General features: G+C 37.6%; 1 long non-coding RNA gene across 1 annotated transcript; it reads left to right on the top strand.

The window, feature by feature from the left end:
* Positions 1-24,471: 24,471 nt before the first annotated feature.
* Positions 24,472-28,631, top strand: LOC130458343 (uncharacterized). Its single transcript, XR_008917528.1, has 2 exons — positions 24,472-24,523; positions 25,270-28,631. It is a non-coding gene; the product is annotated as an uncharacterized LOC130458343 (long non-coding RNA).
* Positions 28,632-72,089: the final 43,458 nt, after the last annotated feature.

Raw genomic sequence — 72,089 nt, 5'->3', positions numbered from 1 at the left:
GAATCTCACCCATTCCCTATAACTTTTTCATTTAAATTCAGATTATTACCAAATTTCAAACTATGTCCTTAGATTGTCCTAAAAGCTACTGTTTCTTATTTTAAATTGTCTGATAGATACAGTCATAGTATGGCCTATTAGGACCCCAACATAATGTGTTAAAAACTGCATTCATCATCTGCTTTAAACATGTACCTTACCCAAATTTCTCTACTTCTCTTGATTATACTATCAATTCCTCTTTCCTTTCCCTTTTGCTAAACATCAACTATTCTAAGTAATTGTGAAATTCTGTTTACTGTATCTACATATAATTCCATGTGTGGAAATTTAACACTATTCTATCAATTTTGGCACCCCAAAACAAGAACCTTTGATGTTTAAAGCAAGGAATCTTACTTCTGAACCTTTGAACTGTATCTCTCTGAGGCAATGGGTGAAGCCTCCCTTAAGAAGTTGGGAGACTAGATGCTGTACCACATGGTGATTCTCAAGTCTGGAAGACATGCCTCTTAATCAGATCCAGGTCAGTCTTCCAAATCATAAGGGCTAAGGAAAGAAAAGTCATAAGAAGGATAATTTTAGGTAAGGAAAGGGAGTAGTTATTTTCTGGCCTCAGAGCCATGGAGAGAGGAGGTCGTTACCACTGGGGTGGCTGTACAGGGAGAGATAACTAAGAGAATGCCAATGTGAGCCAGCAGGCTCAGAGCTAGCTAAGAGAGCCCCAATGTGGACATGCAATTGGGCTCAGGGCTGGATAAGGGGGCACTAGTGCACCTAGGGTCTGACTATGGAGCTGGAGCAACCAGCTTGGGGACAAGGCTGCTAAGGGAATGACTGGCCACCTGTGTCTGGGATCTTTTATTTCTTTGATCAGCTTTTTAGTGTTTAATAATTATAAACGTAGAGGTTCCTGAGAATTCTACTCATAACATATGTTTGTATGTATACACAGAAATATGTGTTTATATTAGTACATATATGTATATATACACACATGTGCGCATCTCATCTGTCCCCAATATAATTTTTCTAATTGTCGCCTAATTTCTTCTTACCTAGAATATTGTCAGGGGATATTTGAAATTAGGAAGATCTAAGTTCATACTATGCTTCAGACACTTAATAGATATTAGGTAGACAAATAATTAACATCTCTCAATTTCAGTTTCTTCATCCATGAAACTAGGGTATTGATTTTAATGGACCATGATGTCCCAAGCAACTCTCAATCTAAGATTCTATAATTATTATTAGTCATTGTAACATATTTTCTTGTGGTTATTGAATCTTTGCATTTCTTCTTCTACAAACTGCCTATTCATGTATTTTGATGATTTGTCTATTAAGAAGTTGGACATAATTATAGAGATCTATTTGTGTTGTTCTCTCCACATATTATATATCAAATATTTTATCAAAGAAATTTACTGAAGAATTATCCCCTTCCAATTAAATGCTTCTCTTCTAAACCTTCCTGCCTGTGCCCTCTACATCTTTTTTTTCCCCTGAATGGTGGAAGCTGATTTCCTATCTCCATTCTCATAGGGGTAATTTACCAGTTATACTCTCACCTTCAGAGCCACTTACCTCAAGCAAATGTTCATTAAATGGGCCCATATAGCAATAAAAGGAAGCACAGATTTGACTTCTCAGATTGCTTTAGATGAGAAGGGACTCTGTTAGGACATTATGTTTGATAACATAGATGGCCAGATGACCTTACTATCTGGGACCTGCTATTATTCCATATAATCTTGCCATCTGCTCTATGTCATTTCTATCTTCATAGTTACTTTGAACATTAACTTTCTTTTTGTCATTTTCATTGTCATTACTAACACAGGGGTCATTTTTTGCCAGATAAAACAGAAGAGAAATAAAATTAAGCAGCTTTAGATGACAGAGTCCCAACAATAGATAGAGTATACATAATAGGAGCTTGTAAGAATGTATTTTCTTCATTTCAAAGGTAATAAAAAGGACTTTAAACTAAAAGGGATATAGAAAGAAGACAGGAGAGTTCTTGGTATATAGTGGGTACTTAATAAATGTTGATTGATTGATTCCCCAACTTAAATATCATAAATAGTAGTTACAAAAAATAGCAGTTAAGATCCCTAGAAGTTCACTGGACACAAAGTCTAAGAATAGAACCAAGTAGTAAACCCAAGGCCTCAAGTGTTCATACACAAATGTATAAAGTTTAGTCCACAAACAAGAGAAACTAGAGATTCTAATACAAGGAGGTAAATTTTATATCTTTTGTATTGTTAAAGTTAGGTAGGATGAAACCAGGATTCAGCTATGGCTTATCTTATTCCAAAAAAAAAAAAACAGGATATGTAAAGCATGTTTTTTTTTTAAATTCATAACTTCTCTCTTAGAGTCAATAATAAGTATTGGTTTCAAGTCAGAAGAACAGTAAGGGTTAGGCAATGGAGGTTAAGTTTCTTACCCAGGGTCACACAGTTAGGAAGTTTCTGAGGGCAGATTGGATACCAGGATCTCACATGTTTAAAAGAAAGACATTTCAGTAAGTAGTTCTTCATTTGTATTAGTTTAAAAATCCCTTAAGTTTTGTAATAGTTAAAGGGATTGTAGGGATTGAAGAGGGACAGGGAAGGTTTTGTAACAGGGAATGGAGGGGTTTAAGGGAGATAGGGAATATAAATGCTGGTGAGGCAAAAGGAGATACCCCCTGCTTATTCATGTCCCTTGCTGATTTTTAAATTGGAGAATGGCTTGATTTTTTGTACTCTTTTGATTGATGTTGAAGATACCCCAGAGCAGGTAAGCATGGACCCCTCTGAGGGACAAGCCTCTACCCATTCAAGGTCACCTGACAGGGGTCCAATAAGGACCTTCTATGGTTGAGTGACTGTCCTTAGTTTCAGCTCCCTCTATGCCCCCTGAAATGATAGTACTCTTAGGGGTCCAATAAGGACCTTCTATGGTTGAGTGACTGTCCTTAGTTTCAGCTCCCTCTATGCCCCCTGAAATGATAGTCCTCTTAGGGGTCCAATAAGGACCTTCTATGGTTGAATGACTGTCCTTAGTTTCAGCTCCCTCTATGCCCCCTGAAATGATAGTCCTCTTATCTGACTGTGGTTACTTAAATAATGATGAATTTAATAACAAGTTGGAATTGGGTGGTATCAGGGAAGAGGGAATCAGTATTTCCCTAGATTGGGTTTGAGTCTCTCTTAGCTTTTGAGCAGAGTCTAGGCCTCATAGGCTGGTGAAGGGTTTCTTTTATTCCTGTCTATGCTATATCTATGCTAGTTTTCTTAAGTTCAAAGTCTTTAGCCACAGACAGCAAGAGGAAGAAAAGGTTCTGAATTTCAGAGCTGGTTGGGCCTGTCTCTTCAGGCTGACACCCCTAAAGACCCTCCTTACTGTTCAAACCACTCACCTTAAATCCTTTTGTTCGATGACAGGATCACATTAAGCTAGGTAGAGCACACAATTGGGAAAATCAGGAATAGAAATACTTCTATCCTGAGACAGGGAGAGAGACTCCTTCCAGTCTGAGGACCAGGCAAGAGAGTCAGGAGACCAACTCTCATTCTCCAAGTTCCCCTTCCCCCACCAACTGTCATTCTTGTCAATATCTTCTCTCAAACATTTCAACTGCTGTTTGTTCCACCTGAATGGCAGAAATTCCAAAACTTGCTTCAGTTTTCCTTTCCACAGTTTGATACCTTATAATTATGTGATTTGTATAAAGAATGTAATCCCAGGTAAAAGTCTGTAATTGTAATCAGATTACAAATGCAATCCCAGGATAATTCCTGAGTTATAATTTCAAGTGTGTATTGTTACGGTAATTTCAAGTATGTATGTGTGTTATCATATTAATCATAATTAAGTTACTATGTTAATATTAAGTATGTTATTCCATTCTATAATGTGCTTTAAGCAAGCTAGCTCATCAAGGCAAGGATCATTGAGACCATGAGACTCAGCACACCCAAAAATGGTCTCGGATATCAAGAAGTCCAGCAGGTCTGAAATGGTCTCTGAGACCTCTTGTTGACCTTTTAAGGGGTGAGGAGGTACTTGAGGACAAATACAAAGCTAGAAGAATATGTGCGCTTTGCCATTTGGGGTCTCATATTTTGAACTGTGGGGCAGGGAAACCTGCAAAGACCTGGGCTTGTGATTTCACTGCCATAATAAAGTCAGATATTTACTGAAAAGATTCTCCCAGAATCTTAATTTTATAGTGGCACCCCCTTGGGACTTGGACCTGGGTTCTGGAGATGGGACCCTCAGGTGAGCCTCTGGTGATTCCTAGATCCCTTCCTGATGAACTCCAGCTCTGGATTGCTCTTCAGCTTTGATCCTTCCTCTTCTGGGTTCAGGTAAGCTTCTGCCCCTTAGGAGGATTTTGTTGTTCTTTCCTTGCCATTGCAAGGAGCAAGATTAGGGGTTTTGATTAAATAAGAGAGTTATTAAAAAGATATATTGTGGATGCTGATTTTAAAATATTATAGCTAATGTCAAAATTACTTTTAGAAGCTTTTATTTACAATGAGGTGGAAAGAGTGAAAGTGGAAAATATAGATAAAGAGAAAGATTCTTAACAAGTCTACCAGCCCTAAGCACTTCTCCAATGAGGGGAAGTCCAGTTCAACACCATAGCAGAAGGCTTCCTTAGGTCTAGATTTCCACTTGGAGTCTTCTGTCAGGAGTCCACCAGTGTAATCTCCTCCAAAGTCAAGGAAGGAAAGGGTGCTACTCCAGCCTTGCTCACCAATGTAAAGTGAATTATTGAATCCTTGGGCTGACCTTTTTAAAGTAATTTTCTCGATGTTACTTCCTATTAATCCCCCCCACTTTATGGGAACCAATTTGAGCTTCCCAATTTGCCTAGCACTGGGGGGGGTAGCCCTTGGAGGTGTCAGTTACTGCAATAAGTAACTTGGAGATGCCAGTTACTCCAATAAGTAAACACTGGTACTTAATGGTTAAATAGAGGTGTTTGAATTCTTGATTTGATTAGTTAAAAATAGATAAGAAGAGACTTCCGGGTAAACATGGCTGCAATCTAGACACGACTCGCTTCCCCTCCCCGGCACCAAATGAAATAGACTACCTCAAAAGAGCATAAAAATCACCTTTGGAAGAACGGAGGGACTCTCCAGTATCCCACAGAAACGAAGGTACATTGGGTTTGAACATTTCCATACTATAAGGAGGAGGAAAAGCTCGCAAAAAAACATGAACTGAGCTGCCCCCCAATCCTCCACAAACCAGAGTAAGCTATCAGAGTGCTCACTGGGACAGCAAGTGAGTGAGGAGCATCTCTGTAAGGGGGGGGGGGCACACCTAGATCTAATGACTGCAAGGAAACAACCTTTCAGGGAGGTTTCATGGGAGAATCCTATGCTGAGCACCTGGGCTGAGCTGAACACCTGGGCGGGCCTCACTGAAAGCCTGGGTGGTTGGGCTAAACACAGGGGCCCACATTCTAAAAAACCTCGGGGGCTGGGAAGAATTAGTCTGAGGCAACCTAAATTCACAGAAAACACACCCATATTACCCAGACCCCAGACCAAAAAAGAAAGTGGAATAAAACCACCAAAGGAATGGCTCACACGGCCCAAAATCAAGCCTCCAAGAAGAAAGGAGGGAAAAAAGTGACTATTGAAAACTTTTATGGAGGGAGTACCCAAGGAAAAGAAGAGAATAAGTATGAAATCCAAACAAAATCAGAACATGCCTCCCAAAATGGAAATTATCCACAAGCTCTGGAAGATCTCAAGCTGGAGCTTACCGAAAAAAAATGGAAAACTTTTGGAAAGAAAAATGGGGGAAAAAATCAGCAGTCTGATAGACAAGACTTCACAATTGGAGAAGAAGCTGGAAGCATCTAATAGAAGGGCAGACAAAGCTGAAAAGCAAAACCAGACCCTAACAACCAGAATTAAGCAAATGGAAGACAGCAAGATTACAAAACAGCAAGAAGCAATAAAGCAAAGCCAAAAAATTAATGAATTAAAAGAAAAAATGAAATATCTTACTGAAAAGGTCACAGACTTTGAAAACAGAGGAAGAAGAGACAACCTCAGAATTATTGGTTTCCCCAAAAAAGCAGAAATAAACAAAAACCACTGCGTTTTCTACAGGAGATTATAGAAGAAAATTGCCCACATTTTCTGGAGCAAGGGGGCAAAATAGAAATAGAAAGGATTCATAGAACACCCTCTATACTAAATCCCCAAAAGACAACCCCTGGGAATGTAATCACAAAATTCAAGAGTTTCCAAGAAAAGGAGAAAATCCTACAAGAAGCCCAGAAGAGGAGCTTCAGAAATAGGGAGGATCCCATAAGGATCACACATGACTTAGTGGCTAACACACTAAGAGACCTCAAAGCATGGAACACGATAGATATTTAGAAAGGCAAGAGAGCTGGGTCTCCAATCAAGAGTCAACTACCCAGCAAAACTGACTATATACTTCCTGGGGAAAGAATGGGCATTCAACAAAATAGAAGATTTCCAAGCATTTGCTAAGAAAAGACCAGAACTTAGTGGAAATTTTGATATCCAATCACAGAAAGAAAGAGAAACATAAAAGGTAAATATGAAAGAAAGGGAAGAGGAGATAAATCTTATCTTTTCTTTAAGTAAAACTCTCTTCTATAAGGACTAGATTTATATCAAGTTATATATATTAATATATGGGGAAATTGTATTGTGTAACTCAAAAAATGTAAGCATCATAAGAGTAGTTATAAGAATCATGCATAGGGAAAGATTGGAGCATCAAGAAGATTTGGTGAAAGGGAGGGCAAAGAAAGAAAAAGGGAGGGGGAATGGTTAATAACACTAACATTTACTTCAAGAAATAGGGGGGAGGGCTAAATAGAATAATCTCTCCCATAAAAATATACACATGGGAAGGGGAGGGGAAGAACTCTCATATGAGAAGGAGAAGAAGAGAGCGTGAAGTGGAATTATTTAAAACTTACTCTCAGTGAAATCAAATCGGAGAGGGAAAAACATCTAGATCCAGTTGGATCCTGAATTCTATCTTATCAAACAGGGTAAGAAAGAAAGGAAAATTAAGGAAGGGGGGAGGGAGTATAAAAAGGAAGGGAAGGAGAGGGGCGAGGGGAAGGGAACATAAAAAGAGAGGGGGTAGAAAGGGAAGCATATCAAGGGAGGGGATTAGGGGGATGGACCTAAAGTAAATCACTGGTTCAAAAGGAGATAGCTAAAGAAGAAGGGTCAGAACTAGGGGAAGATATCAAAATGCCAGGGAATCTACAAGTGACATTCATAACTTTGAATGTGAATGGGATGAACTCACCCATAAAACGTAGACAAATAGCAGATTGGATTAGAACCCAAAATCCTACCATTTGTTGTCTTCAAGAAACACATATGAGGTGAGTTGATACTCACAAGGTTAGAATTAAAGGATGGAGTAAGACCTTTTGGGCCTCAACTGATAGAAAGAAGGCAGGAGTTGCAATCATGATATCTGACAAAGCCAAAGCACAAATAGGCCTAATCAAAAGGGATAGGGAAGGTAAAATATATTCTGTTAAAAAGGAGTATAGACAATGAGGAAATATCACTAATCAACATGTATGCACCAAATGGTATAGAATCCAAATTTTTAATAGAGAAACTAGGAGAATTGAAGGAGGAAATAGACAGTAAAACCATATTAGTGGGAGACTTGAACCAACCACTATCAAATTTAGATAAATTAAACCAAAAAAAATAAGAAAGAGGTAAAAGAGGTGAATGAAATATTATAAAAATTAGAGTTAATAGACATATGGAGAAAAATAAATAGGGACAAAAAGGAATACATTTTCTTCTCAGCAACACATGGAACATTCACAAAAATAGATCATACAGTAGTTCACAGAAACATGGCACTCAAATGCAGAAAAGCAGAAATAATAAATACAACCTTTTCAGATCATAAAGCAATAAAAATATTGATCAGAAAGGGTACATGGAGAGCCAAATCAAAAATTAGTTGGAAATTAAATAATAAGATACTCCAAAATTGGTTAGTTAGAGAAGAAATGATAGAAATAATTAATAATTTCATTGAGGAAAATGACAATGGCGAAACATCCTTTCAAACCTTATGGGATGCAGCCAAAGCAGTACTTAGAGGAAAATTCATATCCATAAGTGCATATATTAACAAATTAGGGAGGGCAGGGATCAATGAATTGGAAATGCAAATCAAAAAACTTGAGAACAAACAAATTAAAACCCCCAGAAGAAAACCAAACTAGATATCCTAAAAATTAAGGGAGAAATTAATAAAATCAAAAGTGATAGAACTATGGAGCTATTAAAAAGACTAGAAGCTAGTACTTTGAAAAAATAGACAAAATAGACAAAGTATTGGTCAATCTAATTTAAAAAAGGAAAGAAGAAAGACAAATTAACAGCATCAAGGATAAAAAGAGGGACCTCACCTCCAAAGAAGAGGAAATTAAGGCAATCATTAAAAACTACTTTGCCCAACTATATAGCAATAAATATACCAACCTAGGGGATATGAATGAATATTTACAAAAATATAAATTGTCTAGACTAACAGAAGAAGAAATCGATTTCTTAAATAATCCCATATCAGAAAAAGAAATCCAACAGGCCATCAAAGAACTTCCTAAGAAAAATCCGCCAGGGTCTGATGGATTCACAATTGAATTCTATCAAACCTTCAAAGAACAACTAACACCAATACTATACAAATTATTTGACATAATAAGCAAAAAGGGAATTCTACCAAATTCCTTTTATGACACAAACATGTTACTAATTCCAAAGACAGGCAGGCCAAAAACAGAGAAATAAAATTATAGACAAATCCCCCTAATGAATATAGATGCAAAAATCTTAAATAGGATACTAGCAAAAACACTCCAGCAAGTGATCAGAAGAGTCAGTCACCATGATCAAGTAGGATTTATACCAGGGATGCAGGGTTGGTTCAATACTAAAAAAAAACATCCACATAATTGACCACATCAACAAGCAAACCAACAAAAATTACCTGATTATTTTATTAGACGCAGAAAAAGCCTTTGATAAAATACAACACCAATTCCTATTAAAAACACTAGAAAACATAGGAATAGAAGGGCTGTTGCTAAAAATAATAAACAGTATATATCAAAACCATCAACTAATATCATCTGCAATGGGGATAAACTAGATACATTCCCATTAAGATCTGGAGTGAAACAAGGATGCCCATTATCACCTCTATTATTTGACATTCTACTAGAAACACTAGCAGTAGCAATTAGAGAAGAAAAAGAAATTGAAGGCATTAAAAGTGTCTATGAGGAGACAAATTTATCACTCTTTGTGGATGACATGATGGTCTACTTAAGGAATCCTAGAGATTCAACCAAAAAGCTAATCGAAATAATCAACAACTTTAGCAAAGTTGCAGGATACAAGTAAACCCATATAAGTCATCAACATTTCTATAAATTTCCAACACAGCTCAGCAGCAAGAACAAGGAAGCAAAATCCCATTCAAAATTACCTTAGACAAAATAAAATACTTAGGAATCTATCTCCTGAGACAAACACGGGAACTTTATGAACACAACTACAAAACACTCTCCATACAATTAAAACTAGACTTGAACAATTGGAAAAACATTAACTGCTCATGAGTTGGACAAGCCAATATAATAAAAATGACCATCCTACCCAAACTCATCTATCTATTTAGTGTCATACCCATGGAACTTTCAAAAAAATTTTTACTGATTTAGAAAAAAAATAACAAAGTTCATTTGGAAGAACAAAAGATCAAAGATATCCAGGGAAATAATGAAAAAAACAATACAAAGGAAGGGTTTATTGCAGTCCCAGATCTCAGACTATATTATAAAGCAGCAGTCATCAAAACAATTTGGTACTGGCTAAGAGACACAAAGGAGGATCAGTGGAATACACTGTGGGCAAGCAACCTCAGAAAGACAGTATGTGACAAACCCAAAGATCCCAGATTTGGGTACAAAAATCCACTATTTCATAAAAACTGCTGGGAAAATTGGAGGACAGTGTGGGAGATTAGGTTTAGATCAATACCTCACACCCTACACCAAGATAAATTCAAAATGGGTGAATGACTTGAATATAAAGAAGGAAACTATAAGAAAATTAGGAGAACACAGAATAGTCTACATGTCAGACCTTTGGGAAGGGAGAGGCTTTAAAACCAAGCAAGACATAGAAAGAGTCACAAAATGCAAAATAAATAATCTGGAATACATCAAATTAAAAAGCTTTTGTACAAACAAAACCAATGTAACTAAAATCAGAAGGGAAGCAACAAATTGGGAAACAATCTTCATAAAAATCTCTGACAAAGGTTTAATTACTCAAATTTACAAAAGAGCTAAATAAATTGTACAAAAAATCAAGCCATTCTCCAATTGATAAATGGGCAAGTGACATGAACAGGCAATTCCCAACCAAAGAAATCAAAATTATTAATAAGCACATGAAAAAGTGTTCTACATCTCTTATAATCAGAGAGATGCAAATCAAAACAACCGTGAGGTTTCACCTTCCTTTTTTCAGTGCAGATCTCAGTTCTAGCCAAGCCATTATAGGAAGAGAAAAAGACAGAGACATGTATTTGAATAATAGTATCTAGGAAAGGGAAATTATACTATAAACTTAGGGTGCCCAGGGGAATTCTCATAGAAATGATGTCTGAAGTAGATCTCAAAATATGAATAGATTTTGGATAGATAGAGATGAATTAGAGAGATATGGAATTTCAAACAGTAATGATGAAAGTAAAATCATTGAGACAGGAATGGGTAATTTATAGTTTAAAGACAATGAGAAGATATTACATTCACATGCAAATGAGTAGAAATGAAATAAATTTTTGGAAATTACAGTTGTATTTGTGACAGGACATGGTTTACTGCATTTGTCCGTTTTTTTTTCTCAGTCACCAGTAAAGTAAAATATGAAGGAGGTGCTTCTCTGTGTGTAATGTTATTGTTTCTTTTATAAGAAAATATACAATTTTCCACTATTTGACAAAAATAATGTAGAAATTTTTTGCATGTAAATTTTATGCATCTAAGTTTAGTTGACTCTCAGAGCCTTAAAATGTTGATAGGATGTTTCTTTCAATGTTTAACTTTTCTTTGACTATGGGAAATTTTAAAAGTGTCTCTGTATTTGTTTCCTTGGATAGGCAGAACAAATCTACAAATCAGTTCTGAATGTGGACTGAAAATTTTACTCAACTAGCATAGAAAGTTTTTCCTTTATATTTTTTCTAAGAAGTCATTGGTTGGTATAAATCAAATATATTTCTATAGAATTAACTATTTTATTCAGGAAATGCAACAAATAGAAAAATTCCAGGTCATTAAAAGATTACCAGCTCATTAAAAATAGTGAGTGACATTCTAAATGAGCCATTGAGTCCATGATTCAGCTAACCATATTGAATGTAGCATAATACTTCTTTTCTTCTCCCTCTATACTATTCTACTTGGTGATCCTATCAATTTCCCCTTTCTATTTCTTATCTACCTAACTCTATATATACCTCTAATCTTACATCTTCAAAAGCTTAGTAAACATCTCAAACTAGATATCCTTTTGATATCTTAAATTTAATATCTAAAACTTAATTTAACATCTTTCTTCACCCCTCAATCCCACACCCTTCCAAACTTTGATTACTGTCAAAATGAAAAATCCTTCTGCCTTTTGGTCCTCTTTTTAAAGATATTTTTCTCTTGTGTCACCTCCCCTAAATTTTCACATCCACCAATCACAGCAGACACTTTTCTCCAGGGCTCTTCACTTTTTAGTTCTCACCTTCTTTGGTTAGATTTTCTCCAGGATTGTCCACTCTTTTATTCTCACCTTATTTGGTTAGATTATATCTTTTTGGGTTACTTAACACCTCTTTTGTTAAGTTCACCTTTTGTAGTTACTTAACACCTTTTGTGGTTAATTCACTTTTTGTAGTTATTTAACACCTTTTTGTAGTTAAAATCTAAAAATAATTTGTAGCTTACAATTTTAGCTTCACTATAAAGGAAGAGGTAAGTATCTTCATTGTTACAATCAGGAGATAGCTAAATCCAATCTTCACAATCCCCCCTGATGATCATTGAAATACAATATTTTACTTTCTAAGAGGAAATTGCAATAGTTAGAGATAAATAGAAAAGAAAGCAAAACCAATGTTTTTCTAGGCACATTGACAAAAAACCAAATTAGGGTGGAGTCCCCTTTGGGATAAAAATGTACATTTACAATAAATGTTCAATCACCTTTTTATTCAATCAATTGCACTAAAAAGTTCATTCTGAATATTCTTAAGGCAGTATAGATTTCTGCAAGGATTTTACTTTGAGGAATTCATTCTTCTGGGTTCAAGGAGTTAGGAAACTTCTTTTCCTGAAATTCTTCTCAAACAAAATTTTAAATGTTGGATTTTTTAAAGAGTAAAAATACAACACAATCACCCCTGAAGAGGGTATTCATTAACACCCAGATCAATTCAAACTGACTGAGTTATGGGTGTATAAGTCAATTACAAAAAGAAAAAGTCAAAGACATAAAAGAAAAATAAACAAATGGAAGAAAAAATTAAACTTTGAGAGAACAATTCAAAATTTATAATCAAAATATCAAAAACTGTATATAAAATTTATGAATTAAAAATAAATTCATAACAGGCCCTTATTATTAGGGTCCAATTAAAGTAATTTTTATGTCCTACAAGTCTGTAGGGGGAAATGCAGTAATATTTAATTTACCCATAATAAGCTAGGCCTACAGGAAGTTGCCAAATCTTAAGAGAAAAAAATGATTTTTTGTGTAAAACAGGAAATTTCATTTTCTGGTCTCTAATTTCATAATTTCTCAGGGATAGGGGAGCCAGAATAGCCAATTGTTAGGTACTTTCATAGAAAGTATTTTAAAAGGAGTGTAGTTCAAGGAGTCCTGCATCTTAACATATGTCAAGCTCCACAAACTCGAGTCTCACACTAGATTCAGGTCCTTTCATATTTCTGTAGAAGTTCATCAGTCCCACGTGGATTGATTTCCTTTTGATCTGCATTTTCTTTTGGCACTTTTCAGGTTAAATCTATGCTTCTATGACACTATGTAGATAAAATCTGTGCTCCTTTTTTGATCCCAATTTCCAGAAACAGACACAGTCATAAATCACAGTCCCAAGACAATTATCAATAAGTGTCAGGTTTCCATAGTCTAAAGCTTTTTGGGTATGAATTTTTATGCTAATCAAATGGATATCTTAGCTTATTGCAAAAATTGAAAATAGTGGGACTTCCGCTTAAGATGGCGGCTTAGAGAAAGCTAAAGTTCAGATCTCTGGAAAACCCTTCCCGACCGATCTCAAACTATAAGCTCCTAAGGCGCCGAAATTCAAAACAATCAACAGCACAGACCCCGGGAACCCTCCTCCTGGACCTGGACCCGGATCAAAAGGTACGGCTCCCCTCAAAAGCCAGAACCCGAGATCACTCGGACCTCAAGGGTAGGAGCGCTGAGTCCAAGGCTCCGGGAAGCCGCAGCCCGGCCAAGCTCAGAGAGCAGGGTCCTCGGAACAACAACCCTCAGGGCCTTCTATCCGAGTCCCAGTGAAAGTCATTGCCCTCGGAGCTCCCCCGGCAGAGAGCAGGGTCAAAACAACAGCAACCCTCAGGGCGGGCAAGACAGCCTCACGGGGTGGATCCTGCTATCCAAGTCTCAGTGAAAGTCCCTGCCCTCGGCGCTTGGGGAAGCTGCAGCCCATCCCCCCGCAGGCCGACGAAACAGCCTCACGGCCAACTATTCTGAAGGCAACTTCTGGGGGGAGAGTGTGGCCTCGTGGTCCAACCCTTCCATTCCAGTTCCAGTGAGGCATATTCAGTTTAACCCATGGAAAGCTCATAGAACCAACATCCGCCCAGGACTAAAGCCTCTGAACACCAGACAGAGATAAGAAAAGCTAATCCTCCACATTCAGAGATGGCAAACTCCACAGAAGCACAGAAGCCCCAAAATACCAAGAAAAATAAGAAGAAAGCGGTGACTTTGGACACATTCTATGGAGCCAAAATACAAAATACAGAGCAGATAGAAGAAGATATACAAGAAAATTCTCCAAAATCTTCCAAAGGAAATAGAAACTGTCCAAAAACCCATGAAGAATTTGAATCAGAAATGACCAAAAAGATGGAAGCCCTCTGGGAGGAAAAGTGGGAAATAATGCAAAAGAAATTCACGCATCTACAAAACCAGTTTGACCAAACTGTAAAAGAAAACTAGGCTTTAAAGCAAGAACTAATAAAGCAAAGCCAAAACACCAAGAAATTAGAAGAGAACATAAAATATCTCAAAGACAAGGTGATAGATCTGGAAAATAGAGGAAGAAGAGAAAATTTAAGAATAATTGGACTCCCAGAAAAGCCAGAAATAAACACCAAACTGGACATGGTGATACAAGATATAATCAAAGAAAATTGCCCAGAGATTCTAGAACAAGGGGGCAATACAGCCACTGACAGAGCTCACAGAACACCTTCTACACTAAACCCCCAAAAGACAACTCCCAGGAATGTAATTGCCAAATTCCAAAGCTATCAAACAAAAGAAAAAATCCTACAGGAAGCCAGAAAAAGACAATTTAGATATAAAGGAATGCCAGTCAGGGTCACACAAGACCTTGCAAGTTCTACTCTGAATGATCGTAAGGCATGGAACATGATCTTCAGAAAGGCAAGAGAGCTGGGTCTCCAACCAAGAATCAGCTACCCAGCAAAACTGACTATATACTTCCAAGGGAAAGTATGGGCATTCAACAAAATAGAAGACTTCCAACTTTTTGCAAAGAAAAGACCAGAGCTCTGTGGAAAGTTTGATACCGAAAATCAAAGAGCAAGGAATACCTGAAAAGGTAAATATTAAGGAAAGGGGAAAAATGTTATCTTCTTCATTTACTCAAACTCTCTTCTATAAGGACTACATTTATATCAATCTATGTATACTAACATGTGGGGAAAATGTAATGTATAAATAGGGGGTAAAGAAAGACCAAATAGAATAATGGTTCTCACACAAAGATTCATAGGGGAAGGGGAGGGGAAGAAAACTCCTATAAGAAGGAGAGGAAGAGAAGGGGGGGGGGTTACTTAAACCTCAATCTCAGGGAAATCAACTCCGAGAGGTAAAAACATCCAGATCCATTGGGATCTTGAATTCTATCTTACCCAACGAGGGTAAGGAGAAGGGAAAACCAAGGGAGGGAGGGGGAGAGGGAGAACAAAAAGGGAGGGAAAGAGAGGGGGGAGGGGGAGGGAAGAAAAAGGGAGGGACTAAAAAGGGAAACATCAAGGGAGGGGACAAGGGGGACTGATTCAAAGTAAATCACTGGACTAAAAGGTAGAGCCAAAGAAGAAAAGGTTAGAATTAGGGAAAGATATCAAAATGCCAGGGAGTCCACAAATGACAATCATAACTTTGAACGTGAATGGGATGAACTCACCCATAAAACATAGACGAATAGCAGAATGGATTAGAATCCAAAACCCTACCATATGCTGTCTTCAAGAAACACACATGAGGCGGGTTGACACCCACAAGGTCAGAATTAAAGGATGGAGTAAGACCTTCTGGGCCTCAACTGATAGAAAGAAGGCAGGAGTGGTAATCATGATATCTGATAAAGCCAATGCAAAAATAGACCTGATCAAAAGGGATAGGGAAGGTAATTATATTTTGTTAAAAGGGACTATAGACAATGAGGAAATATCATTAATCAACATGTATGCACCAAATAATATAGCACCCAAATTTCTAATGGAGAAACTAGGAGAATTGAAGGAAGAAATAGACAATAAAACCATACTAGTGGGAGACTTAAACCAACCATTATCAAATTTAGATAAATCAAATCAAAAAATAAATAAGAAAGAGGTAAAAGAAGTGAATGAAATCTTAGAAAAATTAGAATTAATAGACATATGGAGAAAAATAAATAGGGATAAAAAGGAATACACCTTCTTCTCAGCACCACATGGCACATTCACAAAAATTGACCATACATTAGGTCACAGAAACATAGCACACAAATGCAAAAAAGCAGAAATAATGAATGCAGCCTTCTCAGATCACAAGGCAATAAAAATAATGATTAGTAATGGTACATGGAAAACCAAATCTAAAACCAATTGGAAATTAAACAATATGATACTTCAAAACCGTTTAGTTAAAGAAGAAATCATAGAAACAATTAATAATTTCATCGAGGAAAATGACAATGGCGAAACATCCTTTCAAACCTTTTGGGATGCAGCCAAAGCGGTAATCAGAGGCAAATTCATATCCCTGAAAGCTTATATTAACAAACAAGGGAGAGCAGAGATCAATCAATTGGAAATGCAATTGAAAAAACTCGAAAGCGATCAAATTAAAAACCCCCAGCAGAAAACCAAATTAGAAATCCTAAAAATTAAGGGAGAAATTAATAAAATGGAGAGTGATAGAACTATTGATTTAATAAATAAGACAAGAAGCTGGTACTTTGAAAAAACAAACAAAATAGACAAAGTACTGGTCAATCTAATTAAAAAAAGGAAGGAAGAAAAGCAAATTCACAGCATTAAAGATGAAAAGGGGGACAGCACCTCCAATGAGGAGGAAATTAAGGCAATCATTAGAAATTACTTTGCCCAATTATATGGCAATAAATACACCAATTTAGGAGAAATGGATGAATATATACAAAAATACAAACTGCCTAGACTAACAGAAGAGGAAATAGAATTCTTAAATAATCCCATATCAGAAATTGAAATCCATCAAGCCATCAAAGAACTTCCTAAGAAAAAATCCCCAGGGCCTGATGGATTCACCTGTGAATTCTATCAAACATTCAGAGATGTTCAAACATTCAAAAATGTCTCTCCCAATTTTAATAGCTGTCAGTGTAGTTAATAGGACTTGGAATGGTCCATCATAAGTGAGGTTCAGTCGACCCAGTATTTTTGAAATTCTTTATTTGACCAGACAAAATTTATGCTGTCCAGCTTTTGGCATAAATATACAATTGATTAATAAATGTTCAAATAGTGAATAGGAGAGAGGACATCCACCAAATTCTTTGCCACAAAAGGCATATTGATTAAAGGCCTTGAATGTAAGGTTTGTTATACATACTTTAGAAGCTATAGTAATTATACCAGGGGCTATCCACACTCTTTTAACAGAGTTCACGATGTGCTGGGTGCCAACATGACCATTTTTATGAATACATTGGCAAATTTGTTGATAAAAACAAGGGTTTTCCTTCAGATGATACCCATACCCCATTAATCTGTTTTGCTTTAAATTTGTGTTTCCGTTTTTTCTACTTCCTTTTCATTATAGGAAAGTGCTAAATTTAAATCATCAAGATGAAGAAAAAGAAGCAGCAGCAGCTAGCATTTATATATCACTTTAAAATATGCAAAGAGCTTTTTAATGATTATCACAATAGATCCTCCCTCAAAACAACTTTAGGAGGTAAGTGCTATTATTTACAGGTAGGGAAACTGAAGTAGATAAATTAAGTGATTTGCATAAGACCACAAAATTAGTGTATGAGACTAGATTTAAAACAGGTTTTCCTCACTCCAATGCTTTATCCATTGTGGCTTCTAGTTGTTTCTATAGATTAAAGTGGGTAAAAGGACTTCCACTTGAACATTGATCACTTATCCCACATGTCTTATCACACTTTGTATTCATAATTGTAGAGAGTAAATTATATTCAGACACAGACTTTTCTTTGGAAGTGCTTCAAAAAGGTAGGAAAAATATTGACTTTCCATAAATTAAATGAAATGGAGTATTCACAGAGAAGGGAAACCATATCTGCACATGGAAATGTCTCTTCTCAGAATGGCCAATGGGTTATTAGTGATAAGATAGAAAAAATATTAAGCATGAATTAGGGTTATAGCATCATCACTTTAGAACTAAAAAGAACCTGAGAGATAATTTAGTCCTAGGATCATATATCTAGAACCACAAACTGGTCTCAGATACCATCCATTCTCACTAGTTTATTTGATAGTAACCTCTTCCTTTTTATTCCATCTCTTATTTTATAGATAAGTGTGACAAGAAAATCACTTTAAAAGAAGGATATATATTAATTTTAAGGTCGCCAAGGAATTCAGCTATGTAATTCCTAAATGAAAACTCAAGTCAGCAGTCAACCTTTTATGGAGTTTTTAATTACAAACAGGAGGAAGAAAAGTATGAGAGAGAGAGAGAGAGAGAGAGAGAGAGAGAGAGAGAGAGAGAGAGAGAGAGAGAGAGAGAGAGAGAGAGAGAGAGAGAGAGAGAGAGAGAGAGAGAGAGAGAGAGAGAGAGAGAGAGAGAGAGAGAGAAGGGAATAGGGCTTAAATACCCCCTCTGTTTAGGCTGGGCCAAAAGGCCCAAGCCCTTAGATAGCTGAGGCAAAGAAAAGAAATCAGTCCCTATCACTCATGTGACCAAAATGGAGAAACAGTCTCAGGGGCCTCCACCTCCAGTCTCCTTCAAAGCAAGCTTCTCAGAGCACCACCTCTCAGAGCAAAACCTCTCGAACCCCCCTCAGTCCTCAGACCCTGCTATCTTTAAGGAAACCATCTCAGTTCCCTCCCCTAATTTCTCACATCTACCAATCACTGTTCGTGTCTTCCCTGTGCCAATGGTGGCTCTAGCTTAACCCAGGACCACCCAGAGGTCTGTGGCTTTGCACATGTCAGTTGAAGGTCATATTCTCAAATAATTAAATCTTGATCTATGCTGCAGCCCTTCCTAAATCCTGTTAGGACTGAGTAGGGTGGAGATTGTAAGTTCCAAGACCTGGTTCTGTCATTCCAAGTATCTCTATTGTATCAATTCTAAAATCAATCATGACTCAAAGAACTTCCTGTTCTATGCTTAAGCATAGGTCAAAGCCCTTTCCATTGTTCAGCAAAAGGTTTCTGTCCTAAAGTAATCTTAATTAGGGAGGAGAAGGACCCTCCCATGCCAAGGGGGTTCACATTACAATAGTCTATCAGTAGGAAATTTTTCAAGTATGAAATTTCCCAATGGTGAAATTTCCAACATTTATAAGCCTAAGAAATTTTAAGGTTTACATAAGGAACCTGGGGCCTAGGAAAATTTGATGCCCTGCTTATGATCACAGAAGTAATAGATACTAAAGTTTAGATTTCAATCATCATCCTATGATTTCTTGTTAAAAATTCATTTTAATGCCCAAAGCTGAGTGGCATAACAAAGTATCCACTTACAGTTATTCATTCTGATGCTTGATAAGGTTAGGAAAACTGTGCAGTGTTATTAGAGGGTAGCCTGGGAGAAACTTTGACAGTCTGGCAATTTCCTTTTGAAGGACTAACCAGTTGAAGGGCAACATCATTACTCCTCTGCTCATAGCCCTGATTCCTTTAATGGTTGGCCAATATTGCAACAGTGGTTCCTCTCTGGGTTATAAGGTTCAACTACTTTGAGGAAGAGATTATAACACCAGTGAGATTGGCAAACAAATGCAAGGAAATGGAACATTGAGTGAACTGTCAATCAAGGAGAGAGAAGGAAAATTCCAAAAAGAATCTGAGGGGGACAAGGCAGTTGGAAAGCCAGTAGCTGAAGAAAACCATTTCTGATCTGGGTGACTGGGGAAGAAGTCTGAAAGACAGGCTTGCTCTGGATTCTTGACTATTCATTGACTTAATATTGAAAAGAGTCGATCTTAAGTCTGAAGAACAGCTTAGCTCTGAAGAACGTTTTCATTTCATCAATAATATCCTCTTTTAGACAATTAATTTCATTTCCCCTATATTGAACTTGATAGGAAGTTAGGGAGACCTGTTATTCCGTCTTTCCTTCCCCAACCTCTCTAAATTCCCTTATTCAAGAATAAACCCCTTTTTAAAGAAAATGACTATAGTGGAAGATTAGTCTTTTGAATTTCTAATAAACTACCATCAGAGGAGAACTGTTCAGATCAACTGTGGGAGGAACAGGAAGTGAGGTGGGAGGGAAGGAGTGCAGGTCCTGGCATTTCCTCTATCTTATTTCCTGTTGCTATTGCTCCAATTCATATCTACTGCCACAAATATCTTAGAAGGAGCATCTATTACAATTGGCACCCTGGGGAAAGGTCCTACCCTTCCAAGACTGAGAAAAACAGTGAAAAAAAAGATGCTGCTGCAAATTTTCTGTGGATTATCAGTGCTGTCTGCCATTGCTTGCTATTGGGTGTATGCCATCGTGTATAGTGATGTGACTAACATAGTCATGGACACTGTAGGCTTCATATAATAAACCATGGCCTTCATAAAGTCTATACCATTTACCGCTGATACAGTGGTATGGCAGGTCATTACTCAAATATAGGTTTTCGCCATGGCTGCAATCCAAACTTTCACTTACATCAAGAATATTATTAAGTTTTTTACACCAAGAAAGACAGCTCAGATTCTGGTAGTAGACACTAAATTTATGCAGACAGTGATTATGAAGATTGGTGAGGAGTATTTACAAAAGCAAGGGAAGATCAGGCTAAGGATGGGAGTGGGCAAAAGAATACAGGATTTATGAATCAAGATATTAAGGTGAAAGATAAGAAAACCAAAGAAAAGAACAAGAAAGGGGCTTAGGAAAATATCAATGAAGATACTAATGCTAAAAAAGATACTACCTCTGAAAGACATAGCAAAGATATCTGATTCTGCTCATGGGGTTCATCCAAAGATCCACAATCAGTTTTCCACCCAGGAACTTGATTGTTTTTTTTTAATTTAATTTATTTCATCAATTTAGAACATTAGTCTTTGTTTACAAGGATCATATTCTTTCCCTCCCTCCCCTCTACCCATCCTTCTGGTAGTGGACATGAAATTCCACTGGGTATTACATGTGTCTTTGATCAGAACGCATTTCCATGTTGTTGATGTTTACACTGGGATTATCATTTAGAGTCTACATCTCCAATCATATTCCCAACGACCCATGAAATCAAGCAGTTGTTTTTCTTTGGTGTTTTTACTCCCTGTTTTTTTTCTCCTAATATGGAGAGTGTTCTTTCTCATAGATCCCTCCAAGCTGTTCAGGATCACTGCATTGCCACTAGTGGAGAATTCCATCATATTCAATTGTACCACAGTGTATAAGTCTCTCTGTACCATGTTCTCCTGCTTCTCCTTTCACTCTGCAACAATTCCTGGAGGTTTTTCCAGTTCCCATTGAATTCCTCCAGTTTATTATTCCTTTGAGCACAATAGTATTCCATCACCAATTGTAGCAGTCAGATTGCCTTAAAAGAGAACATGCTCAGTCTTGAGCATGCGCAGTATTGCTCATGGCTGGGAAGGCCTCTGACCCTTGACCCCAGCTTCTCCCAGGTTAGGCGGGAAAACAAGTTTCTTTGTTCTCGCCTGGTTAAGAGAAAGCACACCTATGCCTTGTCATTGACCAATGAGGGTCATCCCTATGTACTACGTAGAAAATGGTATTTATGGCCCAGCAAGCTCCGCCTCGCGCTCTCTCTCCTCTCTCTCCTTTTCAGGCTAGCCGATGGCTGTCCTTGCAGGAGCTTGGCCTCTGGCCAAGCTCCATCTTTAATCTTTCTCTATTCATCTCTCTGACCTGTGTGGTATTAATAAAGACTCATTCTGACCACCTCATATCTCTAATTTGACTCCATCATCCCCTTCGTGGTATCTAAACTTCTATCCTGTCTCTATCTTCCTACCTTGTGGCTTCTCTCCCCTATGAGAGAGCTACATATGGCACCCACGTGGCAGGACCTGCACCTGGCACTTTCTCGTGGCATTCAACCCTTTTATTTCACACAGCTAAGTGGGAGAACGTGTTCCGGGACACGAGGGTAAAAAGTAGGCGGGTGCCGGAGTTCAAGGTATGTTGCTGATCCTCTGGCCAAGGACGGTAAGTCTTCCTCTGCTTGAGGTGGGTCTCCCCTCTGAACCCTGCTCGACTCTTAATGTCGTAGCTTGATGGGGGAGGAATGGAAGTCTCAAGAGCTTAACTGCCTGAGACTAAGATTGAATCAAGATGAGGGAAGCACACGGTCGGTCAGAGCAGGATTCTTAAACTATTTCTGTGGGGGGGAGTGCAGTTTCCCTCCCCCACCTGGGCCTGCTAGTACAATACTATGTGGAGGCCTCCTCTCCCGGACCTGGATCTCCGGAGGTTAAGAAACACCTGAGGAGTGGTCTGAGGGGGAGGGGAAGGAAAAAGAACATTTGACCTAGCAAAACCCTCACTAGGGGCGATTGAGAACTTGAGAAATCTCAGTCTGAAACAAGCAGTTGCTAGAGCATAGTGAATTTCAAAAGGAGCAACTGGGAAAAGAAAAAGCAGGAGTTAAAATTTCATCAGGAAAGTGCAAAGTCAAATTTACCGGCTCCTAAGACAAAAGCTGGGAGAGCCAGGCTGCTATTCATAGGCAAAACAGTCAGTTTGGCAAAAGCGGGAAAGGCTAGCGAAGAAGCAAGGTAGAAACTGCTGCAGAATGCTAAGGAGTTCTTTCTTAAACACTTCTTATTTCAAAAGTTCTGCAGGGAGCAAGCTAATCTTCACAAGAAAATCCCTGTGCCTTTTCAGGAGAGGTCTGACTCAGATGCATTTGAAAGGCTTATCAGGAAGTGGTTGCTTCGACTCAAAGCAGCGCATTTAAAAGATCAGAATTACTTGGAAAATGGGATAGAAAACAAAAAAAAATCTTTTCTAATAAAACCGTAGGTCTCAGCAAAATTAACGAATCAAGGTAATAATCCTGAATTAGGTTGAATTCGGTACAGCCTAAGTTGTAAAAGGATATTGCCATCATGTACCCAAAGGCAGAAGATTTTTTTTTTAAAAAAGCAAGCCTCCAAACTCATTTAGCATTTGAAAAAGGTCCCAGGAACTCTTTTGTTTGAGGTCCGGCCAGGTAAAGGCAGGCTTTACCTGGGTGATTGCAAATGACAAAAAGCACAGTGAAGTGAGATCTGGGAATTTGAATTGTTTTAATTTAGGTTGGATACAGGCAAAATTATAAAGGAATGTCTGCTTATATTTTTGATAAAGGAAGTTAAAAAGGAGAATTAAAAAATCTTTCTCTGACTTTTGTTATATGCCACAGAATATCAGGACTAGAAATGTTTTATCTGTAGAGAAATTTTGGTATATATCTCAAGGTAATTAAAGTGCAAACAGAAAATTTTTAAGGTTTGGGCTTAAATCTGAAACAGCTTGAATTTTTTTCTCTACTGGCCACATGGCTTGAGCCATGTGGAAGATAGCATCAGAGCAACTGAGGTTCCAAGTTTTTTTTATTACAAACGCTGTATTTGGCTAGAAGAAAAATTTAATACTAAGATATAATAAGCATGAATTGGACTATGATTTAAAGGAATTTATGACTTTCTAATTTTAAACATGGAGGAATTATTGACACTTTTCTAAGCAGGACATAAAGCAACAGGATGAATCTTGAGCAGAGCTTATTCAAACAGCCTGTATGCAGTTCAGAAACTTTTTACTGGGCATATTACTATACCTGTATCCAGAAAGCAAATGATTTATAACTAGAATAGCTTTTACTATGGAAAATTAAGACACATGCTCAGCAGGGTAAAAGCATGGTTAGGAGGATTCAATCTGTTTACCAGTGTTAATTATTAAAGTTATCAAGGAATCTGTTACTCAGTACAGTGATTTATTAAGGATTTGAAAGAGGCAATACTATCATGTATTAAAATTGCAGATATTGAAGCTGATCATGATATTGAAAAGAGACCTATGATAATAAGGCTAATTCAAAGGTTACTGGCATAATTTGATTTATTTCTGCAGGGAAGATTTGCAGAATTAGCAGATGAAAGTAATGATTTTAGTCACAGTATTAAGTCAGTTATGAAGCTAAGGGCAGTAGTTCAGAAATAACAACTCCTGTGCAACTGTTTGATAATTCTGTGCATATTTTTCCAGCATAAGACAATGCTATAATTTTAATAACTGCACAAGGTGAAATTTTTCAAAAAGCAAAAAGTGTGTGCAGACAAACAAAGGCTTAAGATCCCAGCACACATGGGTCAAATCATAAGTGATTTATAATATGATATTTTTATGATTATGGGTTTGAAAAAGCAAATATTTAAGCATCTATACATGCTGCTTTGCAAAGTCTATTGTACATCTATATCCTGAACAAGCAGGTGATATTGCTTATCAATGCAAACTGTTGTGGATTAATTTCACCTCTGATAGATATCCACGGTATATTCTGGAGCAAAGGATGCATTTCAGCATGCTCCTGGCACAAAGGTTGAACTGTGAAAAGTGATGGGAGATACTTACTCTCCTGGTTTATGGGTTCAAGCTAATTCATGAGCCCCAAAGTTCAAAAACTGAAAGTATATATGTTATGTCACTTTCTAACTCTCTGAGACCCAATGAGGCTTTCATTTGGGGTCGAGGTTTTCTGTTTATTTTCTCAGATACATGAAGTCCATGGAAGAGGATCAAGAGCATCTGATGGCAAGAAAATCTGCCCGGAAGAAGGACAGAAGGCAGAGGTGTCTGGCACAGGACACCAGAAAAGCAGCACATGGACTGTAAAGGCTATGACTGCCCTATAGGCAGGTTTAACATACTATACACACACACATGTAATTGTATGAGAAGCAATTGGACTACAGAAGAGTATCATTGAGTCACTAACAAATATTCTGTTCTATGAATATATGGGTATTTGGTAAAAGATCTAACTTTATTACATGCCTGAAAATTTTGAATGGTACTGGTACAATGTATAACTTGAAATCATATTATTGGAATTGTTCCATGTTAGCCAAATTTGATCAAATATCAAAAGGGTATAATTGGGAATATTATGACAGTATAAGGAATGCTGTCCACTTGCAGCACAAATACAAAAAGGGTATTGCTATCCAACATGTAATGATGATTATTGTCTTAAAGGGTATCTAGAAGTCAATTTTGTTAAGCTGTGACTGTTCCACTTTCATAAAGAAAGAGGTAGATATGATATCACTAATCATCTATTCTACACCTCAAAAAGGAATATAAGTTAAAGCTTTGTAATAATCAATATTGAAGGTAATGATAAATATCACATTGTGTGAGAGGCCTGAATTGGGTTAAATATCATCAAGATATTAAGACTGTAAGGGACCCAAGGGGATGATAACATTGGGTCAAGGTCTTGTTTATATGTTCACAGATAATAAAAACATCTGGTCACCCACGTCATGCTTCATGCCAGCTGATACAGACCAGGAAGAGAAGCAGACGGAAGGTGATGGCATCAGCTATCTACATGCCAGCCACAATCCAGACTCGCTGGAAGGACACTTCTTTGGTGACTAATATCACTCTAGAACAATGACATTACACTATTAGAGACATTGGCTATTAGACCACTGATGGACACTTGTCATGCTGACATCCATTGAGATGGGGTACCCAGAGCAACATCAAGTATGCTAATTCAGAAGGACTAAATCACACTTGTGTCTGTACAAGACACCAAATATGTCCCACACTCCAAAGACTTTGCTATGGGATTGAGATGAACTAGCTACAAATTGTCTAGCTACTAATGTATACCCTGTATTTTGTATATGATACTGTCAAAAGAAATGTATATTGTATGCATTGTAAAGCTACCACTTGTATTGTAAGAAATGCTGTTACCCACAAGGGTATAGACCTTGGTATGACTCTCCAAAGAGTAGGAGATAGAAAACTTTCATTCATAGCATAGATCTGATACCTCTGACAACAAAAATGAGGTGCTAAGCAGAAAATGATGCACAGACAGTTTAATGGACAGATGACACTGATGTTACTCTCAAGAAAGGATGAGAGATCAGGGAAAAGACACTAGGAAATCTTTAATCAGGAACCTGAGTTATTGTAAGAAATCATTGACATCAGGCAAAGATTATGTTCCTGACAATACATTAAGGGCTGACTACCAGAGATGTAGTTAAGTGTTAATACCATCGTTAACCATTACTCCTGATACCCTGTCTTTGTGGGTGATATCTTGATAGGACAAATGTCTTGCTCTCCTCCAACAATCCCAGAATTCAGACGGCCGCTGGACTCGGGATCTATTGGCTTCCCTTTCATATACTGGAAGACGTTCTGGTATATGGAAGTAAGACCTCAAGAAACACTGAGGACTCTAGGTTTGACAATTTCTGTGGATGCGCAGTCATTGTCTCTCCTAGGTGGAAAAAAATTATTATTGCACAAAAACATGGAGCAAGGGCAAAGTATAATCTAAGTTTTACTGTTTTGGAGTATGGATTGAAAACATGACACAATAGGCACAGATACGCTTGTAGAAAAAGCACATTGAATATTATTCACTGACAACTAGGAATGAAAAAGCTATGTCAAATTCTATAGGTACAAGAAACTGTAGAAATTGTTTCTACATGGAAAACAACTTAAGCTTCTATTTACCCAAACATTGGTTTGGTGGAAGAAATGTTGCAAATATTGGTAATGGTATAGGCTTGGTTATCATATTGATGGGTTTATTTATACAAGCAGAGATTTAAATAAGGATGACATAAGGAATATGAACTCAAAACTTGAAATGTCACTTCATTATCACCATCATGTTTTTTTAAGCTACAAATCAGAATGTAAAGTATATGGGAATATTGGTATTTGTTAAAAATTGCACTGCAATTGATGTATTAATGTTTTTGCAAAGCCTGTAATGGTGCAAAATTATGTTCATATACAAGGCGAATTTAGATCAGGAATTAGGAATCATTGGGAATATAAGTTCTGATATTTTACATTGGCTCAGTTTCAAAGATACCACATAGACAGTGAGCCAAAAGTCTAGAATCTTGTATTAATTTTGGGATCAGGTTCCCAGGATCAATTTTCTGAGATCATTTGACATGTGATAACATGATCCTCCAGAATTGTTCAGAGAGGATGTTTTTCTTTGAAAGGATCTCTCCCTACCCACAAACAAAAAGAAAAGGGAGAGGAATCTCATAGAGATCAGTATGTTCATTTTAGAGAACACTTTTGATTCATTTTCAAGTATTCAACTTTGATTTTTCTGTTGCACAATTATTGCCAGAATTTTTAAGTACAAGGAAAGTACTGTTAATGCTCTGATCCAGAATTATGAAGGTGCAAAGATTTCTATAATTGCAGTCACCCAACAGTCGGTGAACATGAGAACATGACAGCAATTGTTAATTTTCAGATGACCATTCTGGAGAGTGATGTCTGATTGCATGTAAGGGGAATCATAATGAATCTTTCATTATGGACCAGACAGCCTCAGCCACGATTATACACTTTCCATATGAAATGGATGTTTGAGGTTGGAAAATGCAGAGACATGGCGTACTGACACCCTCAGTCGCTGAATGTCCTGGCATCGAGCTACCAACCAGTTTCCTATGTGGCAGGCATCTGGCAGTGAGCACGGAAAGATCCCCAAGATGCAGTATCAGTACGAGAGAAAGGAAGGACTTATCCTTCATCTCCAGAGATAGTATTTTGCTAACTGTTGAAAAGACGGACAACTTCTGCATAGAGTGTCCATCTCTTCTTTTGTTACTCTTCATTTTTCGTTACCCCAAACAGGATGTCACAGGACTGGCCGACCCTGTGATTGAGTCTTGTACTGCCCGGACAGGGACTTTCATTCGTAACCCTGATTCCTTTGCTGGTCTTAGGATGACGAAGAGTTAACAGCTTTTGCCCCAAGACTGCAGCTCGGATGGGCAGAAGAATCGAACAGAGAGAGTGCAGTATTTGTGGGCCTCCTCTGTTCCCCAACTTTATTATTGCACCTGTCATGTGAACCATAGAATTCTACCTCATTAGACCAGGATCAGTAGCGTGGAAATTATTTTCTTAACATTTTTATATCTACTAAGACTGTTGCATAGATCCTGAAATGCAGACAGATAGAAAGATCAGTTTGGGATTTTTAAGATTGATCACTGAATCAGTTTATGCTGATGTTCACTCTTGATTGGTATATCTAAGTTATACAATCAGGGTGGGTTTTTCATCTCTGTATCAGAATATGATTATGCACCAGAGTGTTTGTATTTGTTAATGCTGTAATGTTGTTACATTTTGATATTACACTATTCATTTGTGTGTAAAACAAAAAGGGGGAATTGTAGCAGTCAGATTGCCTTAAAAGAGAACATGCTCAGTCTTGAGCATGCGCAGTATTGCTCATGGCTGGGAAGGCCTCTGACCCTTGACCCCAGCTTCTCCCAGGTTAGGCGGGAAAACAAGTTTCTTTGTTCTCGCCTGGTTAAGAGAAACCACACCTATGCCTTGTCATTGACCAATGAGGGTCATCCCTATGTACTACGTAGCAAATGGTATTTATGGCCCAGCAAGCTCCACCTCGCGCTCTCTCTCCTCTCTCTCCTTTTCAGGCTAGCTGATGGCTGTCCTTGCAGGAGCTTGGCCTCTGGCCAAGCTCCATCTTTAATCTTTCTCTATTCATCTCTCTGACCTGTGTGGTATTAATAAAGACTCATTCTGACCACCTCATATCTCTAATTTGACTCCGTCATCCCCTTCGTGGTATCTAAACTTCTATCCTGTCTCTATCTTCCTACCTTGTGGCTTCTCTCCCCTCTGAGAGAGACTACAACCAATATATACCACAATTTGTTCAGCCATTTCCCAATGGAAGGGCATTCCCTCATTTTCCAAATTTTTGCCACCACAAAGAGAGCAGCTATGAATATTCTTGAACATGTCTTTTTCCTTATTATCTCTTTGGGGTACAAACCTAGCAGTGCTATGGCTGGATCAAAAGGCAGACAGTCTTTTATCGCCCTTTGGGCATAGTTCCAAATTCCCCTCCAGAATGGTTGGATCAATTCACAACTCTACCAGCAATGCATTAATGCCCCAACTTTGCCACTTCCCTTCCAGAATTCATTAGTTTCCTTTGCTGTCATGTTAGCCAATCTGCTAGGTGTGAGGTGATACTTCAGAGTTGTTTTGATTTGCATCTCTCTGATTATAAGAGATTTAGAACACTTTTTCATGTGCTTATTAATTGTTTTGATTTCTTTGACTGAAAATTGCCTATTCATGTCCCTTGCCCATTTATCAACTGGAGAATGGATTGATTTTTTTTTGTATAATTGATTTACCTTTTTATAAATTTGAGTAATTAGACCTTTGTCAGAGATTTTTGTTATGAAGATCATTTCCCAGTTTGTTGCTTCCCTTCTAATTATGGTTTCATTGTTTTTTTTCTGTACAAAACCTTTTTAATTTAATGTAATCAAAATTATTTATTTTACATTTTTTTTTCCTAACTCTTGCTTGGTCTTAAAATCTTTACTTTCTCAAAGGTCTGACATGTATACTATTCTGTGTTCACCTAATTTACTTATAGTTTCCATCTTTATATTCAGGTCATTCACCCATTCTGAATTTACCTTTGTGTATGGTGTGAGATGTTGATCCAACCCCAATCTCTCCCATACTGCATTCCAATTTTCCCAGCATTTTTTATCAAATAGTTTCTTTTGGTTCCCCAAACTGGGATCTTTGGATTCATCATAGATTGTCTTGCTGAGGTCACTTACTCCAAATCTATTCCACTGATCTGTATTTCTGTCTCTTAGCCAGTACCATATTGTTTTGAAGACCACTTCTCTATATTATACTTTGAGATCTGGTAATCCAAAGCCCCCTTCCTTCTCATTTTTTTAATCATGTCCCTGGTTATCCTTAATCTTTTGTTCTTCCAAATGAACTTTGATGTGTTTTTTTTTCTAATTCAGGGAAAAAGTTGTTTGGTATTTTGATGGGTATGGCACTAAATATGTAAATAAATTTTGGTATGTTGGTCATTTTTATTATGTTAGCTAGTCCTACCTATGAGCAGTTGGTGTTTTTTTTCCAATTGGTTAGATCTAGTTTTAATTGTGTGGACAGTGTTTTGTAATGGTGTACAAATAATTACTGTGTTTGTCTTGGCAGATAGATTCCTAAGTATTTTATATTGTCTAAGGTGATTTTAAATGGAATTTCTCTTTCCAATTCTTGCTGCTGAAATTTGTTGGAGATATACAGAAATGCTGATGACTTATGTGGGTTTATTTTCTATCCTGCATCTTTGCTAAAGTTTGTTGATTATTTCTATTAGCTTATTGGTTGATTCTGTAGGGTTTTTTTGAATAGACCATCATATCATCCACAATGTGTGATAACTCGATCTCTTCATTGCCAATTTTAATACCATCAATTTCATTTTCTTCTCTAATTGCTACTGCTAGTGTTTCTAGTACAATGTTAAAAAATAGAGGTGATAAAGGGCATCCTTGTTTCACTCCTGATCTTACTGGGAATGCATCTAGTTCATCCCCACTGCAGATTATATTGGCTGATGGTTTTAGATAGATATTGTTTATTATTTTTAGGAAAGATACTTCTATTCCTATACTTTATAGTGTTATCAATAAGAATGAGTTTTATATTTTGTTGAAGGCTTTTTCTGCATCTATTGAGATAATTATGTGTTTTTTTTTTGGTTTGCTCGTTGATATACTTAATTATGTGGATTATTTTCTTAATATTGAACTATCCTTGCATTCCTGGTATAAATTCCACCTGATCATAGTGAATAACCCTCATGATCACATGCTGGTGTATTTTTGCTAGTATTCTATTTAAGGTTTTTGCATTTATATTCATTAAGGAGATTGGTCTATAGTTTTCTTTCTCTGTTATTGACCTGCCTGGCTTTGGAATTAAAACAATATGTGTGTCATAGAAGTAATTTGGTATAACTCCTCCTTTGCTTATTATGTCAAATAGTTTTATAATATTGGGATTAATTGTTCTTTGAATGTTTGATAGAATTTGTTTGTGAATCCATCAGGCCCTGGGGATGTTTTTCTTAAGGAGTTCTTTGATACTTGTTCAATTTCTTTTTCTGATATGGGATTATTTAAGAATTCTATTTCTTCCTATGTTAATATAGGCAATTTATAATTTTGTAAATAATTTAATTTCCATATTTATTTTGCCATATAAAAATTGGTCTAAATAGTTTTTAATGATTGCCTTAATTCCCTCTTCATTAGATGTGAGGTTTCCCTTTTCATCTGTGATACTGTTAATTTGATTTTCTTCTTTTGTTTTTTTAATTAGATTAACCAGTACTTTGTTTACTTTTTTTTTATTCCAAATACCAGCTTCTAGTCTTATTTATCAATTCAATAGTAATTTCACTTTTGATTTTTAAAATTTCTCTCTTAATTTTTAGAATATCTAATTTAGGTTTCATCTGGGGTTTTTCAAGTTGTTCACTTTCATGTTTTTTTTTTATTAGCATGTCCAATTCATTGACCTCTGCCTTCCTCTAGTTTGTTAAAATATGAACTCAGAGATATAAATTTTCCCCTGAGTACTGCTTGTGTTGCATCTCCTAGATTTTGAAAAGATGTCTCATCATTATCATTTTCTTCAATTAAATTATTAATTTTTCTATGATTTTCTTTAACTATCAGATTTTGTAGAATCATATTATTTAATTTACAATTAATTTTTGAATTGATTCTCCATGTACCCTTACTTATCATTATTTTTATTGCATTATGATCTGAAAAGTATGCATTTATTATTTCTGCTTTTCTGAATTTGATTGCCATGTTTTTATGCCCTAGTACATGGTCAATCTTTGTGAATGTACTATGTGCTGCTGAAAAGAATGTGTGTTCCTTTTTGTCCATATTTATTTTTCCATATATCTATTAACTGTATTTTTTCTAAGATTTCATTCACATCTCTTTCCTCTCTCATTTATTTTTATATTCAATTTATGTAAATTTGACAGTGGTAGGTTCAGGTCTCTCATTAGTATTGTTTTACTATCTATTTCCTCCTTCAACTGCACTAGTTTCTCCTTTAGAAATGTGGATGCTATCTGATTTTGTTCATACATGTTTATTATGGATATTTCCTCATTGTCTATACTCCCTTTTATCAGGATGTATTTACCTTCCCTATCCTTTTTAATCAGATCTATTTTTACCTTAACTTTGTCTAATATCATGATTACAATGCTTGTCTTCTTTCTATAAGTTGATGACCAATATATTTTACCCCAACCTTTAATTCTAACCTTGTGCATGTCTGCTTGCCTCATGTGTGTTTCTTGTAGACAACTGTAAAAATAGACTCAAATCCAGGACTTCAATCCACAGAAATTCTTGCTTCACTTCCCCAGAATGCCCTCTAATCTCACTTAATTCTCACCTAGGCCCAGAGCAAGATGGGGTAGTTAAACATGGTTGTGACTAGGCTTGGTCTCTTCTGGACTTCCATTTTGGAGCAGAAGCATCTTTTACATGATGTGAGGTTATCTTGTCTAGGCCACTCTGGCCTAGACATGTGCTTCTTTATTCTGTATTTTCCTTAATCCTTAACCTTTAATAAACCTCATAAAAATATAATACTCCTTGAAGAGAGAAACTAATTTCTACCTGCCTCAGTCTCCCCTAAATTTTTAATCTTAACAGTTGGAGACCTAATGGGAGAAAAGACTCTCATTTTTTTAAAGAAGGATAGCCTAGATAATGATTTCTTAGCAGCTTTTCTCCAAGCCTTTTTAGCCTCTAGACTCTTTTGACCACTCTGGCTCCCTGCCTGCAGTCCCCACTCCAGACCTGTTGCTTTTGCAGCACACCTGGCCCCTGGCTGCTAAGTTCTGCCTGCCTCTTTCTCCTGCTGCTCCTGACCTCTCTATTGCTCACCATGTCCCTGTTTAACTCAGATCTCTATCATCTGGTCACCCACCTGCTGGCCCCAGCAAAACTCTATTGGAGCAGGACTCATTTCTACCAGCTGGTAACAAATGGGGGTATTAGCTCCACATGGGCGGATCAAAGTGTAGGAAGGAGAGAGACAAGAGGGAAAGAAGAAAAGGTTTTTCAAGCAGGAACTTAAAAGCAATGGCTATTTTACTAGAATATCTTTTAATTGCATTGATCCTTTTATTGACTTCACCTGCTGTAATAGTGAAAATTTCACCTTTTTAAGATTGTTGTTTTTATTGAACAATGGCCGCCAAGGAATTTACTTATGAAATTCCTAAAATGAAACACTAAAGTCAGAATGGAGTTTATGGAGGTTTAATCACAATGGGAGTAGGGAAAGGAGAGGGAGAGAAGGAGAGAGGAGAAAAGAGAAAGGGGCTACTCAACCTCTGACCAAGGCAGAGGGAGTTTTAGGCCCAAAGGGCCAATGTGGAAAGAATCAGTCCTTAACTCACGTGACTGATCTGAAGGAAAGCTGTCTGCGGGCATCCTCCCTGTCCAAGCTTCTAACACCAACTGGCGTCTCGCTCTCTCCACAGGAAGTGAGCGAATTCCAGAGGCTATTCCCTACCTCACTTCCTGTGCCTCACAAGTGCCAATGGTTGGCTCTAGCTTGGCTTAGGAAAGCCCAGGTGGGCAGTTAGTTATTTCTGATTTGTCATTGCCTAGCACATGCCTGTGTAGTGTGGGTGTGCACAATTTTTTGGTGCTATAGCAAGATAGAGACTTTTGAAATTCACAATCCCCCCTGATGATGAATGGGGGACTAGTCTCCCCAATTGATCACTAAACATAAGCATACTGCACCCCAAAAATTTCTAACTGTAAGTGTATACAAAATTTTTACCCACTAAGCGGAAAATTAAAATAGTTGTAAATATGGGGAAATAGAGGAGAGAGAGAGACAGCAAACCAATGTTTTGCTGGGCACATTGACAAAAACCAATTAGGGGGCAGTCCCCTTTGGCATAAGTGTACATTCAAAAAATGTTCAATCAACCACACCCCAAGGTTCATTCTGGATCTTCCTTTGGTGAAAAGGTTTAGATATCTTTCTGCAAACAGTTCATTCTCTGGATTCAGATAGTTAGCAAGCTTCTTCTCTGAAGATTTATCTCGAACAAAATTTAAATCTTGGATTTGATGAAATACAATCCCCCCTGAAGAAAGTGTTGAAAAAACACTGAGTCCAGCTGAGGATTCAAGTTTTAGTTGTGGGGGTGTGTGAGTTAATCCAAAAGGAAAACAGAACGAAATGAAAATAAAATAAAAAACAAAATCAAAAGAAGAAAAAGGGAAAAAATTAAATGAAAAATATTGACCCTTTATATATACATATATTTATATTAAAAAAGAATTCAAAATCAGCATCAAAAAATCAAAAAAATCTATGTATACAAAAATTTGAGAAAGCAAGAATAAAAAAATTTTCCCCACAGGCGCCTGTATTAGGGTCCAGTTAAGTAATTTCTAATCCCACAAGTCTGTAGGACAGAATGCAGCATATTTTACTTACCCATTTGCAGCCAAGGCTACAGGAATTTGCCATACTATAGGAGAGAAAAAAGGACCAGATTTTTATTTTATATCTAGGGAAGTGTCTTTCCCTCTTCTGATTTTACCTTAGTTCTCAGGGATGGAGGGAGCCAGGATGGTAGCCAACCTTTGGTACTTGTCTGTAGGTATTTTCACGAAGAGTGTGGATACAAGGAAGGCCTACATCTTAACGTCTGTCAAGTGTCGCAACCCCAAGTCTCACACTAGGTTCACGACCTTAGTATTGGCTTAGAAATGCATTAATCCTACCTGAATTGGTCTTTGATTTTTAGACCTGTGAGCTCTCTTGTCATTATCCAGGTCATCTCTGTGCTCCTTGTTTGATCCCTTTCCTAGAATCAGACACAAACATCAATCATAGTCCCACAACAATTATCAATAAGTGGCAGGTTCCCATAGTCTAAAGCTGTTTGGGTGCATGTTAATAATAATAATAAGTATATATATTTAAACTAATATTGTAGAATAAACTTAATATTGATTGTATGTACCTTAAGTATATAGAAATGAGAAAAAGGGGAAAAAATAAAATATTGTAAAAAATAATAATAATAAAATAAGGAAAAGAGAAAAAAGGAAAAAAGAAAAAAAATAAATTTAGGAATTCAGTGTGTCAAAAGCAGAATAAAACAGTTCCACTTGTCAATGGGTAGTTATCTCCAATGTATGTATAGGATACAGTCAATCAGTCTCAACATAAGATGCTCTCTTTACATGAGAGCAGTGAATCCAGGAGTCCTTTTCTCCAACCTTTATAGATGTTGGAGTAGTTAACGATATTTGGAATGGTCCTTCCCAGGAAGGCTGAGTTGCTCCCGTATGCTGGAAGTTTTTTATATACATGTTGTCTCCTGGGTTCAGGTCATGAAGTGAGAAGTCTAGTGGTCCGGCTTGTACTGCAGCACCAGATTCATGTAGCTCACGCAGTTTTTGCTGTAACTCCTGTATATAGGAAGCAATAGTAAAACATCCCCCTTATAGCGATGTATAAGCCGGGGAGAAAGGCTTAGCCTGTATAGGCAGATGTCCAAAAAGCATCTCAAATGGTGAGATGTGTAAGTCACCTCTAGGCCTGCTTCTAATATAAAATAGGGCCAAAGGGAGAATTTCAGGCCATTTTAAATGGGAATCAGTGCATAATTTGCCAATCATAGTTTTAAGTTCTTTGTTCATCCTCTCAACTTGGTCTGAACTCTGGGGAAGATATGGAACATGGAATTTTGGAGTTATCCCCAAGCAAGAATATATCTGGTTTAGAACAGAATCAGTAAAATGACTCCCCCTTTCAGAATCAATATGTGCTGGCAGGCCAAAGCGAGGAATAATTTCTTTTAAAATTAGCAATTAAACCTTAGCAACAAAAGCTGCTGTAGCTCGGGCTGTAGGAAATGCTTCCGGCCATCTGGTCAGTTGGTCTTCTATGACCAAACAAAATTTATATTGTCCAGCCTTTGGCATTGTTATAAAATCTATCTGCAGGTGCTGAAAAGGTGTGTAAGCCAGAGGACGCTCACCAAAGGCTTTGCCATGAAAGGCATGTTGGTTATATTCCTGGCAGGTAGGGCAGGCTGAACATATTTTAGAGGCTATGGTACTTATACCAGGGGCTATCCATACTCTCTTAACAGAGTCCACAATGCCCTGGGTACCAAAGTCGCCATTATTATGAACAGATTGGCAAATTCGGCGATAGAAACTTCTAGGGAGCAGGGGTTTTCCTTCAGATGACACCCAGACTCCATTTATCTGTTTTGCTTTGAATTTCTTTTTCCATTTTTCCACTTCCTTCTCATTATAGGAAGGTGATAAATTTAAGTCATCAGTAGTTGTTGATGTTAAAAGTAATTCAGGCCCTTCTATGGCTGCTAGCTTTGCAACAGCATCTGCTCGGTCATTTCCCTTAGAGACAGGGTCGGTGCCACCTGTATGGGCTGAGCAATGAACTACAGCTAGGGCTTCAGGCAGCTGAAGAGCAAAAGTACTTCATTAATAACTTCAGCATTAGCTATAGATTTTCCAGCTGAGGTTACAAATCCTCTCTGGAGCCATAGCAACCCGACTGAGTGACAAATGCCAAAAGAATATCTAGAATCCATATAAATTGTTGTCCTTTTATCCTTGGCAATTATACATGCATGTTTCAGAGCTATGAGTTCTGCCCCTTGAGCGCTAATGTTAGAGGGCAGTGAAGCTGACCACTCAGTGGCAAATTCTGTGACTACAGCAGATCCACTGTAGCGTATGCCATTCCTCATGAAAGAAGAAACATCAGCTAATAAGATCAGGTATGAGTTCATTAAGGGAGTGTCCAGGAGATTATCTCGAGGCTTTTCTGCCATGGACACTAGTGTTTCACAACTGTGTAATTGTTCTCCTGAAGTTGGTAAGTCTGGAAGCAAGGTGGCAGGATTAAGGATTGAATAGCATTTTAAAGTAATGTTTTCATTATTTAGCAAGGTTATTTCATACCTTGTAATTCGCTGATCAGAAAATGCCTGTGTTCTCTGTCTTAGCAATAATACTTCTACCTCATGTGGACACATAATTGTTAGTGGGCATCCCAATACTAGATCAACGGTTTTTGTCACTAGTACAGCAGTAGCAGCCACACCTCTAAGGCATGGTGGTGCTCCTGAAGCTATTGGGTCCAGCTGGGCTGAATAATAAGCAACTGGTCACTAAGAAGACCCCAGAATCTGAGTTAAAAATCCTGAGGCTACTCCTCTTCACTCATGTACATACAAAGTAAATGGATAGTTATAATTTGGGATGCCTAGGGCAGGGGCAGATAGGATAGCCTATTTTAGCTCTAATAGAGCTGACAAGTGTTCAGGCTCTAATTTGAGGGATTCAGGGACTGAATTCCTTGTTAGTGCTATAAGAGGTTTAGTAATTTTCCCATAGCAAGGAATCCATTGTCTGCAAAACCCTGTTCCTCCCAGAATTGCTCTTAACTGTTTTTTAGTGGTAGGAGCACTCAATTTTTTAATATTCTCAATTCGCTTGGGAGAAATAGAGTTGGCACCAGCTGTCAGAATGAACCCCACATATTCTACTTTGGGGAGACACCACTGAACTTTATCCTTCGAGATCTTATGACCTCTTTTGTGCAATCCCAAAAGAAGGTGTTTACTATCTTCCTGACATGCTTCTGCATCTGTGGAAGCCAAGAGTAGGTCATCTACATATTTTATTAATTTGCTGTTTTTAAATTTTATATTATCTGTATCTTGTCCCAAAATTTGTGCAAATAAGGTTGGACTTTCTACATAACCCTGGGCCAGACGACTCCAGGAATATTGTGTGCCATTCCAGGTGAAAGCAAAAATATGCATCGAGTTCTCATGTATGGGTATAGAAATGAAGGCTGAGCACAAGTCTACTACTGTAAAGTATGTAGCTGTGCTAGGAATAGAAGAAATGATAGTATTTATATTGGGAACTACGGAATGTCTCTTTATAATGTGATTGTTCACTGCCCTCAAATCCTGTACAAATCTATAGAGGTGTTTGCCATCGGGCCCCCTTTTTGGTTTTTTAATGGGGAGGATGGGCGTGTTGTATTCAGATTTACAAGGGAAAATTATTCTCTGGTCAATTAAGGAGTTTATTATTGGGGTAATGCCCTCTGTTGCCTCCTTGGAGAGAGGATACTGAGGAATCCAAGGAGGTGGGCTGGATTTAGTTTTTATTTGCACGGGAGCAGCTGATTTAAGAAAGCCTACATCAGTAGAAGATGTGGTCCAAAGAGACTCTGGTATATCTGTAGGTATTTCAAAGGTGGGAGGCCCCTTTGCCTCCTGGCTCTCTGAGAGAAATACAGGGAGTAAATTTAAGGTTTCCTCGGGCACTTCTAAAGAGAGGGAGCCATCTGGGGCGCACATTATTGTGGCTTGTAATTTGCATAGTAAATCTCTCCCCAGCAAATTTGTGGGGGATCCAGGCATTAAAAGTAAAGAATGTTCAACAGTTGGGGGTCCCACGGGTACCATGTGAGGAGAATGTTTTGGGACCTTTAATGGTTTTCCTGAAACACCTACTACATTTAAGGAGCCAATAGAATCACATTTCTCATCTGGTTTGCTTACTAGAACTGACTTAGATGCTCCAGTGTCTAAAAGACAGTCATAGTATGAATTTCCTACCTTTAAAGTGACATGAGGTTCCTTACTGTTTTGGGGGGAATATATAGAGATTATTGGCATTAAAATATCAGGGTCTGGAAAATCAAAGGTTTCATTCTTTTATTCCAAGGCCCTCACCCCCCCCCCTTCACAGCTTCATAAAGATGCTTGGGCAGATTTTTTGTGACCCTCCACACTGTTGGGGGTGTTCACCCTGAGTGTAGCGTGGTTGAGCTCCATTTCTTATATATTGTTGTTGGGCATTTTTTGGGGTAGTATCATTTTCTGTATTTTGAGCACTGTCATTTTGATTGGCATTGTGATTCCTATAGTTATTATTCCTAAAGGTGTTATTATTTCTTGTTTCCCGTAGCCTGCTCCTACAGACTATCATTGCATGGCCTCTCTTACCACAGAAGAGGCATATTAAGGGGTTTGTTAATGATCTATCTGTGGATTCCTGCAAAGGGGCCATGGTCTCTCCCTTACTTTACAATTGTTCCTTTAAAATTTCAATTTATTTTTTTAAATCTGTCACTGATGTATTGTGTGTCTCAGGTTTTTTTGTACGATTTTTATAGGCATATGCTGCTACTTTCCTCAGTTCGTCGAGGTCCATAGACTCCCAGTTGGGACAGCTAGTTTCAAAGTAGTCTTTTACTGCTGAACAACAATTCCTAACAAATTGTCTGCATATATGTTTAATGTCCTTTTCTCTGGACAAATCAAGGTCCATATATGTACTTCCTACATCAATAAGTCTGTCCATAAAGTGGGAGGGGTCTTATCAATTTCCTGTCAGGACTGTTCAAATTTTTCCCATGCATCAGGGCTATCAGAGCAGTTTCTCATGGCTTTTTATAATACTTCCCTGGCCAGGAGTAGTTTTTTGTGATCCTGTATAATATTGGGGTTCCAGTGTGGATCTACAGTTGGCCAGTGATGAGCTCCTCTACTGCTTTTCTTATTATCTAGAGAGATGACATTATTTTTCTCTCTGTTTGTCAGAAATGAATCTAACAAATTTTCCACATCCAACTAAGAAGGGTCAAAGTTTCTGAATATATTTTCTAATTTTTCTATAACCAATATTGGTTCTTCCTCAAATGATGGGACATTGTGCTTGAATTTTTCTAAATCATCAGTTTTAAAGGTGTATAGTGTCTTACAGACACCAAGTTCCCTTCTTTATTAAAGGTGGGTACTTCCCTCAATGGAAATAGATTTCTGTCTAAATTATCTGGTGTTACTGTTTCTAGGCTACTTGCTCCGTTTTCAATGGGGTAGGTAAGAGAAGGGGAAAGATTAGGATTATTGGCTGTTGGGGCATGGGGGTTGGAGAATAGAGCATGAGTGGGGGGGAGGGCAGGGGAAGGGGCTTGGATAGGAACGTGGGGTCTGGGATAGGAACAGGGGGCTGGGCTGAGGAGGAAGAGTAAGAGGCATGAATATAAGGAGGGATCAGGGTGGGAGGGGCAAGAATGGCAGGGGGTGAGGCTGGGTGGTCAGGATGGGGAGGAGCTGGTTGGTGTGAAGGGGCTGCTATTTGAGCCAAATTGTTTTGGGCAGGGTGGGTCAGGGAGTCTGATAATGATGGGGGATGGAGAGATAAATCACTCCTATTGTGGGACGTTTTTAACTCCCTTTCATTGTTTTGCAAGAAGGTTTTTATCTCTCCCCATTTTTCCTCCATAATTTCATCCAGGAAAGTTTTTATCTCTCCCCATTTTTTTCTCCCTAACTTCATCCCATTCCACCAATTGTTGATAAATAAAAGCATTTTTTTCTGTAATTTGTTGTTCAATAAAGTATTTTGTTCTTTAATTCGTTGATAAGTACCAGCATTTTGTTCCTTAATTCGTTGATCAATAAAAGTGTGTAGTTCCTTAATTTGTTGATCAGTAACAGTATTTTGTTCCTTAATTTGCTGATCAATAAAAGTGTATAGTTCCTTAATTCGTTGATCAATAAAGTGTTTTGTTCCTTAATTTGTTTAGTAATAGAAGGAACAAGGGAGTGTTCTTTCTTTGAGTTTTGGTATATTATTACAAGTACAACAATTACAATCCCAAGGAAGATGAATGTAAGGGTCACCAAGAGGTTTATAGTTTCTGAAAAAAAACATCCTACAGGAACACCTACTAAAAATCCAATGGACTTGGTTATTGAACTTATAAGCCAGTTTTGAAGCAGGTCATGCACTGGTTGGAACTACATTTTCCTTCTTTAAGTCAATGACTAAGTTGCCTGTAACTTTTTTTTTTGTCAGTAGGTGGCTCCCTTTAGTCCACAACCCTATACAGGCTAAAGACCTATTCTGTTATAAATTCTCCATATTAAGCTTCTGGGAGGAGTCAAAAAAGCCTTATGTGGGAAGGCAGAAGCTATGAAAAGGCTGATAAGGAGTGAATAGGGTGTAAACAAAGGGTAGAGCTAAAACTCCTTTTACAAAGTGTATATATGGGAGGGTCCCAGCAATCTTCTTTAGCCCTCAGGCTAAAACTGGTAGGACCATGTGCTATCTTCCTTGAGCAAAGCCCACTTAAAATTTTAAGACTAGAAAGGCCAGGAAAACAGGAAAATTGGTTTTAAGTTAGCTCCTTAGCTGTATTCAGCTGTTTGTTTTTTTTTGCAGGCTTGTTGCAAGGTTCCTCATTGCTAATCAGTTGATTAGGTAAGCCTGGCCTGCCTCTCAATCCACTGAGCCACCTCCTTAAAGTAAAGGGAGGAGGAAATGAGAGACAAAGGGAAGAAAAAAAACCTAAGGAGAAAAGAGAAGAGAGAAAAGGTGTTTTATACTTACCTGTTCTGGCAGCTGTGTCTTTAAGCCAAGGTATTTGGTAAAAGGACTGATGGAGTGAAGAGGAAGTGGGGGTGAGGGCAAGAAAATTCAGGAAATTTATTGAGGTTCGAGAAACCTTCGAAGCACTAAAGCAGGGCCAAGAGCCAGAGGGGGTAGCCGGGGTGGGACCTCTCCCAGGTGATCAGTATTGAATCAAGAAGGAAAAAGATCAGAAGATTGAGATATTTCTTTTTTCCCCAAAGTGGTTACGTCAATTGTAACGGTGAAAATTTCACCTTTTTAAGATTATTGTTTTTATTGAACAATGGCCACCAAGGAATTTACCAATGAAATTCCTAAAATGAAACACTAAAGTCAGAATGGAGTTTATGGAGGTTTAATCACAATGGGAGTAGGGAAAGGAGAGGGAGAGAAGGAGAGAGGAGAAAAGGGAAAGGGGCTACTCAACCTCTGACTAAGGCAGAGGGAGTTTTAGGCCCAAAGGGCCAATGTGGAAAGAATCAGTCCTTAACTCATGTGACCAATCTGAAGGAAAGCTGTCTGCGGGCATCCTCCCTGTCCAAGCTTCTAACACCAACTGGCGTCTCGCTCTCTCCACAGGAAGTGAGCGAATTCCAGAGGCTATTCCCTACCTCACTTCCTGTGCCTCACAAGTGCCAATGGTTGGCTCTAGCTTGGCTAGGACAGCCCAGGTGGGCAGTTAGTTATTTCTGATTTGTCATTGACTAGCACATGCCCGTGTAGTGTGGGTGTGCACAATTTTTTTGGTGCTATACCAAGATGGAGACTTTTGAAATTCACACTGCATTCCTTTTAGGTAACTTTGGGGAGGCAGCTGGGTGTCTCAGGGGACTGAGAGCCAGTCCCAGAGATGGGAGGCCTCTGGTTAAAGTGTTGCCTGAGACACTTCATGGCCATGTGGCCTTGAGCAGATCGCTTGGACCTCATTGCTTGCCCCTTACCACTCTGCCTTCCAACAAAAGACATTTAAATGGATAATTAGTAATGGTAGTCTCTCGGTGACCAAGAATGACTATTGTGTTTGTGCATTATCATCTATTGATGTACCCTCATGTGGCTTTGAAGCCCAAAGACTGAGGCACACAGTTTGTGGCACATGGGGCATGGGACGCCAGTTGTTATGGGAGCTATGGTTGTGGCCTGTTGTCGGCGTTCATGCAAGACATCGACGTCATTCATCTTCAAAGGTGGTGGCGGCATGGTTAATGTGGGTTCACCAGCTGCTTCTGACAGAGCCAGCAAATTCTAGTTGCTTTGGTGTAATGCCAGCCCACTTCAAGTTTGACTTTAGCTGATCCTTGTATCTTTTCTTTGGTCGACCTTGTTTCCTGAGTCCAGCTCACAGTTCACCATAGAATACCTGTCTTAGTATTTGCTGTGGGTCCATGTGGATGACATGTCCAGACCATCGTAGCTGGGTTTTGAGGACCATAAATTCAATGGTGGTGGAGTTGGTTCTGTCGAGGACTTCTTGATTGGTGATTTGGTTCTGCCATTGGATCCTCATGATTAACCGGAGGGAGAGTTGGTGAAATTGCTCCAGCTATTTCATGTGCTTCAGGTACACTGTCCATGCCTCCCAATGGTAGAGGAGCAAGCTGAGGACCACTGTGTTGTACACTTTGAGCTTTGTCGCAGTGCTTACACCTCTGTGTTGGAGGACTTTGCAGCGCAGCCGCCCGAGTGCCTGGCTGGCCTTTTGGAACTTAGCTTTGATCTCATGGTCTTGGAACCCATCATTGGTGATGGTGCTGCCCAGGTACTTGAAAGTGTTGACGTGAGAAAGCTGTGTGCTGTTGATTGTAATGCACAGCTGTTTAGTTGGCCTCCCTGTTGCAGGTTGGAACAGCACCTGTTTTGCTGAGGCTGATAGTCAGGCCAAACAGTTTTGTTGAGTTGGAGAATCTGTCCACAATGGTTTGAAGATGATTTTCTTGGTGGGCCATGAGAGCACTGTCATCTGCAAAGAGAGCTTCCAGGATGAGTCTCTCTGTTGTCTTTGTTTTTGCAGTCAGTCTGCGAAGGTCGAATAGTAAGCCATCCAGTTGGTATTTGGTGTAGAAGCCCAGGTCTAGATCCATCACAGCATGTCATAATACTTGGGTGAAGCGAGGACACAGCCTTGTTTCACGCCATTGGAGATGTTGAAGCGATCAGATGTCTCCACCAGATAGGACTTCCCCTAAGGGACTTTAAAGACTGGAGGCTTTTCAGACTCCAATGGTTTATTTAAAAAAAAATCTCTGTATTTCTATTGCATTTTCCTGATTGTTTTGTTTAAGATATAACTTTGTGATTTTAAGTTAATATATTACTGGATTCAATATGATTCTGTTATACTGTTCATTTAATGTACTGAGTCTTAGAATTCTGTTGTTTTTCCCTATAAACAGCCCTTCTATTTTTCCCTTTGTAAATTGTCACATAGAGAATATATGGACTCCAGAACTGGTTACAATCGTTATAACAACCTTTGGAAAATTTAATGTGCTAAATATCTCAAATCATTTTAAGGGTTTTTAAAATATGGCTTGGAATTTTTCTTAACAATCTCTGGTCATTTTTGCCAGCCCCTACAACGAGGTAAGGCCCATAGCTGAAGTGAAATACATTTTATTTTTTTTTAATATATTTTATTTGATCATTTCCAAGCATTATTCGTTAAAGACATAGATCATTTTCTTTTCCTCCCCCCCCCACCCCCCATAGCCGACGCGTAAGTCCACTGGGCATTAGATGTTTTCTTGATTTGAACCCATTGCTTTGTTGATAGTATTTGCATTAGAGTGTTCATTTAAAGTCTATCCTCTGTCATGTCCCCTCAACCTCTGTATTCAGGCAGTTGCTTTTTCTCGGTGTTTCCACTCCCATAGTTTATCCTTTGCTTATGAATGGTGTTTTTTTTTCTCCTGGATCCCTGAAAGTTGTTCAGGGACATTACACCGCCCCTAATGGAGAAGTCCATTACGTTCGATTATACCACAGTGTATTAGTCTCTGTGTACAATGTTCTCCTGGTTCTGCTCCTCTCGCTCTGCATCACTTCCTGGAGGTTGTTCCAGTCTCCATGGAACTTCTCCACTTTATTATTCCTTTGAGCACAATAGTATTCCATCACCAACATATACCACAGTTTGTTCAGCCATTCCCCAATTGATGGGCATCCCCTCGTTTTCCAGGTTTGGGCCACCACAAAGAGCGCAGCTATGAATATTTTTGTACAAGTCTTTGTGTCCATTATCTCTTTGGGGTACAGACCCAGCAGTGCTATGGCTGGGTCAAAGGGTAGATATTCTTTTGTCGCCCTTTGGGCATAGTTCCAAATTGCCCTCCAGAATGGTTGGATCAGTTCACAACTCCACCAGCAATGAATTAATGTCCCTACTTTGCCACATCCCCTCCAGCATTCATTACTTTCCTTTGCTGTTATGTTAGCCAATCTGCTAGGTGTGAGGTGATACCTCAGAGTTGTTTTTATTTGCATCTCTCTGATTATAAGAGATGTAGAACACTTCTTCATGTGCTTGTTAATAGTTTTGATTTCTTTATCTGAGAACTGCCTATCCATTTCCCTTGCCCATTTATCAATTGGAGAATGGCTTGATTTTTTGTACAATTGATTTAGCTCATTATAAATATGAGTAATTAAACCTTTGTCCGAGGTTTATATGAAGATTTTTTCCCAATTTGTTGTTTCCCTTCTGATTTTAGTTATATTGGTTTTGTTTGTACAAAAGCTTTTTAGTTTGATGTAGTCAAAATTATTTATTTTACATTTTGTGATTCTTTCTATGTCTTGCTTGGTTTTAAAGCCTTTCCCCTCCCAAAGGTCTGACATGTATACTATTCTGTGTTTACCCAATTTACTTATGGTTTCCGTCTTTATGTTTAAGTCACTCACCCATTTTGAATTTATCTTGGTGTAGGGTGTGAGGTGTTGATCTATTCCTAGTCTCTCCCACACTGTCTTCCAATTTTCCCAGCAGTTTTTATCGAATAGTGGATTTTTGTCCCAAAAGCTGGGATCTTTGGGTTTATCGTATACTGTCTTGCTGAGGTCGTTTTCCCCCAGTCTATTCCACTGATCTTCCTTTCTGTTTCTTAGCCAGTACCAAATTGTTTTGATGACTGCTGCTTTGTAATATAGTTTGAGGTCTGGGACTGCAAGGCCCCCATCATATGTGTTTTTTTTCATTATTTCCCTGGATATCCTTGATCTTTTGTTCTTCCAAATGAACTTTGTTATGGTTTTTTTTTTACCTTTTCTTTTCTTTCTTTTTTTTTTAAAATATATTTTATTTGATCATTTCCAAGCATTATTCGTTAAAGACATAGATCATTTTCTTTTCCTCCCCCCCACCCCCCATAGCCGACGCGTAAGTCCACTGGGCATTAGATGTTTTCTTGATTTGAACCCATTGCTTTGTTGATAGTATTTGCATTAGAGTGTTCATTTAAAGTCTATCCTCTGTCATGTCCCCTCAACCTCTGTATTCAGGCAGTTGCTTTTTCTCGGTGTTTCCACTCCCATAGTTTATCCTTTGCTTATGAATGGTGTTTTTTTTCTCCTGGATCCCTGAAAGTTGTTCAGGGACATTACACCGCCCCTAATGGAGAAGTCCATTACGTTCGATTATACCACAGTGTATTAGTCTCTGTGTACAATGTTCTCCTGGTTCTGCTCCTCTCGCTCTGCATCACTTCCTGGAGGTTGTTCCAGTCTCCATGGAACTTCTCCACTTTATTATTCCTTTGAGCACAATAGTATTCCATCACCAACATATACCACAGTTTGTTCAGCCATTCCCCAATTGATGGGCATCCCCTCGTTTTCCAGTTTTGGGCCAGCACAAAGAGCGCAGCTATGAATATTTTTGTACAAGTCTTTGTGTCCATTATCTCTTTGGGGTACAGACCCAGCAGTGCTATGGCTGGGTCAAAGGGTAGATATTCTTTTGTCGCCCTTTGGGCATAGTTCCAAATTGCCCTCCAAAATGGTTGGATCAGTTCACAACTCCACCAGCAATGAATTAATGTCCCTACTTTGCCACATCCCCTCCAGCATTCATTACTTTCCTTTGCTGTTATGTTAGCCAATCTGCTAGGTGTGAGGTGATACCTCAGAGTTGTTTTTATTTGCATCTCTCTGATTATAAGAGATGTAGAACACTTCTTCATGTGCTTGTTAATAGTTTTGATTTCTTTATCTGAGAACTGCCTATCCATTTCCCTTGCCCATTTATCAATTGGAGAATGGCTTGATTTTTTGTACAATTGATTTAGCTCATTATAAATATGAGTAATTAAACCTTTGTCCGAGGTTTATATGAAGATTTTTTCCCAATTTGTTGTTTCCCTTCTGATTTTAGTTATATTGGTTTTGTTTGTACAAAAGCTTTTTAGTTTGATGTAGTCAAAATTATTTATTTTACATTTTGTGATTCTTTCTATGTCTTGCTTGGTTTTAAAGCCTTTCCCCTCCCAAAGGTCTGACATGTATACTATTCTGTGTTTACCCAATTTACTTATGGTTTCCGTCTTTATGTTTAAGTCACTCACCCATTTTGAATTTATCTTGGTGTAGGGTGTGAGGTGTTGATCTATTCCTAGTCTCTCCCACACTGTCTTCCAATTTTCCCAGCAGTTTTTATCGAATAGTGGATTTTTGTCCCAAAAGCTGGGATCTTTGGGTTTATCGTATACTGTCTTGCTGAGGTCGTTTTCCCCCAGTCTATTCCACTGATCTTCCTTTCTGTTTCTTAGCCAGTACCAAATTGTTTTGATGACTGCTGCTTTGTAATATAGTTTGAGGTCTGGGACTGCAAGGCCCCCATCATATGTGTTTTTTTTCATTATTTCCCTGGATATCCTTGATCTTTTGTTCTTCCAAATGAACTTTGTTATGGTTTTTTTTTTACCTTTTCTTTTCTTTCTTTTTTTTTTAAAATATATTTTATTTGATCATTTCCAAGCATTATTCGTTAAAGACATAGATCATTTTCTTTTCCTCCCCCCCACCCCCCATAGCCGACGCGTAAGTCCACTGGGCATTAGATGTTTTCTTGATTTGAACCCATTGCTTTGTTGATAGTATTTGCATTAGAGTGTTCATTTAAAGTCTATCCTCTGTCATGTCCCCTCAACCTCTGTATTCAGGCAGTTGCTTTTTCTCGGTGTTTCCACTCCCATAGTTTATCCTTTGCTTATGAATGGTGTTTTTTTTCTCCTGGATCCCTGAAAGTTGTTCAGGGACATTACACCGCCCCTAATGGAGAAGTCCATTACGTTCGATTATACCACAGTGTATTAGTCTCTGTGTACAATGTTCTCCTGGTTCTGCTCCTCTCGCTCTGCATCACTTCCTGGAGGTTGTTCCAGTCTCCATGGAACTTCTCCACTTTATTATTCCTTTGAGCACAATAGTATTCCATCACCAACATATACCACAGTTTGTTCAGCCATTCCCCAATTGATGGGCATCCCCTCGTTTTCCAGTTTTGGGCCAGCACAAAGAGCGCAGCTATGAATATTTTTGTACAAGTCTTTGTGTCCATTATCTCTTTGGGGTACAGACCCAGCAGTGCTATGGCTGGGTCAAAGGGTAGATATTCTTTTGTCGCCCTTTGGGCATAGTTCCAAATTGCCCTCCAAAATGGTTGGATCAGTTCACAACTCCACCAGCAATGAATTAATGTCCCTACTTTGCCACATCCCCTCCAGCATTCATTACTTTCCTTTGCTGTTATGTTAGCCAATCTGCTAGGTGTGAGGTGATACCTCAGAGTTGTTTTTATTTGCATCTCTCTGATTATAAGAGATGTAGAACACTTCTTCATGTGCTTGTTAATAGTTTTGATTTCTTTATCTGAGAACTGCCTATCCATTTCCCTTGCCCATTTATCAATTGGAGAATGGCTTGATTTTTTGTACAATTGATTTAGCTCATTATAAATATGAGTAATTAAACCTTTGTCAGAGGTTTCTATGAAGATTTTTCCCAATTTGTTGTTTCCCTTCTGATTTTAGTTATATTGGTTTTGTTTGTACAAAAGCTTTTTAGTTTGATGTAGTCAAAATTATTTATTTTACATTTTGTAATTCTTTCTATATCTTGCTTGGTTTTAAAGCCTTTCCCCTCCCAAAGGTCTGACATGTATACTATTCTGTGTTTACCCAATTTACTTATGGTTTCCTTCTTTATGTTTAAGTCACTCACCCATTTTGAATTTATCTTGGTGTAGGGTGTGAGGTGTTGATCTATTCCTAGTCTCTCCCACACTGTCTTCCAATTTTCCCAGCAGTTTTTATCGAATAGTGGATTTTTGTCCCAAAAGCTGGGATCTTTGGGTTTATCGTATACTGTCTTGCTGAGGTCGTTTTCCCCCAGTCTATTCCACTGATCTTCCTTTCTGTTTCTTAGCCAGTACCAAATTGTTTTGATGACTGCTGCTTTGTAATATAGTTTTAGGTCAGGGACTGCAAGGCCCCCATCATATGTGTTTTTTTTCATTAATTCCCTGGATATCCTTGATCTTTTGTTCTTCCAAATGAACTTTGTTATGGTTTTTTCTAAATCAGTGAAGAAGTATTTTGGTAGTTCAATGGGTATGGCACTAAATAGATAAATAAGTTTGGGTAGGATGGTCATTTTTATTATATTGGCTCGTCCTATCCATGAGCAGTTAATGTTTTTCCAATTGTTCAAGTCTAGTTTTAGTTGTGTGGCGAGTGTTTTGTAGTTGTGTTCCTATAGTTCCTGTGTTTGTCTTGGGAGATAGATTCCTAGGTATTTTATTTTGTCTAAGGTGATTTTGAATGGGATTTCTCTTTCTAGTTCTTGCTGCTGAGCTGTGTTGGAGATATATAGAAAAGCTGATGATTTATGTGGGTTTATTTTGTATCCTGCAACTTTGCTAAAGTTGTTGATTATTTCAATTAGCTTTTTGGTTGAATCTCTAGGATTCTTTAAGTAGACCATCATGTCATCCGCAAAGAGTGATAACTTGGTCTCCTCCTTGCCTATTCTGATGCCTTCAATTTCTTTATCTTCTCTAATTGCTACTGCTAGTGTTTCTAGTACAATGTCAAATAGTAGAGGTGATAATGGGCATCCTTGTTTCACTCCTGATCTTATTGGGAATGCATCTAGTTTATCCCCATTGCAGATGATATTAGCTGTTGGTTTTAGATATATACTGTTTATTATTTTTAGGAATGACCCTTCTATTCCTATGCTTTCTAGTGTTTTTAATAGGAATGGGTGTTGTATTTTATCAAAGGCTTTTTCTGCATCTATTGAGATAATCATGTGGTTCTTGCTAGTTTGCTTGTTGATGTGGTCAATTATGTGGATGGTTTTCCTAATGTTGAACCAGCCCTGCATCCCTGGTATGAATCCTACTTGATCATGGTGAATGATCCTTCTGATCACTTGCTGGAGTCTTTTTGCTAGTATCCTATTTAAAATTTTTGCATCTATATTCATTAGGGAGATTGGTCTATAGTTTTCTTTCTCTGTTTTTGACCTGCCTGGTTTTGGAATCAGTACCATGTTTGTGTCGTAAAAGGAGTTTGGTAGAACTCCCTCTTTGCTTATTATGTCAAATAGTTTGTATAGTATTGGGGTTAACTGTTCTCTGAATGTTTGATAGAATTCACAGGTGAATCCATCAGGCCCTGGGGATTTTTTCTTAGGAAGTTCTTTGATGGCTTGATGGATTTCAATTTCTGATATGGGATTATTTAAGAATTCTATTTCCTCTTCTGTTAGTCTAGGCAGTTTGTATTTTTGTATATATTCATCCATTTCTCCTAAATTGGTGTATTTATTGCCATATAATTGGGCAAAGTAATTTCTAATGATTGCCTTAATTTCCTCCTCATTGGAGGTGCTGTCCCCCTTTTCATCTTTAATGCTGTGAATTTGCTTTTCTTCCTTCCTTTTTTTAATTAGATTGACCAGTACTTTGTCTATTTTGTTTGTTTTTTCAAAGTACCAGCTTCTTGTCTTATTTATTAAATCAATAGTTCTATCACTCTCCATTTTATTAATTTCTCCCTTAATTTTTAGGATTTCTAATTTGGTTTTCTGCTGGGGGTTTTTAATTTGATCGCTTTCCAGTTTTTTCAATTGCATTTCCAATTGATTGATCTCTGCTCTCCCTTGTTTGTTAATATGAGCTTTCAGGGATATGAATTTGCCTCTGATTACCGCTTTGGCTGCATCCCAAAAGGTTTGAAAGGATGTTTCGCCATTGTCATTTTCCTTGATGAAATTATTAATTGTTTCTATGATTTCTTCTTTAGCTAAACGGTTTTGGAGTATCATATTGTTTAATTTCCAATTGGTTTTAGATTTTGTTTTCCATGTACCATTACTAATCATTATTTTTATTGCCTTGTGATCTGAGAAGGCTGCATTCATTATTTCTGCTTTTTTGCATTTGTGTGCTATGTTTCTGTGACCTAATGTATGGTCAATTTTTGTGAATGTGCCATGTGGTGCTGAGAAGAAGGTGTATTCCTTTTTATCCCTATTTATTTTTCTCCATATGTCTATTAATTCTAATTTTTCTAAGATTTCATTCACTTCTTTTACCTCTTTCTTATTTATTTTTTGATTTGATTTATCTAAATTTGATAATGGTTGGTTTAAGTCTCCCACTAGTATGGTTTTATTGTCTATTTCTTCCTTCAATTCTCCTAGTTTCTCCATTAGAAATTTGGGTGCTATATTATTTGGTGCATACATGTTGATTAATGATATTTCCTCATTGTCTATAGTCCCTTTTAACAAAATATAATTACCTTCCCTATCCCTTTTGATCAGGTCTATTTTTGCATTGGCTTTATCAGATATCATGATTACCACTCCTGCCTTCTTTCTATCAGTTGAGGCCCAGAAGGTCTTACTCCATCCTTTAATTCTGACCTTGTGGGTGTCAACCCGCCTCATGTGTGTTTCTTGAAGACAACATATGGTAGGGTTTTGGATTCTAATCCATTCAGCTATTCGTCTACGTTTTATGGGTGAGTTCATCCCATTCACGTTCAAAGTTATGATTGTCATTTGTGGACTCCCTGGCATTTTGATTGCCTTCCCTAATTCTAACCTTTTCTTCTTTGGCTCTACCTTTTAGTCCAGTGATTTACTTTGAATCAGTCCCCCTTGTCCCCTCCCTTGATGTTTCCCTTTTTAGTCCCTCCCTTTTTGTTCCCTCCCCCTCCCCCCTCTCTTTCCCTCCCTTTTTGTTCTCCCTCTCCCCCTCCCTCCCTTGGTTTTCCCTTCTCCTTACCCTTGTTGGGTAAGATAGAATTCAAGATCCCAATGGATCTGCATGTTTTTCCCTCTCAGAGTTGATTTCCCTGAGATTGAGGTTTAAGTAAACCCCCCCCTCTCTTCCTCTCCTTCTTATAGGAGTTTTCTTCCCCTCCCCTTCCCCTGTGAATCTTTGTGTGAGAACCATTATTCTATTTGGTCTTTCTTTACCCCCTATTTATACATTACATTTTCCCCACATATTAGTATACATAGGTTGATATAAATGTAGTCCTTATAGAAGAGAGTTTGAGTAAAAGAAGATAACATTTTTCCCCTTTCCTTAATATTTACCTTTTCAGGTATTCCTTGCTCTTTGATTTTCGGTATCAAACTTTCCACAGAGCTCTGGTCTTTTCTTTGCAAAAAGTTGGAAGTCTTCTATTTTGTTGAATGCCCATACTTTCCCTTGGAAGTATATAGTCAGTTTTGCTGGGTAGCTGATTCTTGGTTGGAGACCCAGCTCTCTTGCCTTTCTGAAGATCATGTTCCATGCCTTACGATCATTCAGCGTAGAACTTGCAAGGTCTTGTGTGACCCTGATTGGCATTCCTTTATATCTAAATTGTCTTTTTCTGGCTTCCTGTAGGATTTTTTCTTTTGTTTGATAGCTTTGGAATTTGGCAATTACATTCCTGGGAGTTGTCTTTTGGGGGTTTAGTGTAGAAGGTGTTCTGTGAGCTCTGTCAGTGGCTGTATTGCCCCCTTGTTCTAGAATCTCTGGGCAATTTTCTTTGATTATATCTTGTATCACCATGTCCAGTTTGGTGTTTATTTCTGGCTTTTCTGGGAGTCCAATTATTCTTAAATTTTCTCTTCTCCCCCTGTTTTCCAGATCTATCACCTTGTCGGTGAGATATTTTATGTTCTCTTCTAATTTCTTGGTGTTTTGGCTTTGCTTTATTAGTTCTTGCTTTAAAGCCTGGTTTTCTTTTACAGTTTGGTCAAACTGGTTTTGTAGATGCGTGAATTTCTTTTGCATCATTTCCCACTTTTCCTCCCAGAGGGCTTCCATCTTTTTGGTCCTTTCTGATTCAAATTCTTCATGGGTTTGTGGAGAGTTTCTATTTCCTTTGGAAGATTTTGGAGAATTTTCTTGTATATCTTCTTCTATCTGCTCTGTATTTTGTATTTTGGCTCCATAGAATGTGTCCAAAGTCGCCCCTTTCTTCTTATTTTTCTTGGTATTTTGGGGCTTCTGTGCTTCTGTGGAGTTTGTCATCTCTGAACGTGGAGGATTGGCTTTTCTTGTCTTTGTCTGGTGATCAGAGGCTTTAGTCCTGGGCAGATGTTTGTTCTATGAGCGTTCCCTGGGTTAAACTGAATATGCCTCACTGGAACTGGAATGGAAGGGTCGGACCACGAGGCCACACTCTCCCCCTGGCTCGATTTCCGGAAGTTGCCTTCAGAATCCCTGGCCGTGAGGCTGTTTCGTCGGCCTGCGGGGGGATGGGCTGCCGCTTCCCCAAGCTCCGAGAGCACAGACTTTCACTGAGACTTGGATAGCAGGATCCAGCCTGTGAGGCTGTCTTGCCCGCCCTGAGGGTTGCTGTTGTTTTGACCAGCTCTCTGCAGCGGAGGCCCCAGGCAGTAACTTTCACCCGGACTGACAGGCTCTTTGCAGCGGAGGCCCCAGGCAGTAACTTTCACCCAGACTGACAGGCTCTTTGCAGCGGAAGCCCCAGGCAGTAACTTTCACCCGGACTGGGACTTGGGTAGAAGACCCTGAGGGTTGTTGTTCCTCAGACCCTGCTCTCTGAGCCCGGCGCGGCTGCCGCTTCCGGGAGCCTTGGACTCTGAGCTCCTACCCCTGAGGTCCGAGGGATCTCGGGTTCTGGCTTTTAAGGGGAGCCGTACCTTTTGAACAGGGTCCAGGTCCAGGAGGAGGGTTCCCAGGGTCTGTGCTGTTGATCGTTTTGAATTTCGGCGCCTTAGGAGCTTCTAGTTTGAGATCGGTTGGGAAGGGTTTTCCGGAGATCTGAACTTCAGCTTTCTCTAAGCCGCCATCTTAACCGGAAGTCCTGAAATACATTTTATAACCCCCAACCTTCCTGCATTTCTAAATACGTGAATGAATGTTGGGGCAGTTAATCTCAGGGCATTTGTACCCCTAAAAAGTCTCCAAAAAGGAGCACCTTTCATTTATACTCTTCAGCTCATTACTTTACTTCCACCAGAATGATATATAGCTTTCTTGATAATGTTCTCAACCCAAGATTTATTTTGTTTAAGAATATGTTTATTACCAAGGTTGAAAGATTTGCTACATTTGTAAAAATTGTGACAAATATCCATTAATTCATAGGTTTTTAAAAATGCCATACAGCAACTTATGTGAAATATGATAGTGTGTTTGTTTGCTATTGTAATTAATTGGGCTATTGAGAATTTTGGGAATATTGAAAACTACATATTTATACTACTGTTCTTTAAAAATGAAAAAGGTTACCTTGCTCAATTCATTTGCCTTATACTCACAGTGGAGCATGGCCAGATATTAAGAGGAAATGGATCTCATTTTTGGTGAGAAAGCCTTGTATTCTATATTTTTTTAGCTGACACAGAGTGTCAATGATTATAAGCTATATTTTTGAATTTTAAAAAATCTTTTATTATTTTTTTTCACATGTGTAATATACTTTTTCAGTTTTTTATTATTTTCTCTCCTTTTTATATTTGAAGTATATGTCACCAGCATTACGATTTTCTTTAACTTTTTGATGTTTTCAGTACTAAAAGTTTAAAATACATTTGTCAATGCATGCCCAAAAAGCTAGAGACTCTAAAAATGATTCCACTAATTATTTAAAAGAAATTATGAGACTTCGCTTAATGATTCTGTCTGATTCCAGGATAAGACATACACACAACAGAGCCAATGCACAGAGCCAAAGAAAAGCCAGGGGTAGGTATTTTGTGGTCTTAGGTCGCGGCCAAGGACCAACAGGTGCTCCTCACTCACTCTAGAGGTGCCTGTCACTCACTCACTTATTCTATTGCTCTGGCTCTGACTCTGGCTCTGTGGGTGGGTGGGGGATGGTGGATCAGCTCACATTTTGTTGGGAGCGTTTTCACCCCTTATTGAGTGGAAATGCCCAAATGCCATGTACCTTCAATGTGACACCCTACCATAGAGTCCCTTCATTCAAGTGAATTTGTTTTGTTTTAGGTTTTTTTGTTTTTTGTTTACTTTTTGAGGTAGTCTATATTGGTAGGTAGTGAGGAGTGGGAGAGTCCTGCATCTAGAATGCCACCATGTTTACCTGGAAGTGCCCCCGGAACTTGATTCTATCAAGCACAGGTTCCCAAAATTTCTCAGTGAGCCCTACAATGTGTTGAAGCTACTAAAAAGGGCATTTAAATTTTTTGAACCAGATTTCCAGGATTTCGAATTTCTCCTGTCCAAATTATTCAGGACCCATGTGCATAGGCAGTTTGTTGAGAAAACCATGACAGACAGTTCTCTGACCAGCGGGCCCACTGAAGAACCAAGAGAGCATTTTGACTTTGCAAATACTACCAATTTCGCTTACTTGAGAAAACACAGATATTTTTTGCAAGTCATAAAATCATTCTGCTCTAAGCCAAATGGTTGGGGTAAATTTGATAAGCTAACCCAAGAAAGCACAAAGCATCCTACTTGTTGCATTGATCAAATAGCAGAAACAGCAAAATCCATAATTGGAATAGACCAAGACTCAGAGGAGTCTATAGCACATGTGAGGAGGCAGTTCCTTAGAGGTTTCAACTTACATTTAAAATTAATTTTTTTTCCCAAATATGATAGTCACCCTAATAGAGCTTAGAGATGTGGTGTCATAATTATAGTAAAATTACAGGGAACAACAATCTGAAATGAGAGAGTTAAAACAAAAGTTGCAAAATACAGAGAAGTCACTTAAGCAGAAGGAGATTGAGCAAATAAAAAATTTGCAAACCATAAGAACCTATTCTAGACCCTCATACCAACAGTATAGGGGCCAGAAAGAAATAAGGAAATGTTTCCTTTGTCAAAAAGTTCATCAACTAATCAAAGATTGTTACCTAAAGGGAAAAAATGAATTAAATAACAAAGGTACACAAGGAAAAATTTATTATAGATCAAAGACAAATTCTTGTTGCCAGCATTGCTGGATAAAATCTGAAGGAGAGGCATCAGACCTTGAAGCCATGAAAATAGCCATAAAGTCAGGTGCTAAACCAAAATATTCATATGTGGTATCAAAAGGAATACAAAATTTATGGAGCCAGGAATTGAAGATACTTAGTAATAAACAAGGGAATGGCAGAAAGGAATTGCAGGATGTGACAAGTAATGAGGGACTGGCAGGAGTAAAACAAAACTATATAAAGCGAAAAGAAAATACATGGGTGGAACATAAAAGTGAATTTATTGGGTCTGTGAGAAGTTATGATAACAAATCAAATAAAATATTGAGTGAAAAGCAGAAATAAGTACAGGAAAATCGATAGAGATTAAAAATATAATTGCACCCATCCAAGCTGATCTTGGAGACTCAGACATAAAGGGCATAATAACCAGTCAGGAAAAAATCAAACAACAGATAAAAACATATCTAGAAAACTTTTTTCAATGCAAAGTGGGCAAAGGAATTGAATTGAAGAGAAAAAGAATTCATGAAAACTGATATAAACATGATCATGAGCTGTTGAATGAAACAGTAAAACAAAATTTAAATTCCCTGCAATATAATGATCAAATGAAAGCACAGACTGAGGTTACTATAGCAGATTCAGTTACAGGAGCTATAAACAAGGTACATAAACTCACAGACAAAGATAAAACCATACTTGGACCTATTAAAACTTCAAAAAGGTCTTTGGTACAGACTTCCTTAGAAAAACATATCTAGCTTGAACTCAGAAGCTGAAATTTTTTATACTACATTAAATAACTTGAAAATTTCAAATCTAAAAGAAGATAGAGCTAAAAATACAGTTGATATTGATGATCATATTCAATGTATTGGAAGTGTAACAGCAGTTAGACTTGAAAATACAGATAGAATGGAGGGCACAACAACTGCCATGATGGCCAAGGGTTCAAGAAAATTCCCTGAAGCCAATATTCTAAATGGAGGGGGGAGGTCTGACCAAGTCAAACTATATGAACTTACAGATAGCTGTGATTTAAATCCATATTCAGTGAAGGAGAAAACAAGACACAGTCAAATTTAAATTAAGATCAATTAAGAAATTATTTAAGCCAGGACTATTTAACTGGTTCAGCCATACAAATGACAGAAGATAATGCAGTTCAAAATGAATCATTAGCAATTAATTCAATAGATACACAAAGACCAGAACTGTATGTATGGGATTAAGGTGGGGAAGAAACACTACAAAGCTCTTGTGGATACTGGTGCTTCAAAATCAATCCTAAAGACATTTCCAGGAGATACCACCCTAGGGGGTATGGTTTCATTGTCTGGAGCTATGGGAGAAATACAACAGGTCCCTGAACTCAAATGCACAATGGTTAAGCTAGATCCTCTCACCATTGATCATACATTTCTATTGATTCCTGGATCTCCAGATAACCTTTTAGGACATTTTTTTATGTTATATCCTGGCAACTCTGCAATGTGAACATTCTGGAAATATATACTTGCATTTGCCCAAATATTCTCTAAAACATTACCCATTGCTATATATGGAGCAATTGGAAGAAAAACCTTAGCAAATTCAAACTTTAACATTATTGTATGAGATACACCAGATGGGTTTTTGGAAAACATCAGAATGATGTGAGTAGAATAAAATCAGTGGCACAAGCAAAGATAGAAGTCAGGGATGGTGTACCTCCTAAGATTCCTCAATACAAATTGAGCAGAGAAGGCATAACATCAATTATAAAAAACTTATTAGAACAAGGATTTTTAAGATCTACAGTGTCTGAATTTAATAATCCAATTTTGGCTATTGAGAAAAACAAACTTAATGTAGATGGAACACAATGCTGGAGATTTGCACAGGTTCTTAGGGTAGTAAACAACTTTATAAAGAAGACATACACTATGACACCTTCATTAAATGATAATATCACACAGATACCACCAGATGCCAAGTGGTACACAGTGATAGATCTAAGCAAATGCATATTTTACATTACCATTGTACCCTGACACTCAGAATATTTTTTTGCTTTCCAATGGGGACAAAATCAACTCTGTTATATGAGGCTAGTCCAAGGATGTTGTGAGTCAGACTTTATATTTTGCCAACTTCTTCAAAGAGATCTAGCTAACATCACTTTCAAGCACAGCAAGTTGGTACACTATGTAGATGATTTACTACTAGCAACACCAAACCCAAAGACATGCTTGGAAAATTAAAAGAGAGTATTTATAGAGCTTTATAAGAGAGAATATAAAGTCTCTAAGGAGAAAATTCACTGGGTATTCCCAAAATTTGAACACCTTGGATTTATCCTGGAAAAGGCACCAGGAAATTTTCAAGTAAAAGGATAATAGATACACAGAAGCTAGGCATCCCTAGTACCAAGAAACGACTCAGGGCATTTCTAGGGTTTGTTTGTTTCTCAAGACAGTATTTAATTATTATCTATTATACTACAAAGAAACTCTGATAATACAGTTTTGTATATCTATAAATTTACTTGGTTTGGACCTCATGATAAAGATCATAAAGGGATTATAGGAGCCATCTTTTTCCATCTAATGGGTGAATTATAGGATTAATTTTTTTAAATGAGTTAATTCAATTCGATGCATTCCTACTCAGTAAATATTCAGTAATTTACTATAATTGCTAGGATAATTATTTCAGCTTTTCTTAAATGTCAAAGGGGAAGGGCTAAAATGGAATTGTAGTTGATGGAAGACTTGCATTTTTCCTCTACATTAAAGAAATATTTCAGGAAGAGCTTATCCAAGCCACAAAATGACCCATATAATGCTTTCAGAGAGAGTGTGACTTAAGATAATTAGCTTGGTTAATATGCCATAGTGGAGTTTCACCTTAGTCACTTAATAGTTCATGAAAATGATCCAGGATAATTCTGAAGGACTTATGAGAAAGAACATTCAGAGGAAGATCTGTGGGAGTAGAAACAAACAAAAAAAAAACTGCTTTATCATATGGGTGAATGGGGATATAATTGGGGTTATAAACTCTAAATGATCACCCTAGTGCAAATATCAATGATATACAAATAGGTTTTGACCAATGACACATGTAAAACCCAGTGGAATTGTGCTTTGGCTATGGAAGAAGGTTGAGGGGAAGAACATGATTTTTGTAATCCTGGAAAAATACTCTAAATAAACAATTAAACAGAGACTTCTGGGTAATCATGACTGCAATCTAGTCGCCACACGCTTCCTCTCCCCGGCACCGAACAAAACAGACTACATCAAAGGAGCATAAAAATCACCTTTGGAAGAACAGAAGGACACCCCAGTACTCCCCAGTACTCCACAGAGGCGAAGGTAACTGGGGGTTGAACATTTCCACACTATAATAAGAAAGATGAAAAGCTTGCAAAGAAATGTGCACTGAGCCACCCCCCCCACTCTCCCCACCAAACCAGAGTGAGCTAACTGAGCACTCACTGGGAAAGTGAGTGAGTGGGGAACATCTCTGTCTGGGGAGGCACTCCAGGGTCCTTGCCATCTGGGGACTGCCAGGAAAAAACGTCTCAGGGCAGATTCACGGAAGAACCAGGTGCTGAGCACGGGGGTCAGTGGCACTGTACTTGGGGCGGTTGCACTGAACATCTGGGCAGAGCTAAACACCAGGGGCGGACCACGGGCTAATTATCTGGGCGGAGCCGAACACCTGGGCAGTGTGGCTGTGATCAGGGGCCCAGCACTCTAAGAAACCTTGGAGACTGGGAAGAACTAGTCTGAGGCAACTTAAATTCACAGAAAACCCACCCATACCACCAAGACCCCAGACCAAAAAGGAAAGGGGAATAAAACCACCGAAGGGATGGCTCACATGGCCCATAATCAAGCCTCCAGGAAGAAATGGAAAAAGGAGACTATTGAAAACTTTTATGGTGGAAGTACCCAAGGAAAAGAAGAGAAAGGGGAGGAAATCCAAAAAAAAAAATCAGAACATGCCTCCCAAAATGGAAACTATCAACAAGCTCTGGAAGATCTCATACTGGAACTTATCCAAAAGATGGAAACCTGGAAAGAAAAATGGGAGAAAGTGATCAGCAGTCTGACAGATAAGACTGCTCAATTGGAAAAAGAGCTCGAAATATCCAATAGAAGGGCAGACAAAGCTGAAAAGCAAAACCAGTCCCTAACGACCAGAATCAAGCAACTCGAAGAAAGTGAGATCATAAAACAGCAAGAATCACTAAAGCAAACTCAAAAAATTAATGAATTAGAAGAAAACATAATATATATCACTGAGAAGGTCACCAATCTGGAAAAACAGAGGGAGAAGAGACAACCTCCGAATTATCGGTCTCCCAGAAAAACCAGAGATAAACAATAAACTCGATATTGTTCTACAGGAGCTTATAAAAGAAAATTGCCCCCACATTCTGGAGCAAGGGGGCAAAATAGAAATAGAAAGGGTTCATAGAACACCTTCTATACTAAATCCCCCAAAGTCAACCCCTAGGAATGTAATTGCCAAATTCAAGAGCTTCCAAGAAAAGGAGAAAATCCAGCAAGAAGCCAAGAAGAGGAGCTTCAGATATAATGGGGCTCCCATAAGGTTCACACATGACATAGCGGCTAACACACTAAGAGATCGCAAAGCATGTAACATGATATTTAGAAAGGCAAGAGAGCTGGGTCTCGAACCAAGAATCAACTACCCAGCAAAACTGACTATATACTTCCAGGGGAAAGAATGGGCATTCAACAAAATAGAAGATTTCCAAGCATTTGCTAAGAAAAGACCAGAGCTCTGTGGAAAGTTCAATATCCAAGCACAGAAAGCAAGAGAAACTTGAAAAGGTAAATATGAAAGAAAGGGAAAAGGAGATAAATCTTATCTTTTTCTTTAAGTCAAACTCTCTTCTATAAGGACTAAATTTACATCAAATTATATATATATTAATATGTGGGGAAAATGTTTTGTGTAACTCTCAAAAATTGTAGCATCGTAAGAGTAGTTAGAAGAAACATGCATAGGGAAAGATTGGGGCATTAAGAAGATTTGGGGAAAATGGGGACAAAGAAAGGAATAGGGAGGGGGGAACCATCGATAATACTAAGACTTACTTCAAGAAATAGGGGGGGGATTTAATAGAATAATCTTTCCTATATAAAGATACACATGGGAAGGGGAGGGGAAGAACTCTCATATGAGAAGGAGAGGAAGAGAGCATGAAGAGGAATTACTTAAACCTTACTCTCAGTGAAATTAAATCTGAGAGGGAACAACATCTAGATTCAGTGGGATACTGAATTCTATCTTATCCATTAGGGCAAGAAAGATAGGAAAATTAAGGGGGGGAGGGAGCATAAAAAGGGAGGAAAGAGTAGGGGGGAGAGAGCATAAAAAGGGAGGAAAGAGGAGAGGGTAGAGGAAGGGAGCACAAAAAGGGAGGGGCTAGAAAGGGAAGCATCTTAAAGGAGGGGACTAGGGGAATGACCTAAAGCAAATCACTGGTTCAAAAGTAGATAGCTAAAGAAGAAAGATCAGAACTAGGGGAAGGTATCAAAATGCCAGTGAAACCACAAATGACAATCATAACTTTGAACGTGAATGGGATGAACTCACCCATAAAATGTAGACAAATAGCAGATTGGATTAGAACCCAAAACCCTACCATTTGTTGTCCTCAAGAAACACATATGAGATGGGTTGACACTGACAAGGTTAGAATTAGAGGTTGGAGTAAGACCTTTTGGGCCTCAACTGATAGAAAGAAGACAGGAGTTGCAATCATGATATCTGACAAAGCCAAAGCACAAATAGACCTGAACAAAAGGGATAGGGAAAGTAAATATATTCTGTTAAAAGGGAGTATAGACAATGAGGAAATATTACTAATCAACAGGTATGCACCAAATGGTATAGCATCCAAATTTTTAATAGAGAAACTAGGAGAATTGAAGGAGGAAATGGACAGTAAAACCATATTAGTGGGAGACTTGAACCAACCACTATCAAATGTAGATAAATCAAAACAAAAAATAAACAAGAAAGAGGTAAAAGAGGTGAATGAAATCTTAGAAAAATTAGAGTTAATAGACATATGGAGAAAAATAAATAGGGACAAAAAGGAATACACCTTCTTTTCAGCAGCACATGGCACATTCACAAAAACAGATCATACACTAGGTCACAGAAACATGGCACTCAAATGCAGAAAAGCAGAAATATTAACTGCAGCCTTTTCAGATAACAAGGCAATAAAAATATTGATCGGTAAGGGTACATGGAGACCCAAATCAAAAATTAATTGGAAATTAAATAATATGATACTCTAAAATCAGATAGTTAGAGAAGAAATCATAGAAACAATTAATAATTTCGTTGAAGAAAATGACAACAGCGAGACATCCTTTCAGACCTCATGGGATGCAGCCAAGGCAGTACTTCGAAGAAAATTCATATCCCTGAGTGCATATATTAACAAATTAGGGAGGACAGAGTTCAAGAAATTGGAAATACAAATTTAAAAACTTGAGAACAAACAAATTAAAAACCCCCAGAAGAAAACCAAAGTAAAGATCCTAAAAATTAAGGGAGAAATTAATAAAATTGAAAGTGACAGAACTATGGAGCTATTAAAAAGACTAGAAGCTGGTACTTTGAAAAAACAGACAAAATAGACAAAGTACTGGTTAATCTAATTTAAAAAAGGAAAGAAGAAAGGCAAATTAACAGCATCAGGGATGAAAAGGGGCATCTCACCTCCAATGAAGAGGAAATTAAGGCAATTATTAAAAACTACTTTGCCCAACTATATGGCAATAAATATACCAACCTAGGTGATATGGATGAATATTTACCAAAATATAAATTGCCTAGACTAACAGATGAAGAAATAGATTTCTTAAATAATGCCATATCAGAAAAAGAAATTCAACAGGCCATCAAAGAACTTCCTAAGAAAAAATCCCCAGGGCCCCATGGATTCACCAGTGAATTCTATGAAACATTCAAAGAACAGCTAACTCCAATACTATGGAAACTATTTGACATAATAAGCAAAGAGAGAGTTCTACCAAACTCTTTTTATAACACAAACATGGGACTAATTCCAAAACCAGGCAGGCCTAAAACAGAGAAAGAAAATTATAGATCCATCTCCCTAATGAATATAGATGCAAAAATCTTAAATAGGATTCTAGCAAAAAGATTCCAGCAAGTGATCAGAAGGGTCATCCACCATGATCAAGTAGGATTTATACCAGGGATGCAGGGCTGGTTCAATATTAGGAAAACTATCCACATAATTTACCACATCAACAAACAAACCAACAAGAACCACATGATTATCTCAATATGTGCAGAAAAAGCCTTCGATAAAATACAACACCCATTCCTACTAAAAACACTAGAAAGCATAGGAATAAAAGGGCATTTCCTAAAAGTAATAAATAGTATATATCTAAAACAATCAACTAATATCATCTGCAATGGGGATAAACTAAATCCATTCCCATTAAGATCAGGAGTGAAACAACGATGTCCATTATCACCTCTATTATTTGACATTGTATTAGAAACACTAGCAGTAGAAATTAGAGAAGAAAAACAAATTGAAGGCAATAAAATAGGCAAGGAGGAGACCAAATTATCGCTCTTTGCAGATGACATGATGGTCTACTTAAAGAATCCTAGAGATTCAACCAAAAAGGTAATTGAAATAATCAACAATTTTAGCAAAGTTACAGGATACAAAATAAAAACACATAAGTCATCAGCATTTCTATATAATTCCAACACAGCTCAGCAGCAAGAACTAGAAAGAGAAATACCTTTCAAAATTACCTAAAACAAAATAGAATACTTAGGAATCTATCTCCTGAGACAAACACAGGATCTATATTAACACAACTACAAAACACTTTCCACACAACTAAAACTAGACTTGAACAATTGAAAGAACATTAACTGCTCATGGGTAAGATGAGCCAATATAATAAAAATGACCATCCTACCCAAACTCATCTATCTATTTAGTGCCATACCCATGGAACTTCTAAAGAAAATTTTTTTTCTGATTTAGAAAAAACTATAACAACGTTCATTTGGAAGAACAAAAGATCAAGGATATCCAGGGAAATAATGAAAAAAAAAATACAAAGGAAGGGGGTATTGCAGTCCCAGATCTCAGACAATATTATAAAGCAGCGGTCATCAACAGAATTTGGTACTGGATAAGAGAAAGAAAGAAGGATCGGTGGAATAGACTGGGGACAAGCAACCTCAGCAAGACAGTATATGACAAACCCAAAGATCCCAGGTTTGGGGACAAAAATCCACTATTTCATAAAAACTGCTGGGAAAATTGGAGGACAGTGTGGGAAAGATTAGCTTTAGATCAACACCTCACACCCTACAACAAGTTAAATTCAAAATGGGTGAATGATGTGAACATAAATAAGAAAAATATAAGAAAATTAGAAGAACACAGAATTGTATACATGTCAGAGCTTTGGGAAGGGAAAGACTTCAAAACCAAGCAAGAATTAGAAAGAGTTACAAAATGCAAAATAAATAATCTGGAATACATCAAATTAAAAAGTTTTTGTACAAACAAAACCAATGTAACCAAAATTAGAAGGGTAGCAACATATTGGGAAACAATCTTCATAAAAACCTCTGACAAAGTTTTAATTACTCATATTTATAAAGAACTAAATCAATTGTACAAAAAATCAAGCCATTATCCAATGGACAAATGGGCAAAGGACATGAACAGGCAGTTCTCAGCCAAAGAAATCAAAACTATTAATAAGCACATGAAAAAGTGCTCTACATCTCTTATAATCAGAGAGATGCAAATCAAAACAACTCTGAGGTATCACCTCACACCTAGAAGATTGGCTAACATGACAGCTATGGAAAGTAATAAATGCTGGAGGGGATATGGCAAAGTGGGGACACTAATTCATTGCTGGTGGAGTTGTAAATTGATTTAGCCATTATGGAGGATAATTTGGAACTATGCCCAAAGGGTGATAAATGACTATCTGCCCTTTGATCCAGCTATAGCACTCCTGGGTTTGTACCCCAAAGAGATAATACCGAAAAAGACTTGTACAAGAATATTCATAGCTGTGCTCTTTGTGGTGGCCAAAAATTGGAAAATGAGGGGATGCCATTCAATTGGGGAATGGCTGAACAAACTGTGGTATATGTTGGTGATGGAATAGTATTGTGCTAAAAGAAATAATAAAGTAGAGGAATTCCATGGAGACTGGAACAACCTCCAGGAAGTGATGCAGAGCGAAAGGAGCAGAACCAGGAAAACATTGTACACAGAGACTGATACACTATGGTACAATCGAAGGTGATGTACTTCTCCATTAGTGTCAATGCAATGTCCCTGAACAATCTGCAGGGATCTAAAACATACTATCCATAAGCAGAGGATAAACTGTGGGAGTAAAAACACCAAGGAAAAGCAACTGCTTGACTACAGGTTTGGAGGGGATATGACTGAGGAGAGACTCTAAATGAACACTCTAATTCAAATACCAACAACAAGGAAATGGGTTTGAGTCAAGAACACATGTGATAACCAGTGGAATCGTGTGTCGGCTATGGGAGAGGGAAACGTGGTGGGAGGGGGATGGGGAGGAAAAGAAAATGATCTTTGTTTCCAGTGAATAATGTTTGGAAATGACCAAATAAAATAATGTTTAAAATTTAAAAAAATAAACAATTAAAAATTTAAAAATGTCATGAACACTTCCCTGAATTTTCCAAAAAAATGAGAAAAACTTACTTATTCTTTACTTGAGTTTCTGATTGCTCGTTTTAATGTATATGTGTATCTACTTTTAATATATTTGAAAATTGTCACTGTTACTATAGTTTATATATTATTGCCAAATTATCCTGAGAATTAGAGAAGGGACTATTAATCTCAGCTCAATGAATTTTACAGGAAACATCTTATAATATGAAAAATATTCATTTAAAAAAAACCCTTATCTTCTGTCTTAGAATCAATACTGTGTTTAAAGCAGAAGAATGGAAAGGGCTAGGTAATGAGGGTTAAGGGACTTTCCTAGAGTCACATAGTTATGAAATATCTAAGGCCAAATTTAAACATAGAACATCATGTCTCTAGGCTAGGATCTCAATCTGCTAAGCAACCCAGTTTCCCCAAAAAATTAAAAAAATTTACTATGAAACCATATATCTTATATTTGACCCTGCTGAAAAGGTTTTTCCTGCCTCATTTCTCTATAGCACTTTGTTGAATCATCCCTTTATATTGACCATATTCTACCATGTATTGTGATTATCTCTCCAGTGCATAGATGGTCCTCTATTAAAGTCTTATTTTGTTAATTAATTTATGCTGACTTCTAGAAGGTTCTGAAAATATATGATAAAGAGTACAAAAGTACCTTGACAAAAACACTTCAAGTATCAATGAGTCTAAATTGTCACCAGGTTAACAATTTTGTGGCTCATTTTATTAGAAAATACTTTATTTTGGTTATATTGCACCAACAATAATCTGACACCAAATAATTTCTACATCTTTAAAATATATTTTCAGCTAAGTGCTGCAGTGAATAGTGTACCAGACCAGAATCAAGGAATACTTATATTCAAATATACTCTTAGACACTTACTAGTTAGTTGACTCTAAGCAATTTATTTAATCCCTTTTGCCTCAGTTTCTTTGTTTGTAGAATGATCTTAAGGGGAAAGAATTAAGATGATGGAGAAGAGATAGGGACTCAACTCTTCCAAATTAACAATTAATCAATGTAAATGTACTCTTCAAAAATTCTATAATGGTAAAACCAACTAATTAACAAGATGAAACATTTTTCTTCACCAAACAACTTACTATGTCAACAGAGAAATTCTGATGTTCTGTGGGGCAGGGCAAAGTAGGGCTAAGTGTGGCAGCTGAATCAGGGATGATGGCTTCAGGAGATTTCAGCTCAAAGAAAATAAGGTAATTAGACAACTGCTAAAATATTATTGTAGTTCTCTTGTAAGATTATTATATTCCCCATACTCACTTCTAGGTCATCATCATAGGTTACAGTAGTGGGTCTTTGACCCAGGATGAAGAGGAGTTCTAGTGTACTAGTTGTTGTGTCCACAGGGGCAGTGGTCACAGTTCCAGGATTGAAAAGAATGCTTTTGGTCTTGCACAGAGAAGCCAGAAGGGTATTAAACACACTTCTCCTTAAATCATGCCACTCTGAAGAAAATGAAAACATTTAAGTGTCTGGAACTACTTCTGACAGGAGTTACATTAAAAAAAATTGAAGCTTGGGACTATTCCCTTTTAAATATTGGGGAAGAACCCAACTTTAATATTTTAGTTGAATATTAAGAACAAGACTGGAAAAACAACAACAACAACAAAAAGAAACTCAACAGAAAGTTATTTGAATGACAGGGAAGAAAAAAAATCTCAGAAGAGTATAATCAAGTCAATTCTGATGCTTCCAAAGCTTCAATGAAAAATGCATGGCAGAATAAGGTCAAAAGGGGAATCTGATTTAGACATAAAGGTTGATAAAATAAGCAAATTAGCAAATCAATGAATACTTGACTTGTCCCATCTATGGATAAGGGGAAAATAATCTATGGCCAAACAAGTGATACATTGTATCATGACATGTCAAATTAATAATTTTGATTATATTAATTAAAAAGTGTTTATACAAAAACCCCAATGCAACCAAGATTAGAAGGAAAACAAACAAAACCAAAAACAGGAAAATGTTTGCAATAAAATTCTCTGATAAAGGCTCCATTCCTCAAATGTATACAGAACTGAGTCAAATTTATAAGAAACAAGTTATTTTCTAGTTGATAAATTATCAGAGACTATGAAGAGACAGTTTTCAGATGAAGAAATCAAAATTTTTATAGTCACCAGAAAAATATGCTAAATCACTCCTGGTTAGAGAAATGCAAATTAAAACAATTCTGAGGTATCACCTCACACTTATAAGATTGGCTATTGTGACAGAATAGGAAAATGACAAAAAGTTGGATAGAATGAAAGAAAAATGAGACTCTAATGCAGTGCTGGGGGAGTTATGAAATGATTCAAACATTCTGGAGAGCAACTTTGAATTATGCCTAAATTCTGTAAGACCTTATATACCCTTTAACCCAGCAATACTATTTGTCTGTATACCAAAGAGGTTTTTTTGTTTTTTAAAGGAAAATGACCTATACATACAAAAATATCTTTAGCTATCTCTTTTTTTTTGTGCTGGCAAAGAATTGAAAGGGAGGGGATGCCCATCACCTGGGGAACAGCTGAGGAAGTTGTGACATATGATTGTAATGGATTAGTATTGTGCTATAAGAAAGGAAAAGCAAGATCATTTCAGAAAAATGAAAAAACTTACATAAAATGATGCAAGTTGAAGGCAAGAAGAATCAAGAGAGCATTGAACACAATAATAGCAATATTTCAAGATGAGCAACTGTGAATGATTTAGCTATTCTCAGCAACCCACAGATCCAAGACAATTCCAAACAGACAAATGTCATCAGCCTCAAGGAAAGAACTGGTGCATTCTGGACCCAGAGCAAAGCATGCTATATTTGACTTCCTTTATTCATTAATCTGTTGTTACTTTTTCTTCTACAAAATGACAAATATGCAAAAATAGTTTTCTTACCAATATTCTTAATGTACATAGATGCACCATAAAGTAGTAATCATCAAAATTATATGGTATTGGCTTAGAGATAGAAGGGTGGATCAATGGAATAGAGTTGGAGTAAATGATAGTAGCAAGTTAGTGTTTGATAAACCCAAAGGTCACAGCTTTTGGTACAAGAATCTATTATTTGACAAAAAAATGGGGAAAATGAAAAACAGTATGGGAGAAATTAGGCTTAGATCAACATCTTACATTCTATACCAAGATAAATTCAAAATGGGTAAATTACTTAAATATAAAGAGGGAAATGATAAACAAATTAGGTGAACATAGAATAGTGTATCTGTCATATCTATGTGAAAGGTAGGAATTTAAGGACAAGCAGGAGATAGAGAACACTACAAAATGTAAAATGAATAATTTTGATTATGTTAAAATAAAAGTTCTGTAGAAACAAAACCAATGCAACTAATATTAGAAGGGAAGCAACAAATTGAGAAAAATTTCAACAAAAACCTCTGACAAATGTCTCATTTCTCAAATTTATAAAGAATTAAACCAATTATATAAAACAGTCAAGCCATTCCCCAACTAATACATGGGCAAGGGACATGAATAGACAGTTTTCAGATAAGGAAATAAAAACTATCAGTAAGTGTATGAAAAAGTATTCTAAATCTTATAATTAGAGAAATGCAAATGAAAATCATTCTGTGGTACCACCTCATACCGTTTGGTAGTCGTCTCTCGGTAATCGAGGATGATGATTGTCTTTGTGCGTTTTTGTGCACAAAGACTCTTGTGCATGAAGGAGATTTAAGTGGAAAAGTCGATGCACAGAGACAGTCCCACTCTCTTGGCATTGGAAGCCTGGGTCCAGTGGCACGAAAAGTCGTTACGCCTTGAGACTTCCTTAGCTACATTGGATGGCCGGGTTGTCTTTTGTGCTCCAACACGCCCTAAGCACGCCACAGTGCCTTGCTGAATTGCCTTCTCAACCGTTGAACCTTCTTGTTGGTTTCTTCTGCCTGTTCCACCTAAGCAGTCTTCACATACTGGGTGAGCAAAGCCCTGGTTCACTAAGGGTCGACGACCCGATGACTACCCTCACAAGTTTTAGCCAGCCTGTCGAAGCCATTGCTCCAGGTGTGGCCGCTGCCTCATGCTAGCAGCTACTGGGAGCCACAAGTGAGAGCTGGATGTCAGGTGGGGGTCAGAGGCTGGAGAGCTGCCCTAGGAGGGCACGACAAGCCCTCCATACCAGAGATACTACCCCTCCCTGGGCACCCTATACACTCCAACTCATACCTAGCAGATTGGCTAACATGACAGCAAAGGAAAGTAATAAATGTTGCAGGGGATGTGGCAAAATTGTGATGCTAATTCATTGCTGGTGGAGTTGTGAATTGATCTAACCATTCTGGAAGGCAGTTTGGAATTATGGCCAAAGGGTTTTAAAAAACTTACTGCTTTTTGATCCAGCCATACTACTGCTGGGTTGGTACCTGAAAGAGATAATATGGAAAAATACTTGTACAAAAATATGTATAGCCACTCTTTGTGGTTGAAAAAATAGGAAAATGAAGCGGTGTCCCTTGATTGGGGAATGACTGAACAAATTGTGATATAAGATGATGATGGAGTACTATTATACTATAAGGACTGATGATCTGGTGGTTTTCTACAACAACTGGGAGAACCTCAATGAACTGATACAGACTAAAATGAACAGAAAGACATTGTACACAGAAAGTAAAATATTGTGGAAAAATCCAATGTAATGGACTTTGCTACAAGGAGCAATGCAACAATCCAGGATACTCTTGAAGGACTTATGTAATAGAATGCTATCCACACTGGGGAAAAGAACTATGGGAATAGAAAAGCCAAAGCAAAACCTATGACATCACTTATCAAATGTATATATGGGTATAAGATTTGGGATTTAGGCCTTAGAATAATTGTTCTAAAACCAAAGTGAATAATATGGAAATAGGTATCAAGTGACAACATTTATACAACCCAGTAAAATTGCTTGTCAGCTCTGGGAGGGTGAAGAGAAAAGGGGAGGGAAAGAAAATGAATCATCTAAACATGGAAAAATATTTTATGAATAAATAATTAAATAAAATTTAAAGATAAAACAAAAAAAATTTACATAGAAAAATCTACATCATGTTACTTAGGAAGAAAAATTTAAAATTTTGCCTTTGCTATATAATGGCTATATGAACCTGGGTAAATCACCAACCTTTCAGTATCCAAGTCAAATGTCAAAGATTTATGATTTATATAGAAAATTGCAACTTTGGGGGACAAGTGGGAGGGCTCAGTGGATTGAGAGCTAGGTCTAGAAATAGGAGGGCCTGGGTTCAAATCTGACCTCAGATACTTCCTAGCTGTGTGACCCTGGGAAAATCACTTAACCCCCATTGCCTAGCCCTGACCACTCTTCTGCCTTGGAACCAACACCTAGTATTGATGTTAAGATGGAAGGTAAGGGTTTAAAAAAAGTGTCAACTTGCATTAGTAGAAGGAGTTTAATCACTCTGATTTTTTATAAAGCAATAAAATCACACTCTCAGTCCCTATATCCATATACAAAATAAATGAATAAATATGAAGGCAATAACATAGAAATATAATTAAATTATTTTAATCACTTTTTCTTTAAATTAATAAGGCATTTTTATTGAAACATTTTCTAGGATTATGTTTTTCAATGAAAGGAAATCCTCTTTTTCAAATAATATGTTTATTTAAAAAGCATAATTTATGGGTCAAATTCTTTTTTATTTTTATTTTTGAGACATATTATTATTCAGCATTGATGATTTTCATTTTAAAGATATAATGTTATACCAGTTGATGTTCACTATGATTTTGAAAAAAAAATCTTCAATCTTGACTAATTTTATCTTCTTTGACATTATAATTTTGTTTAAAAGAAGCTTCAGTGACTAATATTTAATACTTTACCAAATTTATGTTCTTTTTATCGTCTCTCATTGCAGAATATCATCAGATCCTATTTAGCTGGTATTTTTTTCTTTAATCATATGATATTGTAAGATTTTAATTAACAATACAATGAGTAATCAAAGAAAGAGAGAGAGAGTAAAAAAGGAATAAGTATGAAGGGCCTCAAAGCCAATATGGCCTAGACCTGAGTATTAAAAGAGAAATCAGTCAGTTTTTTATAACTCACCATAAGATCTGTCTAAGTAAGGATTTCTAATGACACCAGGCCAACAGCATCTCAGCTGCTTTCACCAGCTCCTTCCTCCATCTGAATGTTTCAGAATCAGTCTCCTCAGAATGAGTCTCTCCAATCTGAATGTTTCAGAATGACTTTCCCAGCTCTTCCCTGAGCTCTTATTTTTAAGGGCAAAATTTCCTCTGTCACCTCCCCTAAGTCCTTACATCTACCAATCACTATAGATGTTTCCAAAGGACTGCCCATTCTTAGTCCACTCCTAAGAAGGTGTGGATTTTTGAGTAATTCACACCAGGAAAGCTCTGAGTAAGTTTTCCATTTCTTTGTTCCTTGT

This window comes from Monodelphis domestica, chromosome 3 (assembly GCF_027887165.1).
Source record: "Monodelphis domestica isolate mMonDom1 chromosome 3, mMonDom1.pri, whole genome shotgun sequence".
Taxonomy (NCBI): Eukaryota; Metazoa; Chordata; class Mammalia; order Didelphimorphia; family Didelphidae; genus Monodelphis; species Monodelphis domestica.
Note: the sequence above shows the minus strand (reverse complement) of the source record. Positions and strands in the feature narration are given on the sequence as shown.